The sequence below is a fragment of the Nicotiana tabacum genome, chromosome 2 (genome assembly GCF_000715075.1).
Source record: "Nicotiana tabacum cultivar K326 chromosome 2, ASM71507v2, whole genome shotgun sequence".
NCBI classification, from domain to species: domain Eukaryota; kingdom Viridiplantae; phylum Streptophyta; class Magnoliopsida; order Solanales; family Solanaceae; genus Nicotiana; species Nicotiana tabacum.
This window is the reverse complement of record NC_134081.1, coordinates 78,019,953-78,092,041: the sequence shown is the minus strand read 5'-3', so window position 1 is coordinate 78,092,041 and position 72,089 is coordinate 78,019,953. Positions and strand designations below refer to the sequence as shown.

Below are 72,089 nucleotides of genomic sequence, written 5' to 3'. Positions count from 1 at the left end.
GTATCATAGAAAATATATCCTTTTTATGAGACTTAAGTAAAGTTAAGTATTTTTTTTTTATTCCCTCCCTTCAAAAGCTCTCCACCTTGCTCTTGGAGTGACTCGAACTCACAACCTATTAGTTGGAAGTGGAGGGTGCTCACCACTAGAGCAACCCACTTTGTCAAGTAAAGTTAAGTGATCATTTCGATACAAAAATAGTTTAACAAGTTTCATAATATTTTACAAAAAAATAACTTAATGTTAAGTGCAATAAAATAAAAGTTGAATAATCATTCAGAAAAATAACCAAGAAATTTATCATAGCTAAATTTACTCTGCTTGGACTAAGGGAACACCCAAAACTCAAAACCATATATTATCAGCCAAAGCCAAACTACAGTTAGTCTTTCTATAACAATTTCATTAATTCTAAAGACTTAAATACAGAACATTTCTACACAAGAGAAAGGGAAGCAACTATGTGAAAAAACTGAAGATTTTGAAGAAGCTCTTTCGCATGGCTCGAGGCTCGAATCTCCACTCGGGAGAACAGCTCGTCACTGAGCTGTTCGCCAATATGGGCGTCGACGAGCACACCGCTAACGCTTCTGCAGCTGTTGGCGAGTGCTCGTCCGATTTCCGCAGCATCATCGGGATGGTTGACGACCAAAGGGCTTCCTCCCCTGAAAACTTGAAGATTGTTAATGACGAATGAGCCGTTGGCTTCCACCACTTCTTTGAAATCTTGAATGCTGGGTGCATACACTGGAATGTTGAACTTGTCCCTCTTATCACTAGTAATTAGGCCCTGTCATTGGTCATATTCATACAACAAACAATGATGAATATTATAGGTGATAAATGTGGAGAGCTGAATTAATTTTGGGCAGGTCAAAAGCGAGTTATTAACTTTAACCGATTCAAAGTTTGCTTGAATCAAAACATAGATTGATCAAGATCGGTCAAATAATTATGGATCGGATCGTTGTCCACATATCGTCCAACATGATCTAGCCTCTCCTCTCTCTTTTTTTAATAAAAAAAGTAATGTTAAAATTAATGTATTTTTCTTAAATTATCAGCTTAACTTCTTCCAAATTGACACGGTTCCACTCTCTAAATTTTACTTTGTACTTTGGATTTGGATTACATTTTGACATGTCTAATAATACTATTTTAATTGGTTCGACTGATCATTTCAAACTTAACCCGTTGAATCAAATCAACAAACATGTCATATATAACTCAATGCACCTCTAATGTTTACTACCATTTAGGCATATTACTAAAAATAGATTGATATTGTCAACTCTAATGTTTACTAACATTTAATTTACTCCATTTGTTGTGGATTATTGGAGACTGAAAACTTAGCATATATAGGGGAAGAATGGAATGATTTACCTCTTGGACAAGATCATCCCAAGCATCTTGAAAATGGGTCCCAAAGAGAAGTCCGGCCCCACCTTGGTCTGTGGGGTCCACAGAAGTCCTTCCTAAGCAGGCTAAGAACATAGAACCCCCTCTCTTCATTTCCTTAGACCTTGATCCAAGGAAATTAGCCAAATCAGTCTGGAATTGTTTTCTGTAAGCATTAGCTGTGCTCTCATTTGCACCATGTATGTATATCTTTCCTTTGTTGTAAGCTGCTGATCTCTTGTCCAACACTATTTCTGGCACCTGTCTCCCCCAATATAATATGAACTTCAATATATTGACCTCACTTCATCAAGTGATTAATCTTAATAAACAATTACAATTTAACTTAAATCTACGAACTTTATAACTTTAAACTTATTCTTAATGATCATGTTATTAATTATAATCATAAAAATGTCATACTCCATCCCAAAAAAAATAATATATTTCTATATTTAGTAACAATTTAACTTAAAGTATTCATTTTATATGATTTATAGTCACACAAATATTTATAACTTATTTTAGACTATAAATTTCAAAAAAAAAAATTTAATTCTATATACATTCAACTACCCACATAAATTGAGACATGGAGTAATATGTTTAAGGTCACGTTATCTCGGTCAAACTCCACCCCATATAAAATGAAATGGATTAATAGTGATAATTAGAGATGTGGTCCGGGAAATCTGGGGACATGAATATTGAGTGCCTTAATCTTTTTTGACTTTATCAATTAAACCAAACAGTTAGGATTTTCATCATAGAAAACCATTTAACAAAATATATTCCCCTAAACTCTAAATCATCCTCGGGGATTGGGACAAATCACTTTCTTTATCTATTTCTCCATGCTGCATACGTATATTATTAGCTACTATGCATACTACATACAATGACCTTTATTAGGAAATTAAATAATAAAAAATAAAAAAAAAAGAGGAATATATAGTACTGAAAATAACCTGAGAGAGCCAGTGCAAAGAAAATGCAGAATAGAAAACGTCAATGGATCTGGCCGGAAATAGACGCCGGTAAAATGAACCCGGAACTCCGGCGGCAAAGTAAGAGCGGTGGCTATTGGAAGCTAAGCATTCCTCCATACTGCCGCAACCATTATTGGCCAAAGGCGGCAGCAATTGGAACAAAGTGTTGAAGTCATTGGAAGGAAGATCAGAAAAAAATGCAGAGAATTCAGGTGGCTGTTGGCCTAATGCTTCGTAACGCTTGCTCATGTGTTCAACGATGACGTCGATAATGAAAATGGTGTTGCTGCCGCAAGAACAACCTAAGTCGGCAATAACGAACGGAATCTCCGGTGAGCTTAGCTGGACTCCGTCAAGTGTGTCTTTCAAAAGGTGCAGCATTGATCGTGCATGTTGCGCCTGAATTAATTAATATGCCAAACACGAGTTTCAGTTTCATGAAAAGAATTAAAGTTATGTAAAATAACTATAAGTGTAATTTAACATATTATAACAAGAGACAATTAGAGTATATAAATATAATGAACCGACTGCTTCAATAAAACACAATGAAAAATCTTTAAAATTTTAACAAATACTCCTTGTGTTCCATTTATTTTTATTTTTGTATATTATTTCTTTTTTTTAAGTTTGTTTCCAAAAAGAAATGATACATTTTCATGTTAAGAAATAATTTAACTTTACATTTCTTTTTTTATACCTTTAATATCATGACTTTATAACTATAGAAATGTCAATGACTTATTTAAAATCATAAGTTTCAAAGAAGAAATTTTTTTCTTAAATTTTGTGTCCAACTGATCAGGCTCATATGAAATGAAACAACTGGAGTATATATTTAATTTTGAACCCATAATTTCAAATACTAAATTAACTTCTGACTATATCACATTAGTAGAGTACTTTCTTCGGTCAAAATTTACTATATACTATCCGTATATAAAACTTAAACTCATGACTTGAAATAAAGAAAGAAAGGGAGAAAAAAACTCATATTTCTAACAACCTAAAATTACAGCGAGGAAAAAACTCATATTGCTAACAACCTAAAATTACTAGTACTAAAATTTGCTGAAAAAGAAAAACTGCTTGCACTTGAATCGCTCAAACTTCAAAATGTCCATCTAGATCGTACTTAGATCGGCATATGTACGTAGTAAAGATTGAATAGTTTTGTAATACTAGAGAAAATACATAAGAGTGATAAAGACCAAAAAACATGTATAGTAATTGGGAAAGTGGAGGTGACCTGGGCTTGAGAGTTATTAACATAGCTAGCCTCTCCTTTGCCTCCTTTCATGCTAAGCATCCTTTCAAGTTTCAAGTTGGAAACAACAACGTTGTCTTTATTGTCTCCTAAGGGAGCCATTTTGTCTCTAATACCAGAGATGATGTTTGTTAGTGAAAGATAAGTCACAAGGATGTTTGAGAATAAAAATGACAAGAGCTTATGTGGGTATATATAGAGGTTTTAGGAAGTGTTGGGTATGTGTTCTAGTAGTTGGGATACATACTCATGAAAGATTCTGAAACATAAAGCTTAAAGTAGAGACAAAATAAATGTGGTGAATTGAATTTGGGAATGAGGTTGGATAGAGGAGCGGGTCAAGGTGGTTATAAAAGCAGTAGTATATTTTTTGAGTTTTAAAGTGAATGGCTATTATACCCCTATAATAATATTTAACGTTTGAATATTTTTTAGCTGTTATAGACAAAAGTTATTCAAAAATTAATTTTTTCCCTTTTTTAATGTTGCATAAAAAAGATAAAAAATTATTCTACTTTAAAATCTCAAAAGATATACATATTTTACTAATTAAATATTAAAAAATCTAACACACTATTAATAAGTTCATAACTAAATCTATAAAGATTTAAATTCTAAGCACACACTATGTAGAAAATTAAATTCTTTCAAGATTGATGGAAGAACTATGGAAAAGATATATGTAGATCTTCAAATCTTAAGTATTATGCCAGATGAAAAATTTATCTAGATGAAAAAATTGTACGTGTAGATCTTCAAATATTAGACATTATTCACGATGGAACCTTTTGTGCAATTGAATAAAAATATACAAGCATATCTTGGACTTAAATCCTTAATTTTGGAAATATGTACTAACATAATATTTTTTATTATAATTGGTGCATTAAAGTTTTTAAAAAATTATTCAAATTAAAATTTTTAGACCTATTATTGGTATTTAGAAACTCTATATGGCTATTATAGAAGTTTCATTTTACAAAGAGCGTACTGCTATAAAGATGGATGTTGCTTTTATAGGTTAAAAATTGTTATAGAGGTAAAATATAACATAAAAATTCGGTTCCGAGAAAAACTTAGTTATTATAGTGAATAATTGTTATATAGGGAAATTGTTATAAAGAGGTCTGACGATATATAACTTAAACTTTTTTTTAAAAAAAATAGAATCTTAAACACATAAAAATTAAATCGTCAATTAGCCTTTAGGTTGAAGAGTTTAGTGGTGGAGCAGAAATGGAAAATAATAGGGCAGATTACAGATACGGACCTCACATGGAAACAGATCACAAAGTAGGTCCAAGATTGACGCCGGATTTCCATAATTTCATTTCTACGCAAATTAGGATAGAAAGTAATTTAAGAGGCTTGAGAGATATTAAGAAGAGTAGAAAATGATGATTTAATTTCGAAAACATACCTGCATTTGGTGTTTTTACCTTTAATTCATTGTTTTAACGTTCAGACCCTAAAATCTTGTTCTAATTTAATGTGTTCGAGTATTATGCTATTCTTGCCACAAGAACAGTGTCCTAAGCTCATTTGGCCACTAATCATCAATAGATATCAATTTAGCAGCTCTAATATATCGCTTCACCCTATATTAACTCTCCTTGAATATTTTCACAAATATATTTACTTTCAAGCTCTCATCTGGCCAACGTCCACTTTGAACACTTGCTCCGTTAGGTATGGCACAAAATAGGATTTAACTTATATACGTGGACTGAGAAAAAAAGGTATTATTGTCAGTATATTTGTACTAATTACATCAAGTTATTTAATATACTTTGTTTCTTAGGTTTCCATATTACACTTTCGATTTATATTATATATACAGACAATATAAAAATATTTATACATAATAAGTGAAATTTAGATTGTGATAACATGTTAGTTACTACTATTTTTATCAAGTTATCAATTGATATTTATCATAAATATATATTATATGATTATTGTATAAGTAACTTGATTGTGTAAAAAATTTATTACACCGTCATTGCGTAGAATTTAAAATCTTATAAACAATTACCTATTGCAAGTCGTTGTGACCCGATGGTCTACAAAGAATTACATGTCAATGCAACAACAACAACAACAACAACAACAAATTCAGTGTAATCTCACAAGTGGGGTCTGAGGAGGGTAGTGTGTACACAGACCTTACTCATACGTTCAAGAAGACAGAGAGGTTGTTTCCGGAAGACCCTCGGCTTAAGAAATTACATGTCAGTGCACAAAAATTAAACTCTACAATATATTACATAAGATCTGGTTTAGGATTTTTGGTTGTTTGGTTGCCTTTAAATTAAAATTGAAACGTATAACAATGCATAGAATCGATCGGATAAGCCGAGTCGCAAACCCTCTACTCGCTATTATATCCTTCGTGAATATCAATTAGATCATGATACATTGTGCTAATTATTGCCACACGGATATTTTAATTATTAAACAGAAACCTAAAAGTAGTTAACAAGAATAAGATATAAAAGTCTCAAAACGAAAGAAAATGGGGACAAAATCTCAAGATTATCTTCGTGAGAATAAAAAATTATCCAAGAGTCCCAAATGGAAGTGTAGTGGCTAGTCTGTACGTGCATGGCATAATCACTTAAAATATTGTGAGTACATGAGTGCACTAGCTTTAAAAGTAATTAGTATACTTAATCAGCTCCACCATCTCGTTAATCTCTGTTTGATAGTAACCGTTTATAGTCAACAGTATGATTAGAAAAAAACAATTAAAAAAGGGCTAACCTAACACAAGAAAAATAGATAAAGGGCTTCTCTAAGCAACTACCTAAGTGCAAAGCATATATACGCAAAACCGACTAAGGCATACTAATAAAAGAGGTTCTAAAACTGGTATCAAAGACAGAATATATAGAACATGTGTCTGTTGTTAGTTGTGTACGTTTATTGTTGCTTTAGACGGGGGCAAATCATTGACTACTAATACTGGTAATTAATAGAGTAATACTTCAACTAGTATGACGACAAGAACCAATGATTCCTAAAAAGACGACTAATTAGTATACTTGTAGACCATTTACTTTGTACACCTAAACTATGATTTGTTAGTACTCCGAATGTGATTCAACTCAAGCTTCTGTTTCTTAATTTATATTAGTATATATTTTTAAAATTGTCATATCTAATATGTATCTTTGTGGCGGGGATTAGCAGGGACGAATGTACGTTATATATATGTTAAGAAATTTACAAATTAGGTACAGATAATTGATTTCAAAACCAATAAATCAAATGAATTGTAATAAAAAATTTGAACTCGAACGTAAAAGTTTAATATCTGTCTCTCTAGGGTAGTAGATTAGCCCTAAGATTTAGCTTTCTTTTCATCAATAGTCCTATTTTATCGTAATTAAGCATTAGTTCTCTTGAAACCAAGCTTCAATTTGTTCCATTCCCACACGCATTAGACATAGAGTTATTATGGAATCTATCGAAGGTGATATGGAAGGATTGTGCATAAATTGAAGCTAAAATGAAAGAATTTAGAGGAGTATGATTTTTTGGCGTCCAGGTTTAATTTGTGCTAGGCACAGTTCAAAACGCAAAAGACTGTACTACACAGAGTTGGGCGCCCAGCTTTGCGCCAAGCGCGATTTAAAACGCAAAAGCGAGAAGCTTTTTCTATTTCGGCTAGGACTTGGTAGTTTCAACCGTACACGCCCCCAACATGTATAAAAGGGGTTCTAAACCTATTTCTTTAGGGAGACATTATTGGAGAGGCAAAGGCTACGGGAACACTTGGAAGCAACGAATCACAAGAGTTTTCTCTTTGTTCTTCTTTAACCTGTATTTTAATGCTTTCAAAACGTAATTGTTAGTATGATTATTATAAACTTTGAAAAGAATGACTTGGATTTTTCGCAAATTAGTTAAATCAAAGATTTCTTTTTTGTTCTTAACTTTAAAGAGAAATTCTTTTGGTTGTTTCAAATCTTAATATTAGCTCGTCTCAATTTTTAAATATTTAATTGTAATTATAATTTTTATCCAATAAGAATTTTACGTTCAGTGTAATAAAAAAATTATTCAGGGTACGTGCATCGCTCGTGTGCCCTATCTCAATGAGCGTTTGAGTTATGAAATACAAGTATATGTTCCTGACAATGATCATTAATATCGATATTATACGTATAACTAACTCAATTAAGAAAAAATGCCTCAGAGAAATCCCCCATCATCAATTAATAATTCAACTTAAAATTTATGTCAATTTTTTAATATATAAAGTTAGCATGCTTCCTTTTCAGTTTCAGTAGTACACATAGTCATTGAAAACATAAATAATGGATAGAACTTCACACATATAGCAAATAACTAATAATCCATGAATTTCAAATGAACACAAAATCAAAGTGCCTGAAAATGAGAAAAGACATTCAAAAAGAATACTAAAGTAAGCTAGTAAAATAAAATTGAAAGGTGGTTATCCATGATATATTTACTCCAGAGAATGACTCAGAATTAGATTTGAAAGTGTATATAGTTTTGATATATCATTATTCAAGTGAAATTAGTATTTAAATAATTCTAATATTGATTAACTCTATTTGTCGTTATATTTGAAAATAATTAGTTATATAACAATTCTAAAATTTATTTTTAAAAGGTAAAATGATCGATACACATTTCGTATTGGAAAACATGTATTTCATCTTAATTTGAAGGGCATATCTTTTGAAAAAATCTTATGAAAATTGTAGTCATTTCTGTAACATGATACTGAAACTAAATGGATTGATTGTTTTTCAGTAATTAAATTTTAATATTTATTATATTATTTTACTATGATTCTTCAAAAGGCCATCAATAAAAATAATTATATATTTTTTTAGAGATTTGAAATAAAAAGTTTTGTCATATAGTTTTTAGAAGAAAATGGTTCACTTGTAAACCTTTTGAGCACATGTATTTTATATTAATTAGAAGGGCATATCCTTTGGGGTAAGCTAACAAAAATTGTAGTCATTTTTGTGACATAATATTCAATCTAACATTATCGAAATCTTTATATATTTTTATTATAATTCTTCAAACAGTCATCAAATTAGCACTAATTAAAAAAATTGTATCTTTCTTTTAGAGCTATTGGAATGAATTACAACCAAAAACTTATTACGTATACAAAAAATTACAGAGAGCCATTTGTTGGAATAGATGAAAAATAAAAATAATAATAAATGTTAACTCATTTTAAATACTTATTGTTTTATTCTTACTTCTTCTATTTTGAATTTTAACCAAGTTACTTTTTAATACTATATTACAATTGATTTGGCTTTATTTTCTAATTTCTTTCATCATCGGTGGCCTTTTTTGTTGAAACATATCTATTTAAGCCACGACTTTTGTCAACTTGAAGATAGTTTTACATGTATGATGAATTTGAAAAAGAGTAAAATTATTTTTTGCTAATTATCTATTCCAAATGCTTAATTATTTATTTCAGCAATAAAAGATATAAATTATATTTTATTAATTTAAATTGTTAATATTAGCTCATACCAAATTTAAATATTCGATTATAATTATATTTTATCTAATATAAATTCTTTTGTCAAATCGTAAGAAAATCAAATGAGTGAAAAATTGCCCATGCAAGTCATGTTCCAAAAGAAGAAGATAAAAAAAGGAAAAGCAAAATTTTGTAAGATCTCACAACTTTGAGAATCACGATATATCATAAATGAATTTTAAAATTAGATTGCCCTTTTAGAAATCATAATTACTTTTGTAGTCAAGAAACCCACTAATTCAACTAAATTTATTATTATTTAAAAAAAATCGTAGATCTCATAAATTATCTGGGTAGAATGATTGATAATTTCTGAGTTTATTATTGATTCTTGCTCAACATTCCAAATAATTATAATAGTCAATTTAAAACTTTTGAAAGTTAAAGATACAATATAGAATAATATTGTTAATGAAATAGTCTTATATATTTTAAAGTATTTTAGTATATAAAAGAGTTTCACCTAAATCAAAACATAAAAAAAGTTACTTTGTTTATCTTTTCTTTTTTGATTTAAATTCATGGTAAATGTCCAAAGGGGTAAACTTCTAACTACCAAGTGGTTATGTCCTCTTTCGATAGTCTTTTTAATTCTTTCCTGTTCTTACCATTCATATATATAATTTAAGTGTAAAAATTTATATAAAATAAAATATTAATATTTTTGAAGTTCTAAATTTAAAATCTTCTACGTAGTCCAAATAAGGAAGAATGTAATATATAAAATTTAGTTGATTTTGTAGTCCTAAATATTAGAAAAATAATTAAATGAATATTCTTATTAGAAAAATAACTAAACTACTATTTTATCCAATATAAACTCTATTTTTAAAGGGTAAAAAAGGCGAACGATAGTTCGCTAAAGGCCTTCATGCTTTTAATATAGTATAGATATAGATAGATATGTGATACACATATTTGTTTTTCGAATTTTCAATTCAAACCACCTCAAATCTGTGCCAAATCATCCCAAAATTGAGATTCAAACTCCTTAAAATGTATCCAATATATTCTAATAACACCCACTCAAAAGAAAAAAAAATATTTTATCTTTTTTTGTTCCAAATAGCTAATTGGCTAATATTAGTAATATTTTATGAATTAGCCAATTTTTGTAATAAGCTACTTATAAATGGACATATCTGGTAGTTTTCCGATAAAAAATAAATGGTGGTTCATAAGAGGTTGAGGAAATAAAATTTAAATTATATGCTTGGGCATATGAAATATTTTTTATACAATTAACCTTTTATAACAGGTTAATTATTATTTTTAGATCATTGACTAATATTTTTATGTAAATTATATTATTATTTAAATCATCAGTACATATAAGTTAAACAGGACAAAATAATAGGGTGAGACACCGGAATGATGTTTACTATTTTGTCCACTAAAGTCTACGACTCTCATTTAACTTTCTTTGCTTCACTTTTGGTGATAGTGAAAAAACAAGACACAGAAACCGTGAAAATCGCCATATCACATGAATATATCCCTTAACTTCCCAACTACCCAACACATATGAGCTACATTTTAATCTTTCTTTGTTGCCTCTTCTTTTGTGGGAGAGGAAGATAAACTGTCTATATAATTTGTTTGAAACACAAGCATAATTGATTACTGTTATTAAATAAAACAAGACTAGACTACTCATCCTATCACGCCTAGATATATAGGTGTATATATTTCTGGAAATGTTTACTACTTGTCTACTAATTTCTCCTTAAGTTTGTTTTTCCAGTCATCATCTCTTTCATTTTACTACCTCTTCCGTTGATAATTAATTCTAATTATCATGCTTTTAAGTTCCGTGCATTGATAATATATAATATTCTCACATTAATTGACTTAATATAATAACAGGTAAATCTTGCTCAAAGCCTAATAAAAGAAAATCGGAAAAATAAAATAATAACTTGCTATCGTCTATTAAAGCTAATTGATGTGTTTACCCGAAAAATGGATAGAGTTGAATTTATACGTAGTTCTAAGGATATGTGGTATACCTTGATACAAATCGTAGGGATAAATAAAAATATCAAATATGGATTGCAAAGAATGCAAAATAAATAAGGTTGGAAAGAAGATAATTTTTAGGACTATGCACAATGAATCAATTAATGAAGTTTAAAAGAATAATCCTTGAATATCGGAGAATATGGTACTTGAATTACAATGCAAGCAAAAACTGCCCTCTACAGAAATGTAGTCATCCTCTTTATAGTGGAGGATCCTACTTTAGATATAATTAAAAATACATAGTGAAAAACCCATGATAAATCAGTTTTTCCCTAATTTTCGCCGAGATTCTCTCCCTTAGTGTGTTTGCAACGGCTCTTGTATGTGAGCTCGAGCTCGATCAGCCTCGGTGTTGGTCGGTATTGCTTCTAGAACTCGATACGGACTCGGGATCAGGTGATGATTCGGACTCGGTCTCGGTTGGCCTCTGCCCGTAAGCTCGAAATCATCTCATCATAATTCGATTCGGACCCGAGCTCGATAATGATTTCGAACTCGGTGTTTGACCTATACCCGAAATCTGAAACTTGTTTGTACCATCTTCGGAACTCATCTCGATATTACGAAGTCTTTCTTCGATCCATTATGTTTCGACCTCAATCAATCGTACGAAGGCCGAAATCTATTTCGACCGTATACAGATAGTCCCCTCGTTTCTCGGGAAGGATGTGGTGAGAAACGATATGATTTCTCAATGGCTCGATTGGACTATAAGCTGACGTTCACATTGGGCTCGATCATGACGTATGTGATAGTTGTCCCGTCGATTTAGTTTTTCAAGGTATTTAATGCATGTCAGACGGAGGTCGGCCACCGCTGATACTGAACCGCCATTGCTTTAATCTATAAATAGCCCTTCCTTTTACCATTTACCACTTTTACATCTTCAATCTTCCAAATTTTCCAAGTTCTTTTTCGTATCCTCTGAGTTTATTCACAAATTTGTGATTCCTATTTGCAAAATTCCTCTTCTAAACCACCAAATCTTTGTCACCTTCTTTAAATCCAAAAATGGTGAAGACATCAAAAACCGTTCCCCAAAAAAAAAAGCTTTTTCTTCTCAATCTGCCGCTGACAAAACACTGGTGGATCCACGGCCTGAGGAGTGCGTTCCGGCGGCATGTTTTCTAACCTCCGATTTCAAACTCGATAAAGGTTCGCCGGTTCCTGGCCAATGTGAGCCCATATCGAGATATATTTGTTTGATAACTGGGGGGTACATCGAACAGATAAAAAAAAGATTGTAACTGGGGAACAAAGAAGTTGTAGTGTCGTCTCCCGAAGAGGATATTACTACTCACGTGAAAGGGTTTTTAAGTGTGTATACTTACCCTTTCACGTTAGGTCCCCTCGACCATGTTATCATAGATTTTTGTCGTAAATACCTAATAAACCTAGGCCATATCCATCATTCTTTTTGGCGGATCGTTATTTTGATCCGATACTTTGTGAACAAAATCGAGGGGTTGCCTTTCACCCTCGATCATCTCATCCGATTGTACCGTACTCGCCTTTTTCGAGGAGGATTAATAAAACTCCAACATCGAGCTACCAAGGCTCTGTTCTCGAGCATAGACGAGGACAGGGATCGAGGCTGGATGGGCAGGTTCGTTCGAGTAAGGACATCGGACCTGATTCTGACTAAAAAGATGCATTTTTTCCGAGGAGTGGAACATGAAGCGTAAGTGTAATTCTTGTTGTTATCTCCTACTATTTTGTCCTTTCATTTATTTTCTCACCGATATCCCCCTTTTGTGATACAACGGTTCCCTGGATGCCCGGCACAGTTTCCGATCTCAAGAACTGGGTACGGGATCTGGTTTCGACCTCCGCATACGCCGAGCGCTCATGGCGTGAGTTGTCAAAGGGCCGATGGGAGGCCAAAAATCATGGTAAGCCCCTTTCTCGTATTTTTTGGTAGTTCGAACAAAATGCTTTCCATACACTTTAATAAAATTTCCCGTATGTAGGTGTAGGCAAAGATGCGTCCATCGAGGAAGAGGCTTTGGCCTCTGTCCCAAAGCTGGTGAAATATAATAAGAGGAAAAAAGCCTTCGTTCCCGAAGATCCAAAAACCGAAGAAGAGGACGGCTCGTAAATCAAACAAGAACACCATTCCTTTGACCATAGAATCAATTTTGCATCTAAGGGATGAAGACGAAGAAGAAAAAGAAGAAGAAGAAAATGATGGGTCCGCGTTGGCAGCCCGAACGAAGAAGACCACCGACGTTCCCTAGATAGTTGGGTCAATGGTGGTTCATAAGGCTCCACCTCGAACTGAGGATATATCAGAGAAAGATTCGGGCAGAGTCCCCGAGTTGTTGGAGATCGAAGATGCTTCCCATCGAAGCCAACGGATGGGGGATATATCTGAAGGGGCTCTCCCCGAATCTCTTCCAACCGAAGAGAATGCTCCAAGTGATTCACTTGGATCAGTAGTAATCGAAGACTCGCCCACCTTCCCTGCTTTTTCTGCAGGGGCGATTCGAGAAGCCCAAGCTTTGGGGGCCCTCGAACTAGACAAGCCTCATAATGGAGAGGATCCTTTTCGTGACCTGTTTACCGGTGTCGAGGACGCTACCGGTACAAGTGACGCATCGGATCTTTTTTACGGAGTGCAGTAGGCTTTGAATCAGGTAAGACTTAAATTATTTTGTTGGCATTACCTTTATGTTTGCTTTTCTTTTCTAACTTCGTTTCTTCTTTCTTTGCAGGCCGCGGCAATTCATCGAGAAGCATGTTCTCGGTCTCGAACCGAGCTGAGTCGATATGAGGCCGATCTTCAACGGGTTATGGAGGAGAGGAACTCCCTTAAACTCCTCTTAGGGCAAAGGGGAGAGGAAATAAAAGACCTCCGAGCTGAGTTGGCCAAGGCTCACCAAGATCAGACCGAACTGTCCGAGCAGGTAATGATACTTTTAAAAGCCTAGGGGCTCGATACCAAAATGATGGCTAATTTTTCAGTCTCACAGCTGTAGCAGAAAATTGAGATGATCGGGAAACTCCGTGAGGAGGTCGATGTGATAAAAGCGGAGTCTTTGAAATGGAAATAAGGTATGGACCGCTTTGCTGCAGAGAAAGAAGCTGCTCGAGCTCAATTATCATCGGCCGAAAACCAACTTCAAAGTATGAAGGAGAAAGGCTCGGTTCAAGCAAGAAGAATAAAGAAGCTCGAGGCTCGGTTGGCCTCTGAACTTGCCAAGGCCGAATCTAACGCTGAAAAGGCAAACGCTGATGCGGATGCACTTGTGGCCGTTTATCGGGCCGATGCTGAAGTTGCCCAGATCCAAGCAAGAAAGGCAGTCGAGACCGCCGATACTCGAGTACATTAGGTCGTTGAACTTTCTAAGTGTCAATCTCGGAGGGAGACCCTCGAGAAGATTTATGCTCGAGGTTTCGACCTCGCTGAAGAGATAAAAAGGGCTAAAGAACTCGAAGTAGATGCTGAAGCCTTGGCTTCCGATGACGACGATGATGATAATGATGATGATGATGATGATGATGATGGGAGTAAGAGCGGGTCCGAGAACGGGGGGAGCCCGGTGGACAAGAGACCGCTCCTGGAGATAGTAAAGAAACTTAGCCCTTAGTTTATATGTTGCAATCAATCATGTAAACAATCGTGTATATATAAATATCTTTTTGTTTTACCGACTTGCTTCTGTTTTGTTTCCTGCCTTGTGAAGATTTTAGTCATGCCTTATGAATGTTTTCATAAGGATTTAGACAATTGGATCGAATTTGGACTTCGTAGCCTTTATAACTAAGTGAGCGCTTACTCAAGCTTGAAATAAGGTAGCCCATAGGCTTAGTAGTCGAGTTGAGTGATTGTTTCAACTTGAAGTATGATGTATCCCTTAGGCTTATTAGTCGAGTGAGTGATTTGAACTCGAAGTAATATAGCCTGTAGGTGTAATAGTCGAGTGAGTGCTTGCTCTAACTCGAAATAAAAATAGCCGGTAGGCTTAGTAGTCGAGTGAATGATTCGAACTTGAAGTAATGTAGCCCGTAGGTGTAATGGTCGAGTGAGGGCTTGCTCGAACTCGGAAATAAGAGTAGCCCGTAGGCTTATTAGTCGAGTGAATATTTCAAACTCGAAGTAATGTAACCCGTAGGCGTAATGGTCGAGTGAGTGCTCGCTCGAACTCAAAATAAGAATAGCCCGTAGGCTTATTAGTTGAGTGAATATTCGAACTCGAAGTAATGTAGCCCGTAGGCGTAATAGTCGAGTGACTATTTCGAACTCGAAGTAATGTAGCCCGTAGGCTTAGTAGTCGAGTGAATGTTTCGAACTCGAAGTAGCGTAGCCCGTAGGCGTAATGGTCGAGTGAGTGCTTGCTCGAACTCGGAATAAGAGTAGCCCGTAGGCTTATTAGTCGAGTGAATGTTTCGAACTCGAAGTAATGTAGCCCGTAAGCATAATGGTCGAATGAGTGCTTGCTAGAACTCGGAATAAGAGTAGTCTGTAGGCTTATTAGTCGAGTGAATGTTTCAAACTCGAAGTAATGTAGCCCGTAGGCGTAATGGTCGAGTGACTGTTTCGAACTCGAAGTAATGTAGCCCGTATGCTTAGTAGTTGAGTGAATGTTTTGAACTCGAAGTAACGTAGCCCGTAGGCATAATGGTCGAGTGAGTGCTTGCTCGAACTCGGAATAAGAGTAGCCCGTAGGCGTAATAGTCGAGTGAGTGCTTGCTCGAACTTGGAGATTTATCTCAATCCTGTTTGCATAATAAATCTCAAAATAAAGGAATTTCTCTTGGATATAAGATATCGGTAAAGAAGAGAATTTTCTTTGCAAGTCATTATACATGTGTTCATGTTTTGCGTCAGGGCTCGGGCCAACTACATGAGCATGGTTCGTTTTGACTATTTGGCTTTTACAACTTTTCCTATTGGAACCCTGTTGTTACGAAATAAATTTCTTGCATCAGAACTTGATATATTTGAGGGCTAATGCCCCCCAGTATTCGAGGTTGATTGTAAAGAGGCCTATGATACTGTCGAATTATTTCTAAGTATAGCACGATCATTAGTTGCCTCATTAAAAACCTTGCCGAAAAACCCATTTGGGATAAAACCAGTCTAAGGGAAAAAGAGTGCAACGCATGTTTTCAGACCTAGGGCTTCGTATTGAAGGATCCATCCTAGCTCCTGATCGGACTCCTGCAGGGGTTAGTTTCGAAATGTAAACGAATATGGGAGGGTCGTACCTTAGCAGTAGTATCGTTTTAGGTGCGACACATTCCAATTGCTTGATAGTTGTTTGTCGTTTATAATACCAAGCTTGTATGAGCTTTTTCCGGCATTTTCGAGAACCTGATACGGTCCTTCCCAGTTCGGTCCTAGCTTTCCTTCGTTTGGATTTCGGGTACTGAGGGTGACTTTCCTTAGCACTAAGTCCCCGAGTTTAAAATGGCGAAGCTTGGTTCTTCGATTATAGTATCTTTCAATTCGCTGCTTTTGGGCGGCCAATTGGACGAGAGCAGCTTCTCATTTTTCATCTGATAATTCGAGGCTAGTGTTCATAGCCTCGTTATTTGATTCTTCTGATGTATATCGAAACCTAGCACTGGGTTCCCCGACTTCGATTGGAATCAAGGCTTCGGAGCCATATACTAAGGAGAACGGGGTTGCCCCATACTAGATTTTGATGTTGTTCGATATGCCCAAAGGACTTCGAGTAGGATTTCTCTCCATTTTCCTTTAGCGTCGTTCAGCCTCTTCTTTAGGTTTTAAATGATAGTTTTGTTCATTGATTCGGCCTGTCCGTTCCCACTGGGTGATACAATGTTGATAATATCCTTTTTATTTTGTGATCTTCGAAGAATTTCGTCACTTTGCTGCCGAAAAACTGTTTCCCATTGTCACACACTATTTCGGTGGGTATCCCGAATCGACATATGATATGATCCCAGATAAAGTCTATAACCTCTTTCTCTCTTACTTTCACGAACTCATATGCTTCAACCTATTTAGAGAAATAGTCAGTCAAAAATAAAATGAACCTAGCTTTACCTGGGGCCGATGGCAGAGGGCCGACGATATCCATTCCCCATTTCATGAATGGCCATGGGGATAGGACTGAGTGAAGTTTCTCCGGGCTGATGGATCATTGGTGCAAACCTTTGACATTTGTTATATTTTCGAACAAACTCCTTTGCATCTTTGACCATATCGATCCAATAATACCTTGCCTTGATTATTTTTCGGACTAATGAATCGGCACCAGAGTGATTTCCACAAGTGCCCTCGTGCACCTCACGTAGGATGTAATCGGTGTCTCCTGGACCTAAGCATATTGCCAATGGTCCATCGAATGTCCTTCGGTATAGCATTCCATCTGCAGTTAATGTGAATCGAGCAGCTTTGGTTTGTAGGGCCCTCGAATTTTTAGGGTCCGATGGGAGCTTTCCATTCTTTAAGTATTCAATATACTTATTCCTCCAATCCCAGGTTAAGCTCGTCGAATTTATCTCGGCATGACCTTCTTCGATCACGGATCTCGAGAGTTGAACGACAGTCCCCGAGCTTATCTCGCCTTCCTCGACCGATGATCCTAAATTTGCAAGTGCATCAGCCTCACTGTTTTGCTCTCGTGGAACATACTGTAAAGGCCATTCTTTGAAATGGTACAAAGTGACCTGCAGTTTGTCCAAATACCTTTGCATTCTATCTTCTCGAACACTTGATTTACCACCAGCAAAGAGTCGCACATGGCCTCAATGACTTCTGCTCTCAAGCTTTTAGCTAGCTCGAGACCTGCAATCATGGTCTCATACTCGGCCTCGTTGTTAGTCAACCTAGTAGTTTTGATAGATTGTCTAATAGTGTTACCCGTGGGTGGCTTTAAACGATGCCTAGCCCGGACCCCTTCACGTTCGAAGCCCCGTCCGTAAAAAGGGTCCATACCCCCGATGATGTACCCGATTTCAATAAGAGTTCTTTTTCGACTTCGGATACGAGGGTCGGCGTGAAATCGGCCACGAAGTCCGCTAAAATTTGAGACTTGATGGTCGTACGGGGTTTATATTCGATATCGTACCCACTAAGTTTGACGGCCTATTTGGCCAATCGGCCTGATAGTTCGGGCTTGTGCAAAATATTATGAAGCGGGTAAGTGGTTAATACGCATATGGGGTGACATTGAAAGTACGATCTTAACTTTCTAGAGGCGCTTATCAGTGCAAGTGCCAATTTTTCTAGGTGCGGATATCTAGTTTATGCTTCTCCTAAGGTCTGACTTATATAATAAACAGAAAATTGCGTACCTTGCTCTTCCCAAACTAGGACACCGCTTACTGTGATTTCCGATACTGCCAAGTACAAGCAAAGTTTTTCGTCTATTTTTGGAGTGTGAAGAAGTGGTGGGCTCGATAGATATCGTTTTAGTTCCTCTAACGCCTATTGGCATTCCGGGGTCCAAGTGAAATCGTTCTTCTTTTTGAGTAGAGAGAAAAATTTATGACTTCGATCTGACGACCTTGAAATGAATCGGCCTAAGGCTACAATCCGTCCTGTTAGCCTCTGTACGGCTTTCACACTGTCCACGATGGCAATGTCTTCGATGGCCTTAATTTTATTGGGGTTAATCCCGATTTGATACCATAAAGCCGAGGAACTTGCCCGAACCGACCCCGAAAGCACATTTCTCGGAGTTGAGCTTCATGTTGTATTTCCTTAAAATCTCGAATGTTTCCTGCAAATGGGTCAAATGGTCCTCTGTGTGCAGGTACCTATTTGTTCCTCAAACATTTTATTTATTAGGCGTTGGTAAGTAGCTCCTGCATTTTTTAGCCCGAAGGGCATCACATTATAACAATATGTTCCATACTTGGTGACAAATAAAGTCTTTTCCTGATCCTCCGGGTTCATTTGGATTTGATTATACCCGAAATAGGCATCGAGAAAAGTAAGGATCTCGTGGCCGGCCGTGGCATCGATCATGCGATCGATGTTGGGCAGCGGAAAGGAATCTTTGGGGCATGCTTTGTTCAAATCCTTATAATCTATACACATTCTAAGTTTGTTCCCTTTTTTTAGGCACTACAACTACATTGGCTAACCATTCAGGATATTTCACCTCCCGAATGGACCCTATCTTGAGAAGTTTGGTTACCTCGTCCTTTATGAATGTGTGCTTTACCTCGGACTGGGGTCTTCTCTTTTGCTTCACCGGTCTGAACCTAGGGTCCAAACTTAGACGATGCGTTGTTATATCCGGTGGGATCCCTGTTATATCTAAATGGGACCAGGCAAAACAATATACGTTATTGATAAGAAATTGAATAAGTTTTTTCCTGAGTTCGGGGGTCAACCCCGTTCCCAAGTATACCTTCCGTTCGGGCCAGTGCTCGATTAGTGTGACTTGATCCAATTCCTCGATCGTTGATTTGGTAGCGTTGGAATCATCGGGAACCACGAAGGATCGAGGGATCCTTTGATCATCATCTTCATCGATCTTCTGATTATCTGGCCGGGTTAAAGCTGATGTTTGTGATTGCTATTAGGTATCTCGTTCCCTTTTTGAGCCCGATCCCTTTATTGGCGAAGGCGAGGATATTGGATTCACTTCCTCGACGAAAAACATTTCTCTTACGGTCGGTTGTTCTCTGTACATTATTTTGACTCTCCTTGATGTTGGGAATTTAAGGACCCGGTGTAGGGTCGAAGGTACAGCTCTCATGTTATGGATCCATGGCCTTCCAAAAAGGGCGTTGTACCTCACGTCGCCTTCGATTACGTGGAACTTCATTTCCTGGATAGTCCCGGCCACGTTTATCGGTATAATTATCTCGCCTTTGGTAGTTTCACATTCCATATTGAATCCGTTTAGAACCAGGGTTGCAGGTACGACCTGGTCCTGTAGGCTGAGCTGTTCTACGACCTTCAATCTAATGATGTTGGTCGAGCTACCTGGATCAATTGACACATGCTTAACTTTAGTTTTATTCATAAGTACGGATATTACCAGTGCATCGTTATGGGGTTGTATGACTCCTTCTGCATCTTCATCATTGAAGGAAAAAGTTTCTTTGGGTGTGTAATCCTGAGTTCGAGATCGCTTTTCTCTCACAATCGATGTCTTAGTGAGTTTAAGCACCGGTCCCTGAGGGGTATCGGCGCCGCCGATGATCATGTGAATGACGTGTTGTGGTTCTTCTTGTTCGTTTTGCTTGCCGAAATCCCTGTTTTTAAAATGGTTCTTTGCCCCATAGCTTAAAAATTCTCGAAGGTGCCCTTTGTTGAATAACCGGGCTACCTCCTCTCTTAGTTGCCTGCAATCTTCCGTTCTGTGGTCATGGGTGACATGATATTCGCACATTTGATTGGGATTCCTCTGGGCAGGATCGGACTGCATGGGTCGAGGCCATTTAGAGTCTTTGATGCGTCCGATAGCCGACATGATGGTGGATGCATCGATGCTGAAGTTATACTCCGATAACTGAGGTGCTTCCTTAGATCCGGCAGGCCTGTCGAACCTACTTCTGTTCATCAGCCCCCAGGACCCTTGACCTCGATCACTTCTTTTGTTATTTTGTCCAGGGTTATGTCTCGATTCACCGATTCTGTGGTTTCCGTTATACGGTCGGTATCGATCCCTGATCGAACCTTGTTCTCGATTAATACCCCTTCGAGCAGCAGGTTCAGACCCCAAATGATCATCTTCGACCCTAATTTTTGATTGGTACTGATTGTGCACGTCGGCCCACGTGATCGTTGGGTATTCGATCAGGTTATGCTTCAACCGCCGTGAAGCCGTCAAACTTCGTTCGTTCAAACCTTGAGTAAAAGCCTGAACAGCCCAATCGTCTGTGACTGGTGGCAGATCCATTCGTTCCATTTGAAAATGAGATACGAACTACCTCAGCATCTCGTTATCCTTTTGTCTTACCTTGAAAAGATCCGATTTCCTTGTTGCAACTTTTATGGCGCTGGCGTGTGCTTTTAAAAAGGAATATGCTAACATGGCAAACGAGTCGATGGAATTCGGTGGTAGGTTGTGATACCAAATCATTGCTCCCTTCGAGAGGGTCTCTCTGAATTTTTTTAACAACACAGATTCGATTCATCGTCTTCGAAATCATTTCCCTTGAAGGCACATGTGTAAGAAGTGACGTGTTCATTGGGGTCGGTCGTTCCGTTATATTTGGGAATTTTGGGCATAAGAAATTTTTTGGGGATTGGTTTTGGGGCTGCGCTCGAGGGAAGAGGTTTTTGCACGAACTTTTTGGAACCCAACCCTTTTATCATTGGTGGAGCTCCCGGGATCTGATCGACCCTAGAGTTATATGTTTTTACTTTTTTATCGTTGGCTTCGACTCGCTTGGTGAGCTCCTCGAGTATTTTAGCAATTTCGGGAGTAGTTCCCAATTCTTGCTCATTTGACCTCACTATGGCTGGCTCCGTTCTGTGGGCGATTTCTCGAGGTAGACTGGGCTCCGGCCTATTCGGTAGCTGGGTTTGGCTCTGTAATTGAGCTATTGCTGCCTGTTGAGCTTGTAACATTTCGAAATTCATACGCAAGCTGATGCCGTTTTCCTCGACGTTATGGGTATCTCGAGCTGCAGACCGAGTGCCACCATGAATGTTATTTTCAGGTTCAGAATGTAGGTTCGCCTCAATGGCCACATGCGAATTGATATCTATCGGCACTTCGATTCGAACTCCAACGGTGTTGACAAGTGATCTTTCGGTACTGGGTATCAAGTTGTTGTTCTCATCTTGAAGACCGACTTCGTTGTCGATAGGTGAGGCCATTTGATTGGTAGTTAGTCGTTGCTAATCCGAAATCCAAGATACTTTCGGAAACAAGCGCAAAACGGTGTATTTTTGAAGATTCGTAGCAAATAACCACTGTTATCCTTAGCCCCACGGTGGGCGCTAAACTGTTTACCCGAAAAATGGATAGAGTTGAACTTGTACGTAGTTCTAAGGATATGTGGTATAGCTTGATACAAATCGTAGGGATAAATAGAAATATCAAATATAGATTGCAAAGAATGCAAAATAAACAAGATTGGAGAAAAGATGATTCTTAGGACTAAGCACAATGAATCAATTAATGAAGCTTAAAAAGAATAATCCTTGAATATAGGAGAATATGGTGTTTGAATTACAATGCAAGCAAAAATAACCCTCTACAGAAATGTAGCCATCTTCTTTATAGTGGAGGATCCTACTTTAGATATAATTAAAAATACATAGTGGAGAACCCATGATAAATCAGTTTTTCCCTATTTTTCGCCGAGATTCTCTCCCCTAGTGTGTTTGCAACGGCTGTTCTATGTGAGCTCGAGCTCGATCGGCCTCGGTGCTGGTCGGTATTGCTTCTAGAACTCGATATGGACTCGGGATCAGGTGATGATTCGGACTCGGTCCCGGTTGGCCTCTGCCCCTTAAGCTCGAAATCATCTCATCATAGTTCGATTAGGACCCGAGCTCGATAATGACTTCGAACTCGGTGTTTGACCTATACCCGAAATCTGAAACTTGTTTATACCATCTTCGGAACCCATCTCGATATTACGAAGTCTTTCTTCGATCCATTATGTTTCGACTTCGATCAATCGTACGAAGGCCGAAATCTATTTCGACCGTATACATGATGGCGTAAAACTTATTTCCAATATCAATTTCTCATGGTACGCAGACTAAATTATTCCGGGATTATAGTCCCGGAATTATAATCCTTAGACTAATTGTCCCAATTAAGATGTGGGATAAAATAATACCAAGTTTGATAAAATAAGATGAGATACACAGGATTACAATCAACCAAATATAGTATAAATTTAGTATCATATTTTATCCTACCTTATCCCGCATACCAAACGATAAGCTCTTTCAGCAATCGTCTTTATATAGGTCAAGGTAATAATTTTCCTCATTTCTCTACACAATAATTGGACACACCTCTACAGTGTTTTTTTACTTTTTACAGTTCTAATAATTAATGTGAAGCTTTTTAGTTTGACTGACCCATATAGCCATATGTATATATATATCCCCTCTAATTAAGTGGTTTACAATAAAATAGGCACGGAGTTAAAAAGGCTGGGAAAATGTTTGAGATACATGCAGATTTCATTGTCAAGAAGAGACAAAAGCAAAACAAAAAGAAGCTGCGACAACGTACTGACTGAAAATAAAACCAATATTATTGATGTCGTTACTCCCTTCCACTTGGAAAATGGCAGGTCCTTCACTTTGCACCTGAGCGACGGAGCTAGAAAATAAAACCAATATTATTAAGAAATTCACCATATATATATTAAATTCAGATCTGATTACTAACACCTAATATATATGATTGTTATAATTTAGAATCAATAAAATTTAAAATTCTAACTCCTTCTCTATACACGTCCCAGATCTCTTTACCTTTACCTTTCCGTATAATTGTCCGGCAACTATAATAACAACAGTGCCTGCAGCTCAATCAAGCATTATTCATAGCATCAACAACAACAAGGAAAGTTGAAAAGCGAATGACTGTGAGCTTATCATTGTGCCAAAAGGGGTTTAACTTATGCGTCAATATAATATTAGAGTTCTCAAGGGGCCATACAATTAATTAGCAGCTTAATTAAGAAACTTATGTTCTGTTCTTACGATGAATTTAATATGGAGTAACTACTACTCCATAGTTAGAAAATAAGGCAAAAGAAAAAAGAACGCACTAAAATTACACGTACCTAATATTTGTTTTAAATCGATAGATATAAAATAAGTTTCTTAAATAAATAATTTTATAATTTAACCATGGTTAAGTACATATTCTTACTTTAATTTAGGAGTAGATAGGTAATACTAGTTTGATTGAATGAAAAACTCAAAATGTAAATAAGTGTTTCCCAATTAGTGCATGTCGAAATGGGACTAGGGACATGAAACAACCCATGGATGTTTTGGCTACGTCCATACAATGATTGTGTTCCCATGAAGCTTTTATGTGTCTTTTTCTCCTGCAATTTGCAGCATATAATATATATGTTCACGTTTAAATACAACTTTTCTTCTTATCCAAAACAAATCTGCCCTAAAAGAGATTGCATTTTTTTGGCTTTTGGCCTTCCACCTTGTTCAACTCAATAGGTGACACTTTGTATTGTAGGGGCAGAGAGTTGCACATATAATTGCATTTTCAAGCTGAAGAAAAGTAACGCATAGCTTTAACGTGAAGATGGTCCAAGAAAAAGTAGGTCTACAACTTTAACTTTTCAATTTTCATGCCGTGTTGGAAGAGTGTAACTTCTATAAAGTAACAATGTAAAAGAAGTGTTACATTATCCTAATAAGTAAAATTAATTACCTTAAAATTAAGACAAGTTTACACGAATAACTTGGGTAAAAATTATCTAAACTACGTACTAGCTATGAGTTTACATGAGTTAATTAGAAACCTCTTTAATTTATTGCATCCCAACAAATGGAAAAAACACTCTTGTAGGAGTTGGGCAAGGTATTCATGGTTTTGGTTTTGGTTTTGGTTTTGGTTTTGGATTTATCAGGCAGACTGAAACCAAGGCCAAGTCTTGTAGTCTTATATCCACAACAATTAATTAAAGTCTAGCAAGAATAGGGTTTTTTCATAGACTCTATCTCAATTGGTCTATCCTCATTGCACATGAATCATTACTTACAAATGAAGAATTAAAAGACTTTTTAGCAGCCAATTGGGATCTTCAACGAAGAAATTTTGAGTCCCCAAGCATCATAATAATTGTGGTGATGACTTCAATGTCATGGCCAAAACTTAATGCAACTCCTCTTTCATTTTGTTTTTTTTTTTTTTTATCTTTTCTCATCATCAAATTTTAGTTTAAATTACAATAATTAAACGTGAATTTTAAAATACACCATGACAACAAGATTCCAATAAATGCGAACCTTTGATTTCTCTGCTACCTAAAAAGGAGACTGAAATTAACTTTTGCCGTTCCTAAAAGTCAAACACTTGACCAATTAACAATTTCTTCCGGACGGACTACTTGATTGCTGTGATTAAACTGAAAATTGAACTTTCATATTTTTTTAAACTTAGTTAAGGGGTGTTGATTTAGGTTGATTAACCTTCGCTTTGAAGTTCAAGGCTTTGGAAATAGCAAAAGGAGCATCAATTTCTGTGATGTTCATTCCAATTGCAAATTACTCCCTCCGTTCATCTTTACTTGGCATCTGTACTAAAAATAGATTTTCATTTTTACTTGTCACTTTACGCATATCAAAAAAATAATTTTTTTTTCATGTTATACCCACAATATTTATTACTCATTTCAAATCATTTTCTCAAATCCAATAAAATATACATCAATTAATATGGGTATCATGATAAATTATGCACTTCATTTATTATTTCTTAAGGGGCGTGAAAAGTCAAAACGTGCCAAGTAAAAGTGAACGGAGGGAGTAAGTTGAAGCCATAGGCTCGTAGATCCTCACGACTAATAGCATGTTTGGCCAAGCTTCTCAAGAGGCTAGAAGTGCTTTTTTTTCCCAAAAGCACTTTTTTTCCTAACTTGAGTTGTTTGGCCAAGCTTTTTTGGGGGGAAAAAGTATTTTTGGGAAGAAGCAGAAGCGAAAAAAATAGCTTCTTCCCAAAAGCAGAAGCAGTTTTGACTTTTCTTCTTACCAAGAATACCCTTAACAAAATATAGTATATACCAAAATAATCGTTAAACCTAATACTTAAGATATTAATGTATACATATTTCTTATTATTTTTAGGATAACTTTCTAATATACAGTGACTTTAGGGTTGAATGTTTTTATATTTGTTGAATGATTTTTAATATATTTAACTTATATTAAAAGAATTAAGTACTTTTAAATTTTATTTTCATATTTTACTTAAATAAAATGAAAAGATTTAATTATTGCCTGTAATAACAAATTTTTTAAGTTTATTTATTTACTTATAATATTAACTATTAAGTAAATATATTCATGTCCTTATTCGTAATTTGATACTTAAAAGCACTTTCTGAAAAGCATGGCCAAATACAAATTATTGCTCAAAAGTATTTTTCAGAGTGATTAGCCAAACACAAATTGCTTCTGTCCAAAAGAATTTTTTCAAAAGCATTTTTGATAAAAACACTACTCAAAATAATCAAGCTTGGCCAAATAGGCCGAAGAAAGAAGCCGAAAACCCTTTAAATTTATGTAAAGGGCGCACATGCATATTCACACTGTAATGTTCTCAAATGCAATGGAAATCTGCATCTTACAGGAGCATACACTAATATAAACTTACATATATGATAGTTTACAGCTGAACTTTAGTTTCAAATGCTCAACCTTGATCATCTAGAATCTAGTCTAGAATAAAGCCAAATTTCAATTAGATTAAGATATAGGTACTGCATTTTATAACTCTTAGCCCATGAATGGGGCAACTGGATTTCAAATAAGATTACAACCAGGTTTGTTAACAAGCCAAAATTAACAACTCAATTTATTCCATTATACATTTCACAACTAAGAAACTAGCCAACCTTCAAAAGTCACATCATCCTCAACATTTCAGCTCAAATAAAAAAGAATCGAACAGCTCAGTCAAAATGCTCGCTACTTATATTGAGCAGATTGCATCCCCACGTTGAAAGGAATTACCTTAGTCAGGGATAATAACACAAAGTGCAAGAAAACAACTATCATTGAGGCCAACTAACAATTTCTTCCGGATGTGTTGAGAAGAAGAAATCTGTTTAGCAACGAATGCATTCGGGTAGGAAAATGCAGGGACAGACAACTGAGAAGAAGAATGCTAAGCGAAGGCCGAAAAGCAATGTAACTTTTATTTCATAATTTTCTGAACCAACAATATACAAACTATTGCTCTCTTAGGGTGGCTGTTACCATAGATCAAATCTAGACTTGTTTGCAGCCTCTTCAATGGTTATAACTTGAGGGAGAAAAAAAAAGGAAACTGGGACCTTGACAGCTATAACTATCGAAAGAATGATACAGATCAAAACAAAAGCTACATGTTGTAAAGTGTAAACCATCAAAGACTTCCTCCAGAATGCTCGAGGGGCCAGTGCTTCAATAAGCTGCATGTTTGGAGAGAATAAGATGCAAGTCAAAGTCATAAACAAACACAAGGAGACTGAACTACTATAAGAAAAATATCTTTACAATAGCTTATGTAATGATTAAGAGCTTTACTTTTCAGGGAAAAAAGATTTCTTCATGTTGTTCCCTCATTTCCCTCTTCTTTCCCAGGTTTAGCACCTTGCACACAATTTCAGTTTATGCAATTTTTTAGCAATGGGAGGCTCAAGTTTGGACCATCAACCATGACGATAGCTTCACAGGACGTTAAAGAGGCTCGATAACTGACAGGTTAATGGAGGTAAGCGCAAGTTCGTGGAAAGCTTTCAGCCAGAGGAGTTCAGCACACTTACAGCACTCCCCCGTCCCCAATAACGCCTTAAATTTCCTTTTATGATGTCCTATAAACGAATCACTTACAGCCAAAAGGGGAAAAAACTAAAGTACAATCTTCAAAACACTTACTTTTTACAAGGACAACCTTCAAGATACTTCCAATATCTTTTATTAGAAAAGTTAGATGGGAGCCACTTTTTTGGGGAAGGTAACAGCGATGAGAGCCACTTTTATAGCACAAGTAGTTCAAATTCTCCAAGATAATTGACTATCTCGGTTTAAACGTACCCAATTAGAATAACATGATCTGTCAATCCAAAAGTGAACATCGTTGACTCCACTCATTGATTAGATTTATGCTCTATTTAAACGGAAAAGGGCCAAAAACACCCTTCAACTATTCGAAATATACCAGTTTTACTTTCCGTTAGATTTTGATACCAATTAAGTCTTTGCCGTCTAAATTTTGGACCACATTTGCCCTAAAACTAACAGCTGTCTACATAAGCTGCCTGGGTGGGAAGAAAAAACCACTAACCTATTTAACCCGACCCAACTAACAGATTAACCGACCCAACAAACCGATTAACCCACAGAATTGAGAGTTACACTATACTAATTACACTTAATTAGTTGTATGCCCTTTTATTATCCTTTTCTTTCTTTTTTCTCCATCTCTCTCTTTCTTCGTTCTCCTTCCTCAACCCTCTCTTTCCTGAAAGACCCATTTCAAGACCTTCCTTTTCAGCAAAAGCCAAAATATCATCATACAAAATTGATCCAAAATGCACTGTTATGAATCAAATTCCAAAAACCAAGAAGTGTAAAACACCAATTAAGTTTTTGATTAAGAAAATTGGGCTTAGATAAAAATGAAGGATCTTGACCGAAATCCATGGAGGACACCAGAGAAGTTTTTCGACAAGTTTTCGGAAGCCAATTTCTTGTTTTTCCACAAAACCAGTTTATCGATTAAGAAAATTGGGCTCTGATTCGTTTTTTGGCTTTTTGTTTTGTGAGGTTTGCAGATTCCTAATTTTTTTCCAAATGTTACTCGCTCATGCTTCTGGAAGCTTTTTAATTCTTTCATTTTTGCTTCATGATGTTTGTAGATTTTTTCCAAATTTTTCTTGCTGATACTCGTGGAAGCTTTTTGAGTCTTTCATGGTAGAAGAGTGACAAGGGAAACGTGGGGTGGAGAAGAAAGAAAAGTAGGGTGGGGAGGGAAGAAGGGTGGGGTAGGATTATTATGTTTCCACCTGGTTGTCTAACTCAACAAAAGAAATATTATTTTATGTGGGTTTATGTATAGGACGTGGAATCCGTTAGTTTTAAGGGGTAGAAGTGGTCTAAAATTTAGATGGCAACGACTTGATTGGTACCAAAATGTAACGGAGGGTAAACATGGTCTATATCGAATAGTTGAAGGGTAATTTTGGCCATTTACCGTTATTTAAGTGTGAAAGAAGTTGCAGCATCCAGTAAATGAGACAATAGACAAACTCTGGGAAAGAGTAACATAAAAGTTCATATGCACGACACTAAAATGGAAGCAAATAAGTAATACTACCTTATAAGTGAAAGAGAAAAGATTGCTACAGCTGAAACAAGTGACCGAGTGAAAGATAGATGAAAATAACACCTAGTTGGAATAAATCAAATATGAAAAGCAAAAAAACAATATAGTCAGGTGGAGACCATTTTTTTTCATTGAAAATGAATGGAGAAGATACAAGTATCCAAAATAAGCCTTAATTGTACGGAAGTAGTTTCCAATTATTTGAAGTTACTTATTTTTTGTCACACAAAAGGAATGATGTATGTTAAAATTGAGGCAGAAACCAAACTTCCAATTCAGAAATGGCATTGAGCTTTATTACTTGATAAAACAAAATGGAAGTGAGGTTTAACCCCACTTCATTGAGCCCACACAAGCACCAATAAAAGGAGGTTGTAGAAAAGCAGAAGGGGGATAATGACACACTACTAACATTCTGAACAGATTAAAAGAGCTAGGAACTCAGAAATGGATCTGTACCTAATCAGAGAGAAGAGCCAAGAAACAGTGGCAACATACAGAAGATCGCCATCTAACCCTAAATCAACAGGAAACGTCACGGAATAGCCCTTTCGATTCATCATAAATCCATCTGCATCAATAAATTTTGATTAAATTACTTACCAAAAAAGGGGGGAAATCAGCAACGTAAACTGAAATTTAGAGCTATTAATGTGAAAGCTGGGATCCCCAATTTGTCTCTGCATTTAGCTAATCAATTGTACACAAGTCACAAGAGGATAAAAGTAAGTTCCTTGAACTATTTTGTCTCTGCATTTAGAAGAACATGTCTCTATTTTTGATGTTTTAGATTCCTTGTGAGAAGACCAAGGATTAGGAGTCTTTTTCCTTCCTATATGTAATTAAGGGTGACTCCACAGTTTTTGTGTAGTCTTTATATTAATATTCAATATGTTACCATCTCAACAAAAAAAAAATCATGTTCCAGCATTTTAAGGGGATCTCTTCTGCATCACCATTAATCAGCATTGAATATGAATTTTTACTGAATCATCACCAAGTGAAACCATGAATTAGAGTTAAGTTTGCCCATGCTCCATTTAGAGTTTAGACTAAACAACGTACAGTGACTCCTGCCAGATCAAAGTAAAAGCAAAAAGGAGAATCATCTATATCATGCACTATCCATAATGAATTGTTCCATATCAACCAACAAGAGGTGCAAAAGCAGATCTAATCAACATACTTGCATATGTAGAGAGGCCGTAATCCACCATTAGACCTTGTTTCTAGGCGAGATACCCTCTCTCTTTCTTCATTAAACTTGCTCGAAGGAAGTACTTCGCACGGACCTTCTATCTGGCCAGCCATCACAGTGCTACTACAATTAGACAAATAAACCTGTGGAAGAAAAAGCAATGATGTAAAGGAATCTTATTATCTTATAGCATGCAACTCTATCGGTACATGCTAAAGTAGAAAATAGATAGCTTTTTTCTTTTTGCGGGGTGGGTAAGCAAATATGCGATCCATTTTCCACAAGATCTTATAGCTCTATCAACAAATTAATTGGAGTCTAAAGGAAGATCCTCTGCTACCAATTAAACAGCTGCTTTAAATAGTGTAACATGAAATATAGGACTAACGTTTTTCTTTTATGGAATGACAAACATAAAAGTAATCCACCAGGTGAGATTATAACTTCAAACGAAATAACTTCAATCTAACCCAAATTGCAACTTCACCCATAAGGAAGAACGAAATACTGTCTATATGACGTTTTGGAATGTGCTAAACCTCACAGATACATTACTTGATAAAAAGTTCACAACTTTCAAGATATCAAATTCATTTACGTATTTAAATTTTAAAATTTTGATGGGACTTTTTCCCCCAAACTAACTTTTCAACCAGTACTTCATTATTTTCTTCCACACAATAATAAATATAATTCAAATTAAATTTCAAGCTAAGTATCCAATCAAACACCGTCATATAAAATGTAACGAGGAGAGTACTAAGCTTTATTCTATGAGATTAACTCACTTTCCCAAATAATAGAACCCAAAAGCTCAAGTGTTTTAGCATCTTAGCATTGCCACTTACAACACTAGATTCTTGATAGGAAAAAGTCTAAAGCACAAGGATAGGTTAGAAATATCAATTTGGACCCTAAATGAGACTTTCCTAGATGACAAAACCCAAAAGCGCAATTATTTTAGTAGCTCGGCATCTTAACATTGTCACTTAGGCATGGTTCCTTGATAAAACACAAGATTCTTGAAAGGAAGATATATGTAAAAGCGCAAATAGATTAGAGCTCATTTGAACTCTAAATTTTCAAAGTTACGTTAGGATGATTGAAGTCCCACCTGATCATACAATTGTCTACAAAAGGAATTAAAAAAACAAATAGAAATGTCAAATATATTTGTCACCATTGAAAATTAAAACGTTAACTGAAAAGAGATTAATTTGGATCTGAAGCTCATGCCATAGAAACCCCCAAGTCCTTAATTAACTAATTTAAATAAAATCGAGCATTACTTTGATTCCCTTTCTTTCCTTATCAGAAAAAATACTACCAAGCATTATAAGTTTGTAAAAATTCTCCAAATTGACTGAAACAGTAGGTCCACAATCCAAGTACACAAATCTCATTCTTCTCCATCACTTGGGATCAAAACAGGTAGTGCAAAACTTTTTTATATAAGTTATGGGTAGTACAGAAATGTTCACTGATTTTCACACTCCCCACCTTCCAAAGGTTTTTTATATAAGTTATGGGTAGTACAGAAATGTTCACTGATTTTCACACTCCCCACCTTCCAAAGAAACCTATAGAGAGGCAAAACGCAGCAAAGTGATACCCAAGGAGAAGCGGTGCAGATTTCCCACTGGGAGGGAGATGGAAGATGGGAGGGACCTTTTTGAGACGGAAGAAGGGAGAGACCTTAATAAAACAAAATCAATTCGCCTCCTTGCTAGATAAATTGACTGAGGGTGTGTCTGGTATGTTAGAAAATGTTTTCCTTGGAAATGTTTTGCTGGAAAATGAGTAATTTTATCACTTATTTTCCCATGTTTAGTTGGTGAGTGAAAAAGTGTTCCGGAAAATATTTTTCAGTATTTGGTTAGCGAGTAGTTGTTGTTGTTGGTTAGCGAGTAGAATATATTTGCAAAAAATATATATAATTTAGGCAAACACTATAGGGTAGCGGTGGAGGGGGAGTTGGGGCGGGGCGGGGTGAGGGGCTGGGGTGAACGGGGGAGGGGTGGGGGTGGGGATGGAACTGGTGAGGACATGGGGAATAGGGTGTGGAAAATTGAAAAAGGATTGGAAAAAGTTCTCCCTCCTTTTGGCGGGGAAAACATTTCTTCCAATTGGAGGAAAATGAGTTCATGAGAAAAATATTTTCCAAAACATTTGATCTAACCAAACATGGGAAAATTGGAAAACATAACATTTTCTGAAAAATGTTTTCCTTCATATCAAACACACCCTGAAACAGCACGTCAAAGATCCAAGTACACAAAACTCATTCTCCTCCATCACTTGGGACCAAAAACAGGTAGAAAATACTTTTATGTAAGCAATGAGTAGTAGGAGACACCTAAATTCCCCACTGGAAGGGAGATGGATGACGGGAGACGCCTAAATTAACACAAAAGCAAATCCGACTCCTTGCTATTGATAATGGAGGTCTACGAAACACAGATATTATATTTTAATTGGTGTTATCATATTTGTTCCATATAAGAAAAAGCAGGAGTCAATACATTCTTGAATCCTGGAAAATATTGGTCCAAGAAATTTGAAATTTGGGGTCCAATTAGAAATTTCTGCTTTTTATCAAGGTAAATGCAAACCTTACTCAAGAGCAACCCCTTTTAAGGGCCAAAATAAAGATACAAAAGAGAAAAGAAAACAAAGCCATGGCAAATATACACACTTCACAAATTGACCCCCAAAAGCAAATAAAGTCCCAACAAATTGGCCTAACTCATCTTCCCTTCTTCTTTTGGATCATAAAAAACGAAGCGGCACTTGGCTTTTTCCTTTCTTCAAAAAAATAAGATCAATGGAAGCTATGAGAGCAGCCCACAGCATAAGTTATTTACCTCATTGCTTTCCAAGCTACATGGGCGGCCAACGCCCTGTGGCAAGTCCCTTGGGAAGTAACACCGATTGACAGTAACCCATTTCTTTCCTGCTTTTATATCCTCCCACATAGCCTGGAAGGAATGGAAAAAGGTTTCTCCATGTGAACATCAAGGATACATATGAAAAGAGAGTGTTTATATGCTAGCAAGAATACCAAAGAAGTGAATTTGTAAGCAAGTACTGCCATAGACATCCATTTTATTGCTAGGAGTAAAACATTCCCTCCATTGCCCACTGGGAAAATAGTATTGCAAGAATCATAGCTGGTCCAAACATTTTAACTTTAGGAAAGAAGATCCCAGATTGACGCCACCACTCACGTGAATATATACATAAGCAAGGTATCTTTTGTGTATGCATGCATGACTGTAAATTTGCATCTATTCAAGGGCACTACGCCAACTTGGAGGCAAAAACAGGAAAACTTGCATTCAATAAATTAACATGCACAAATCAATGACAAAGTTCCATGAGGTGGCTTCAGATGCCACAGGTTACAGTCTCATTGGTGAACCTAGTCCATCCAGAATTTGGAGCAGTGATAACTCCATGGACAAAACATAATAAAGGGTAGCCCGGTGCACTAAGCTCCCGTCATGAGTGGGTTTGGGGGAAGGCCGGACCATATTGGGTCTATTGCACATAACCTTAACTTGCATTTCTGCAAGAGGTTGTTTCCACGGCTTAAACCCGTGACCTCCAAGTCACATGCGGCAGCAACTCTTGACATTGCACCAAGGCTCCCCTTCAAAGATAGTAACAACAATGCTCAGTACATTTTTACTTGAAAAGGACATAATATTGCAAACAATAACTTTTTTATAGGGAGATCGGTTAAAATTTAATGAACTCAAATCCTTACCACAAGCTTTGAAGGAATCAATCTCTCATCCTCAAACCGAATAAGAGCATATTCCTGAACATTGTATATGAACCCATTATGGCGACAAGATTGGTAATAATGTTTCTCATCTGCAACTTGAAGCACATTGCCAATCCAATCAACGGTATGAAAGAGGTCCGATGTAGAGCTAACACATTCAGTATCCCCATTACTGGCAATAGGAGTTTCGTCAGGATTTGTCCGTCCACCACCTTGATCTTCTCGTTTACATTCATCACTTGAACTATTAGCTAAACTTGCTCTAGCACTAGATTCCTTGGAATCACTAACCATGGACTGACTACCAGGAAACTGCTGGGAAGGTATCTCTATAGTATTTGCTAGTCGTGCATGGTCATTGGCCTGTAGGTGATTGAAGGGTTGTGAGAGATCACATGACTTGGAAACTGTTTCGCATTTTGCAGGAGGCAGAGTTTTCACCTCAACCACCTTCTCTTCCAAAGATCTATGAACCAATGGGTGAGCAGGAGGAGAGAGACAGTTATCACTGGAAGATACTGATAAATTATTTAAACTGTTTCCGGAAGTCAAATTAGTTGAATAGGTTGCGGAAGAAACTTTACTCTCCATATTTCCTTTAATGGACATATAATCAGCTCCCCCTATTCTTTTGTCATTTTCCATCTTTGGCCCAGATGGTAGATGGTTAAGATTATTTGTTATACCAATGGTAGTGGAATTCTGCAATGTAACATTTCCATTCCCCATAATGTTCAACTGACTAACCTTCTCTTTCGGACCAAAGCCTTTTCTATCTGGAGATGATTGAACCCCAGCTGCAATTGTAGGCATTTTAGAGGCGTTGATGTTCCGCATCACACGGCCATATTTAGGGGGCAGAGGCTTGCCATTGGTTATCGCCAAGCACTTTCCACAATGCCATTCCCCTCTAGGAATACTTTTTTGATTTGTTGTTTGAAGACATTTTAAGTGATAGCCTTTTTCACAAGCATCACAGACAAGTACATTGTCAACCTCATTTGTTGTTGACCTGCACATTTGGCAAGTCAAAGTCTTATTCATGTAATCACGGGATGGTGCAGTCCATGCAAGCCGCTCGGGAAGCAGGGGTTGTAAAAACTTCTGAACAAGCTTGCCAATCTCAGAATGAGTATTGCTCGGAGGAGGAGCCTGAATAGTGCTTGCGCCTTGTAAATGAGGGTATACGCTTGGTACATTTCCAGTTGTGCTCTGAGTAATAAATCGCCTAGATATTGTTTGTGGTACCATCGTTGACCTAACCTCAGCACCTCCCTCAACTTTAATAGTTGCATGTGGCGTCACCTTGTTATCTGCCCCAAGTTTTACTGAAGAAACTGATGCAGGTTGCACCGACCAAGTTGGAGTTCTGACAGTTGAATGATTGCCAGTAGCTGCTACATACCAATAAGCTTCAGAGGGTTCAGAATGAAAAGCCAATAGAAGGTCAAAATTCAAAGGAAAGCATTCACGAAGACAAAATGCTGGCAAAGCCAACTCCCATGTTGCATGACCAGAAAACTAGGTCTGTATATGTATTATTGAAAAGAAAAGGCGAACAGGTAGATTAGTTAGAGTAGAACGAAGGATGACCTAAGCTTCTAACAGAATGGTACTCAAAGGAGAACTCTGAACCTAGACGATAACCATGCTGATAATTAAGCATGTTCAACCTAATAATTCACCTAGCACTCTTTCTTACTTATTTGAAGCTAGAAGATGTTAAAGTGAAGCAATTGTACAATCTACACAAGCTATCCTCCATTCCTAACCTACACGTCATTTGGACAAGTTCCCCCTTTTTCTCGACAAGTCGGTAAAGCTCCGCATTGAAGGAATCACTTAACAAACTAGGATCCTAAAGAACCTTGAACATTTTAGATGAACACATATACGTTACCTTGAACTTGCAAAGTATGGGAAGATCCACTTGGTCGTCCATCCATTCGGAAATGTGGTCTTCCAACTCCGGGAGGTGCTGGTGAAGAAGAATCCCTTGCAAGATTACCAGAGACCACTCCATCGGAGATTGAAGGCCTGACCTCACTGGTAGGCAGCTGGCAGGGTAAAGATGCAGAACTTACAGGAGTTCCATGTCCCAAAGATGAAACAGGTTGGAAGCTTCCTGATGAATTTACCGTTTGACTTGGTTGAGGAAACATTTTAGTTTGTGATGCATTATGGCTTTCAGCTGCTGTACCCACTGCAGTTTGAGACCTTTGAGATGAATAGCTGGCAGAAGGTAGAGAAAATTCCTGTGTCTTTTCCATCTAAAAGCAGAAAGGAAAAAGATAAAAATGGAACTGGGTTAGACATACAAGAGGCAACTCAACAGGCTATCTTGACTTCATTTGGTTGTCTAGAAGCAGTATACTTGCTCCTCGTCAGATCCAATACTCCTAGCTGGCTACATTTTACAGCCGAAGGGCAACAAATTAACCAGAAAAAATCTACATGCACTTGATCTAACAATTATCCTTCAAAACTCAAATGCTAAAGACCTCCAAGCTTCAAATATGATCTTTTCGGGTGACCAAACACGAGCTATAAGTTCTTTTAGAATTTGTCTCATAAGACAATCATCCTCAAACAAGCAAACAATGCAAGCCACACTAAATGGCTAATACAATTTTTCCCATACGACAATCACCCTCAAACAAGCAAACAATGCAAACCAAACTAAAAGGCCAAATCAGTGGACGAACAAAAATTGTAACAAGGTAATTCAGAAAACATAACACTAAAAGTTTTCTTTATATAAAGGGGATTCAACAAGTTATATATACAAAAGAAAAAATGTCTTTTTACCAATATCGCAGTACAATTATCCGGCAAAGGAGATTGAATTGAACCCCTTTTTACCAGAAATAATTCAGCCACTGGCTAAATCCCGCGTATACAATAAATATATCATTCTTTTTTTTAGTGCCATGACTCAAATTGCAAGTGGAAAGCAAACATAACCTTTTATACCTTTCTTTTGGCGAGGAGTAGCTTCTCAGCAATAGATATTTTGGGAGGCCAAATTCCTAAACTCTGTTCCTTCAGCTTATTAAGCCCAAGATCCTCAATAACACCTCCAAAAGCATCACTCGGAAACACATCCTTGGGCCCAAATTTCAAGCACACCTCAGCCAATCTGTCCCTGGCCTCTGCCGCCATCTCCTTCTCAGCAGCAGTGGGACCCCTACTTCCCCTCATCTTCCCTAAAGCAGAGAGTACAAGCACCATCTCAGCCACTTCCTTCACATTCCTAATCATCATCATTCCCCGCCGCGCCTTCTTAGAAACCGGGATTTCGAATCCTCGATCGTCCGCTGGCCTTTTCTGATCAGATTCAATCCCAGCCGTTGAATCCATAGGGAAAGAATTTGAACGTGAGAACTGCGAGAAAGAGAGAAGTAAGAAGCCATGGAAAGGAACGAGGAGAGAATCAGAAACCCTAGAGAGAAGGGGAGAGAAATAGAGACTATATAACGTTAGAGAAATTTGAAAAAAATGGGGGATTAATAAGTAGGAAGAGTTAAAAATATACCTTATTAGCGGGTAATTGAGTCCCACTAACTGTTAGTGTGATGTAATTCGTTGTAAATGTATCAAAAACCCGCAGCTGAAAAACTTGCGTTTTTGCGCTTTAGAGAGAGAAACGTAGAGAGAGGCAAAGGAGAAGCCCGGGTTTTTGTAGTATATTACGAGTGATTGCACCGGTTTGGGCCAATCCTCTGCGAGTTTTTTTGATATTTTCTAAGAAATTTTGGACCTAAAATTAAAAACTCAAATCATAGCCAGGAGAGTGAAATGTAATATCCAGTAATTTATTATGTCAAAAACAATAAATCATTGGATTATTAATTATTACCAGCAAAAATAGGAGTATTAATTATTATAATTGTTACACGTAATGATGTCAAAAATATAGTCATTCAACATTATTATTCGTGAACAACGCATTTGTAGGTGAAATAAATATTTTGTGTTCATGAAAAAAAATTACATAATGTGAAAAAAAATAAGATAATGTTGAATAACCTCAATAGATTTCAATTAAATTACCATAAAAGCGAGTGTTTATTGTCTATTAATATTAAGCAAAGTTTACTCGTAATATAAAACTATATGTTTGATGTTTTCGCTGAAATTACAAAATACTCTAAAATGCTAGTACTTGATAAAGGTTTTATTGGATTGTAAGAGTAACTCATTGCATTCACGACCTCATACTGCTAAAGTTTAATATGTACTTTGATTTATCCATTTCCCCTTTCAAATTAAAATAGTTCCATGAGAATGAACATTTATTTAAAACTATACAGCAACAAAACAAAAGTCAAATTGAATTTTGAATATAATGCTACAAAAATGCAATAAATATGAGGCCACTTATTTTACTATTCGTGGTAGAACATTTACTTGCACGCATGAAAACGAAAAAGCATTTTCTAAAAGAAATTTCATATCGTTGATTTGCTATAAAATCGGTCTTCATCCCAAAAAAAAAAATCATAGTAGATGTTATTTCTTCATTCTTCCTGTATTTTAAGTTAATGTTATTATTTGAATCAAAAACATTACATGATATCCAAATATTCTCCTGAAAACTTTCACATTCTTCTGGAATACTCATGTTTTCATTCGTTAAAGTAAAAAAACAGCTATACAACCTTAACCAAAAAATAAAAAATAAAAAAAAATCTTGTACAAGCCTGTGTAGGCAATGGTATAAAGAGGATTTATATAGAAAACAAGAGAGAAGGATTTACAATAGCTATATGTGCAACATGCATATAGCAATTACAAACAAGAAACAAAAGAAAACACATCCTACACCTAGTTTACATTTGTCTATCAATGTGCAACTACATTTAATACAAGGTCTGATACAGTGGGAATGAGGGACTCACAACCATAGGAAGTAGGAACTAACTTATACTTAATTGTTTGACTGGTCCAACATCACTGCAAATCTTAATCCATGAATCACTGCACAGGATTTTAGCATTTTGAAGCATGTATCCATGAAACGTAGGCAGTGAATATCCTCTACTAAGTTTTAAATTTATGTATGGCAGTATCACAGTCCTCAGTGCAGTTGACATCAGTACCTACAAGAGTTTTAATGATTCGGGTCAGTTTTATCATATCACCTAAAGAAGGAACGTTAATATGTTATCACGGAATCATAACATGGTAAAACAATCTCCAAAGCTGATATAAATCGTAATGGGATGAAACAAATACTAGGGCCAATGCTTCAGCATTTACAGAGGGGCACTTGCTGGTCTAACTTACAGCACGTAAACATCAAACAAAATCACTTGACTAGCAGAGAGAACGCAAATCATCGGAAAGGGAGACTACAAATCGACTTTGAATCATCCATGACTGGTAAACACACACTATTCACTACTGAATGTATCATGCTAGCGCTGATGACATGTGACGAATACTACAATCTCAAAGTATATTGATAAGAACTAAAGGTCTATTACAATTACTAGTTGCCGAACCAACTCTCAAATTGCAGCTAACAATAGAAATACTGAATATAAGATAGTTGTGGATATAGGAGAAGATACACAAATAGAAGAAGGGAGATGAGAAGCTTAAACTCAGAGCAAGGAGATGAGAGGAACAGACATTTTCTTCTTCAACAATAGGCATATTCCCAAAATCTCAGACCACCGTCCCTTTTAACAAAACCATTACGCCCACTAATCCACCTGGATCCCAAATTAACCTGGCCCAATTATTTGTTCTCAGCCCAATAACTATTTGTATGACATTGGACTGGGGCTGATTCATAACAATATTCCCGTCCCCAATAAGAACCTTGTCCTCAAGGTTCGAGAGAGGAAACTCTGATGTTATAGTCACATGACAAGCCACCAGGTAGATAAAAGTCTCATACAATTGGATGCCAATAGATCCATCAAGAGCACAACTTGGATCACAAGGAAGTTTAGAAGCATTGGAAATATAATACAGCCAACAACATACATCTTTTCTAAAAATCAGCTTGTCATCATCTGAGAGTTTCTCATCGAAAGCTATAGCAAGTTCAAGCTTTCTAACTGTCTCCATTAACGTTGTTATAAATCTGGATTGCTGTAATAAATAATTAAACCATTAAACTTTCTAAAATATATAAACAAAAAAGAAAGTTAGTAATACTTGTTTAACGAAATAAATTCTGGAAAAACAGTATAGGAATAAATCGAGCTCACTGAATACACAGTGTGTCCTTAAGAAAATTATTCCCCTTAAGTACCCGAGGTGCTGGAATATATCCTCCCAGGATAGAACGATTTAACTCACCGGAGTGTTGGTACCAAACACGCCGGTGAACAGCGAGCCACTCGAAGGCTGTAAAACACACTGGAATTTTTGTGCAGAAGAAGAAGAAGAAGATCAGAAAATTTCGTAAGGAAAGATTCTGGGATTCAAAGTATATTTATAGAGTTGTTGGCATTGTTTCTGAAAAGGTTTGCAACTTTTCAGAAACAGCCATGGCTGTTGGAACAGGTTGTTTGAAATATTGCGGGAAAACGGATTTAAAATAATCCGGAAAAAAAAACGGGCCTGACCGGACCGGGTCGCGGGTCATGGGTTATTCCGGATTGAATTTTTCGTTAATTTTTAATTAATTAATTAATTAATTGAAAGAAATTTTGTCCAAAAAGATTAATCAATCAATCGATCTTTGACCAAATCCAAATCCGAAGCTGAAGCCGAAGCCGAAACCGAAGCCGAGCCGAGCGACGGCGGCGGCGCGAGGCTTGCCTTCTTCTTAACTCTTTAAGAGATAGAAGAAGAGCAATTATATATATACCCATCAAAAGCCTTCTTTTCCTCCAATATGGGACAATGTCCCTTTGCCAAGGAGGGAAACTCAAATATTTCATTTTTCCTCCATTTCTCATTCACCCTCTTTAAGCTACACAAGCTTAAAATCCCAACAATCCCCCACATGAATGGGGAATGGCTATAAAATAAAGGAATGCACGGACGCGTGTGTGTTTTACATGCAAGAATTAATTGCATCTGGATAAGTAAGTTTCCCTTTGAACTTTCCGTAGTGAACTTATATCGGATATACTCGGTCAATCGATAGATTTGATATCTTTGAACCGTCGAGCTTTGTTGTATACCTAGACAACATAAGTCACACAATCAATCCTTAACCATCTATGGTTCTCACGGTTGTGTTCGTTTCAGCCATGAACACCGCCTGATTTCATGAGTGGTTAGAGAATGGGCATTTACTTTCATTCCCCTTGAAGCGGCTTACACTTCACACTCACATAGGTGATTTCTAAACGTGTAATCCTATAGACACACTATCTGGTCATATCCTGCCAGACTTAGCAAATCATTAAAAAACCTTTAAGCTTTGTTGACTCATCAAAAAGCCTTAATGCTTTACCTCGATTTCTGAACATTGTCTTCATCACGAGAATGGGTTGAGTTATTTGACAATGTTGAACCGTCATTCATAACTTTGTTTGATCTCTTTGAACCTAGCTCATGGGATCTCCAGTCTGCTAGGTAGAGTTACCGCCATGATGACTTGTCCTAGACCTTAACCCCATTCCCTTTGATGATCTTTCAACTGCCTCTCTAGATAGGCCTTTTGTAAGTGAATCTGACACGTTATCTCTTGACTTTACGTAGTCAATTGTGATAACACCACTAGAGAGTAGTTGTCTAACGGTATTGTGTCTCCGTCGTATATGACGAGATTTTCCGTTATACATAACGCTCCCTGCCCTGCATATTGCCGCTTGACTATTACAATATATACAAATAGGTGCCAAAGGTTTGGGCCAAAATGGAATATCTTCCAAGAAATTCCGGAGCCATTCAGCTTCTTCACCGGCCTTATCTAAAGCTATGAATTCAGATTCCATTGTAGAACGGGCGATGCATGTTTGTTTGGATGATTTCCAAGACACTGCTCCACCCCCAATTGTGAAAACATATCCACTCGTGGATTTAACTTCAGATGATCCAGTGATCCAATTTGCATCACTATATCCCTCGATCACGGAGGGATATTTGTTATAATGCAAAGCGTAATTTTGGGTATGTTTGAGATACCCCAAAACTCGTTTCATTGCCATCCAATGTATGTGATTGGGATTACTTGTAAACCGACTCAGTTTACTAATAGCACATGCTATATCTGGTCGCGTACAATTCATGATATACATCAAACTTCCCAATACTCTTGCATTGTCCAGTTGTGAGTCACTTTCACCTTCATTCTTTTGAAGTGCATAACTCGCGTCAATTGGAGTCTTAGCAATTTTGAAATCCAAATACTTGAACTTGTCAAGTACCTTTTCAATGTAGTGAGACTGTGATAATGCTAGACCTTGTGGAGTCTTGTGAATTCTGATTCCTAAGATCACATTAGCAACTCCTAAGTCTTTCATATCGAATTTGCTAGCCAACATGCGCTTAGTAGCATTTATATCTGCTCTGCCATGTTTTTGCTCATTATCAACATGTCATCAACATATAAACAAACAATGACTTCATGACCTTGAGTGTTTTTAATGTAAACACATTTGTCGCACTCGTTGATTTTAAACCCACTTGCCAACATTGTTTGGTCAAATTTGGCATGCCATTGTTTGGGTGCTTGTTTAAGTCCATAAAGCGACTTAACAATTTTGCACACTTTCTTTTCTTTACCAGGAACCACAAAACCCTCAGGTTGTTCCATGTAAATCTCTTACTCTAATTCTCCATTTAAGAAAGCTGTTTTAACATCCATTTGATGGATTTCAAGACCATACACGGCCGCTAGTGCCACTAACACCCTATTATCCTCGTTACTGGCGAGTAAGTGTCAAAGTAATCAAGGCCTTCCTTTTGTCTATAACCTTTGACAACAAGTCTTGCCTTATATTTGTCAATAGTGCCATCAGCTTTCACTTTCCGTTTAAAGATCCATTTCGAACCTAAAGGCTTATTTCCCGGAGGAAGATCTACCAATTCCCATGTATGGTTATCCAAAATTGATTGAATCTCACTATTGACTGTCTCTTTCCAAAACGCTGAATCAGAAGATGACATAGCTGCTTTAAAAGTTTGAGGCTCATTTTCAAGCAAGAATGCCACAAAATCTGATCCAAAGGAAGTAGATGTTCTTTGACGCTTGCTACGCCTTGGATCTTCTATACTTGGAGTATTTTCCTTTGGTTCTTCCCGAGGTCGGAATTTCGGGATTATTGAATTTATGAACCAAAAACCGACATGCTTTACTGTTTGTAGCATATCCAATGAAAACGCAAACCCTTTTAGGTAAAGGAACTTGTACCTTTGCTAGACACCCCCACACTTTGAAATATTTCAAGTTGGGTTTTCTTCCTTTCCATTTTTCATATGGAATAGATTGCGTTTTGCTGTGGGGTACTCTGTTGAGTATTCGGTTAGCTGTATGGATAGCTTCGCCCCACAAACTCTGCGGTAATCCGGAACTTATTAATAAAGAATTCATCATTTCCTTTAATGTCCGATTTTTCATTTCCGCAATTCCATTGGATTGAGGTGTGTAAGGTGCAGTAGTTTGATGGATAATTCCATATTCCGAACATATTTCTGCAAACGGAGATTCATATTCTCCACCTCTATCACTTCTAATCATTTTGATCTTTTTATTCATTTGATTCTCCACTTCATTCTTGTATTGCTTAAATGCTTCAATTGCTTCATCCTTACTATTAAGCAAATAAACATAACAATATCGAGTGCAATCGTCAATAAAAGTAATAAAATACTTTTTCCCACCTCGAGATGGTGTCGACTTCATATCACAAATATCAGTATGAATTAAGTCTAAAGGATTTGAATTCCTTTCAATAGACTTATAAGGATGTTTTACAAACTTAGACTCAACACATATTTGACATATTGATTTATTACACTCGAATTTAGGCAATACTTCTAAATTAATTAACTTCCACAAGGTTTTGTAATTGACATGTCCTAAACGAATATGCCATAAATCATTTGACTCCAATAAATAAGAAGAAACTGAAATTTTATTCATACTGTCAACAACCATTATATTTAGTTTGAAGAGACCCTCTGTGAAGTAGCCCTTTCCAACTTACAACAACTTTATCAGAAACAAATACACATTTGAATCCATTCTTAACAAGTAAAGAAGTAGAAACTAAATTCTTCCTAATAGTAGAAACATGAAGAACGTTGTTGAGTGTTAACACCTTCCCGGAAGTCATCTTCAGGAATATCTTCCCATAACCTTCAATCTTGGTTGTTGCAGTATTTCTCATGGAAAGCTCTTCTTCGGGACCAGCAGTAGAGTAAGTCGCAAATGCTTCCTTGACAGCACAAACATGTCGAGCTGGCTCCAGAGTCAATCCACCACTCCTTCGGATTTCCAACTAGGTTGCATTCCGAAAGCATTGCATACAGATCATCAATGTCATCATTCTTCTCCACTATGTTGGCATGTCTCTTCTTCTTATACTTTTTCGGGAGACGACAATCAGGAGCTTTGTGACCGGTTTTTCCACAATTGTAGCAGCTGCCCTTGAATTTCTTTTTGTTCTGCTCCTTAGTCTGTCCAGAAGGCCTCTTTCTCTTCTTACTTTTTGGAGCAGTCTCCTCAACGATATTAGCTTCCATGATCGTTGAATTTCCACGAGACTTCTTCTCGGCTGTTTTGTTGTCTTCCTCAATCTTGAGACGAATCACAAGATCTTCCAACTTCATTTCTTTGCGCTTGTGCTTAAGATAGCTCTTGAAATCTCTCCACGAATGAGGCAATTTTTCAATCATTGCAGCCACTTGAAATGTTTCATTCACGACCATACCTTCAGCAATAAGGTCATGAAAAATAAGTTGAAGCTCCTGAACTTGGATTCCAACAGTTTTGTTGTCTATCATTTTATAGTCTAGAAACTTGACAACCACGAACTTCTTCAAGCATGCATCTTCAGTCTTGTACTTCTTCTCAAGTGCGTCCCATAATTCTTTCGAAGTATTCATCGCACTGTAGACATTGTACAAGTCATCCTCTAAAGCGCTTAAGATATAGCCTTTGCAAAGAAAATCTGCCTACTTCCACGCCTCAACAATCATGAATTTCTCGTTGTCCGGCATGTCCGAAGCAGGCACTGGAGGTTCTTCACTAGTGAATTTCTGCATACCAAGTGTGGTAAGCCAGAAGAACACCCTTTGCTGCCATACTTTGAAGTTGACTCCGAAAAATTTCACCGATTTCTCTGCCGGTGGAACAGCAGTCCGGCTTGACGAGGCTATCGTCGTTGCCGCAACAGTCGCAGAAGAATTTCCGTTATCAATTGCCATTTCTCACTGTAAACAACAGAAGAGTTCAATTAATGGCAAAACCAGAACAGTAAACAATATTGTTATTAACAACAAACAGTATGTATAATAAATAAAACCGAAGTTTTTGTATATTGTTTCACAGAAAACGATGAAGTTTTTATGTTCTTCAAATCGTTTTCTGAATTTCAATACTCTGATGAAGTTTTTATATCTTCAAATCAGAATAGTAAAATTCAGAAGGAGTAGAAAACCACCCAGGTTTTAATCTCCACAAACAAAATACAGAATATAATAAAATAATTTCCTTAAGATTGTTATAAATCTGGATTGCTGTAATAAACAATTAAACCATTAAACTTTCTGAAATATATAAACAAAACAGAAAGTTAGTAATACTTGTTTAACGAAATAAATTCTGGAAAAACAGTATAGGAATAAATCGAGTTCACTGAATACACAGTGTGTCCTTAAGGAAATTATTCCCCTCAAGTACCCGAGGTGCTGGAATATATCCTCCCAGGATAGAACGATTTAACTCACCGGAGTGTTGGTACCAAAAACGCCGGTGAACAGCGAGCCACTCGAAGGCTGTAAAACACACTGGAATTTTTGTGCAGAAGAAGAAGAAGAAGATCAGAAAATTTCGTAAGGAAAGATTCTGGGATTCAAAGTATATTTATAGAGTTGTTGGCATTGTTTCTGAAAAGGTTTGCAACCTTTCAGAAACAGCCATGGCTGTTGGAACAGGTTGTTTGAAATATTGCGGGAAAACGAATTTAAAATAATTCGGGAAAGAAAACGTGCCTGACCGGACCGGGTCGCGGGTCATGGGTTATTCCGGATTGAATTTATCGTTAATTATTTAATTAATTAATTAAATAATTGAAAGGAATTTTGTCCAAAAAGATTAATCAATCAATCTTTGACCAAATCCCAATCTCAATCCGAAGCTGAAGCCGAGCCGAGCGACGACGGTGCGAGGCTTGCCTTCTTCTTAACTCTTTAAGAGCTAGAAGAAGAGCAATTATACCCATCAAAAGCCTTTTCTTCCTCCAATATGGGACAATGTCCCTTTGCCAAGAAGGGAAACTCAAATATTTCATTTTCCCTTCATTTCTCATTCACCCTCTTTAACCTACACAAGCTTAAAATCCCAACAGAAATATCAATTGACCCACTTTTAAGCTTTGCTATTACAGCATCCATGATAGAAGTTAAACATTTAAGTATGTCACCAACAAATCCATCTCCAATACGATTTGGATCAATAACTTTTACTTTAATTCCATACGCACTTCCCTTGTATTCTTTGGTAGAAGATATGGGGAGAGACACCATCCCGACAATATAAACAGCACTACCCCTAAAGCTCGTTGCAGTCATGTCGCTCAAAGTGCATTCTACATTCTCACATACAACCTTGGCTTTAGTTGATCTTTGTTCACTTATTGACACATTGGAACCAAGAAGGAGTTGTACCCTGGAGAAGTCATACTGTGCAACATTAGATACAAAGACCTCAGTTTCTTCTACTGTGCAACATTAGATACAAAGACCTCAGTTTCTTCTACTGAAAGATTTTTATAAAGTGTTTCTGCAATTGCTCTGCGTAGGTCAGTCGTAGGTAAGTACATGAAGCTCCCCATGTGCATCTGACCAGTAGCAAACCATTTGCATATATGTAAGCCAAAGGAATTTTCAGGCCAGGGAGTGACTCGAGTAACTCGCTGTATTCTATTGTGCTTCCGCTGCTCTTTAAAAAGTTTATGCCGACCGAAAATCTGAATCTGAAATGCATTTGAACTTGTAGCCAACACAGACATAGAGGATTGTAAATCCTTCTCGGCCACACCAGCACACATTGTAAAACACATACTAGCTTTACCAACGGTAGCAAATAACACAAAACGAAAGGCAATATTAACGAACAACTCTAATACAGTGTTATTAGATATGACACCTATTCCAACAGTCTCGACCTCATTGCTCCAGTACGAGGGATGCAAACGTGAACCAGGGTCAAATGGAAAGTCAAGTCCGAAGTGAGCAGTTGAAAATAGATGCAAATTGAAGATAAGTGCAAGAACAAAGAAACTTGCCCTCCTACAAGCACTGGAACTGAATAATGCCCACCCAGCAATGGCATATATAGAAACAGGCATGCTCATTACGAGCTCTCCTGCTTCATCTGGTGTAATTCCATAAATGTTTGTCATTATCTCATAGTAACGTAGAGATACCAGTACCACCATCGCATTATTCTTCTCAACCATATTCAAAATTGCTTTCTTAGTATTAGAAGGCAAAGTAGCACAACCATTTAGTATTATGCAACTCAAAACTACAAGCTGAGAATCTCGTAGTAAAGGTTGCTTAATTACCAACACAAACTCTTCATCCCAATTTGGATTTTCAGACTCAACAAATAAAATGTATCTAAGACAAACTTCTCAATAGCTGAAACCCCATTAACTATTGCGAACTTCTTATCATGTTGCTGTACATACTCGTAGCAAGCCAGAAAAGGAATCAACCATGATTTCTTATATGAAACATGACCGAGTAACTCTAAAGCATCTTTTTTGGGACTTTCAGTGAACACCTTGTTCACATGGCTTATTTTTCCTACTTCCAAAGCGAAGCCAGTCGCATGGAAGACGATCTGTGCATTTGGTTTTTCAACACAGGATAAAAGCAAGGGTGAGTAGTCATAAGAAACTGGTAATGAATCATCATGCGCAAATTGATATAGCACAACCGAGTCAGTTCCTTCTGAATTTTTGTCAAGCACTTCGTCTTCATCGTTTGCTAAAGTTGTAGTGTCACAATCTGTATAATCTATAGGTTCAAGTTCAACAGAGTCCGAAGCAACCTGGATTTTAGGAGACGGAACTGAAGATGGCAATTCATGAGAATCACACTCGTTAGCTCCATTGGACAACTTATCGAACACATTGGCTGCCTCTGAGTTTCCACCGTTGAAGGCGGCCTCCAAGTCAGACGAGTTTGGGACATGGCTCAGAGTTGCAACTGGAGATACAGAGGTCGCTTGTGGAACCAATGCGACGTAACTCACGTAGTCAACATGGGATCGTGAAGTATCTTCCCTACTCACTGAATCTGTGAACGTCCTTTGTCGAAATCGTATACACAATTTTTCTTTAAAATGCATCCAATCGAAGAATTGTTTGTTTCGATGCAACCAAGTGAACCAAGCAAGAGCTTCACCATCGAGGTAGAAGTAAGGAAGAGGTAGCCAGTCCTTCTCTGAGAAGCCAAGGTATGTGAAGTACAACTCGGCCCGAAAAATCCAGCTATCCGGGTTGCCGTCGCCACAGAATCTAGGTAGAAACATCATTGTTGTCGGAGTCCGATGGATGAAAGCACCAATGTGACGAATACTACAATCTCAAAGTATATTGATAAGAACTAAGGGTCTATTACAATTACTAGTAACTGAACCAACTCTCAAATTGCAGCTATTAATAGAAATACTGAATATAAGATAGTTGTGGATATAGGAGAAGATACACAAATAGAAGAAGGGAGATGAGAAGCTTAGACTCAGAGCAAGGAGATGAGAGGAACATACATTTTCTTCTTCAACAATAGGCATATACCCAAAATCTCATACCACCGTCCCTTTTAACAGAACCATTACGCTCATTAATCCACCTGGATCCCAAATTAACCTGGCCCATTTATTTGTTCTCAGCCCAATAACTATTTGTATGACATTGGACTGGGGCTGATTCATAACATGACACCTACATTCTCATTGTTATTTCCACTAAACAGACAAGCAGCCAGAAACCCTTAGCAGGTTTTTGAGATAAACAAAAAACAACAAAAATGAGGTCAAATTGATGCAATGCCTAAAGCAGCACATATACTGCTTGTGACGTTTAAGGTCAACATATGTCATGAAATATTTGTTAGGAGTGTAGATGAGCAGTCCACAGAGATTGGCTTGTCATGAAGTATTTGTTAGGAGTGTAAATGAGTAGTCCGCTGAGGTCAACATATGTCATGAAGTATTAGTTACATACAAAGATTTACAGCAATAAGCAAGCAAGAGAGTAGTTCACAGAGAAAGCGACACTGATAGTCTGGGTCAAATACTGAGGAGTGTAAACGACCACTTGTTAACTGTTTTTCTATCTTAGTACTATGAGATCAAAATGTTATTCAATGAAACATCATGACCCAAAAAGTTACCATGTAACTCTCTGAAATTAAGAGTCAGTGCATCAAGAGAGGCCTCAATGGAAAACATAATGAACTGGAAAATAGAGCACAGAGAACTGAAGATATACCCGGACTAGATTCACGTGCAAATTGCCAATTCTACTCCATTTTAAAGATAAAAAGAATTCATCTAATCCAATACTTCCGGCAAGATTATTGTTGGTAAACCATGCAGAAGCTGAACCACTGACTGCCTGAAATCGGAGGGTGAACAGTAACATATAAGTATTTGATATAAGCAGGATTTAAAAGAAGGCGAGCAAGGTCAAAATGACTTCACGAAACATGTGAAATACATAACTTGAATTTTATCATGTAACCCACGGAAGCATCTCTCCATGTTGTTTATTCAGGCATTCCAAATTCATGCACATGAATTAGTAGAAACGCCACATAGTGAGGCAATTTATTCGTATCGGTACTCTTGAGGTTAAAAAAATGAAATATTAAAATGCTTCTTTTAAAACAAGAGTAAGAAGTAGCCAAGGGTTACCCCCCCCCCCCCCTCTTCGGTTGAAGAATCAGCTTGCAATTGTTCTCTTGGTGAAATTCCTCAACTACTCACTTATACTAGCAGCACTCATAAGGTAAAGAGAAAAGGGAACCAATTCAAAGCTGTTAACAACAAATGTTTTTAGCATCTCCAAGAATCGACGAAATACTAATCCAATTCTTTACGGGTAGCAACAGAATTTTTTACTTTTTGCCACTCCATGACAAGTTTTCTTCTGTTGAATATGCAAAGTTTCATTCTAATTAAGACACCAAACGGGGCGAAAAGTAGATTTCAGTTATGTATTGCACGTCCTCATTACAAGCCAATATCAGAATATCAAACACTGAATAAATTTCACTGCAAGGGTTAATAAGAGTAAAGATAGATCCAATGAATTTGATTTTACTTGATTAAGACACAATAAATAGGGAAATAATTTTGATATAAACACGTCCCTATGATAAATAGAAAGCTAAAAAGCTGCACATATGCATTTCTTCATTAACCAACTTATTCTGTACAAAGCTCATTTGACTTTTAATTTCAACCTTTCAATCTATTCTTCCAATTAAAGGATGTTTCATCAGAGTGAGGTCCACTTCCAAAGAGAGTGATAACTAAGAGTAAACGACTAATAACTGCAAGGAAGTGGGTAATAATATTATTTAGGCTAGAATTGATCCTTGTATGAAGCTTACCGTTGAAAAGCAAGCAACTGGTGTCACTTCACCTGAATTCAAAACATTAATCACGACATCTGCATGAACTGTCACATCAATCTGATGTTCTTTAATTTTCAGATTGGGCGGGGAAAATATGGTAACATTCAGAGTCATGTCAGCATTTGGATATTGCCTGTAAAGTTGCGGGATGATGAACCTCCATTCAGCAGTGTTTAACAAGGACTGTTCAGGTACTTTGTCAACAATCCAGTGCATTTTGTTGGCCTGAACAGATAACAGCTATTAGATACAAATCATGCCATATAATATTATGATATGCAACTTGCACAAGTCAGATTTGAAGAGGGGTTTAACATTGAGTACATCCCTTAACTAATTTTCCAAGAATATATAAGAACAAGGCATGTTAAATGATCAATTTCAGAGCTATAACATGGAAAAATACATGTATCCATATAAAGGTAATGCTATTGGATGACTACCTAGAAAAATAACTACTATTCTTCTAATTCTACACTGATTCACTTGGAAGGAGTAGAAGAAGGACTTACATCATAGTAAACAGATGATGCGGACACTAAAACTTTTTCATGCAAGGAAATAGTAACCATGCTTGCCGGATCCCTCACAGGAACTGACGCTAATAAGTGTTCTAGAGACGCTAATAAGTGTTCCAGATGATGGTAAGAAAATGCCGAATATGCGTCCTTGGCACTAATTAACCCATTAATTGAAAGAGTAAGAGAAGTGTCTCGCAATTGTGGGTTGCCAACAAAGGTGACATTTAAAGCAGCAATATTTCTTATTGGAATTTCCTTTGGTAGGGACTGCAATAAAGAATCAAGCTTTACAATCCCTTCTTTCAATTTCTTTGAAATAGCGCTTTCTACAGCGGAAGTTAATCTAACTTCAAAAGCGTCCAGCAACCTGCAAGTAAAAGAGGGAAATCATAATGATGCTAGTAGAACCTATCAAGGAAGCAAACTCAGGGCACAGATAGAATTCTATATATGAGTAGCAGAATCGGTACAAAGGATGGTGAGGATATGATATATGAAAAAACATTACCTCTTGAAAGCATACTAGACAAAATTAGTTACTGCCACAAACCAGAAGAGTTCGAAAAAAATATACCGAATGAACTAGTTTAAGGAATTTTTCATTTGAACTTGGAGAGATCTGTTCACTAACAACTAACGATTCTGTAGTCAGACGGCGGATATGTATAACTCAGAAAATAGTATTCTTTACAGAAGGAATTTTCAGCGATAGATATGAAGAGTTTCAGACGAGCAATGTTACAATGCAACCTAACGCTTTACAAGAAATACAAATATTTGAAGCATCTCAGTATGTTTGTCGCATGCTTGCAGAAAAGAACTATTACAAATTCCAAGATTCAATAATATCTTTTTTGTTTGTGGACCATGGCACATCATACATCAAAAAATCACATTCATACAAGCATAATCGCGTGTCCACCATTGCTTTGTGTGTGTGTGTGTGTGTGTGTGTGTGTGTGTGTTGTGTGTTGAGAGGGAGTGAGAGATAGCTTCAAATAAAACATATATATTCAAAAATGGTACCCTTGATATAGCCAGGATGCTCCACCATCCAACTTTATCGATATATCTTTCACCGAACATCCACAGTCCAGGGGAGAAAGCATAAGTGATCCTTGGTTATTCGTCAGATTGAAAGAAATTCCAACATCCATACCTTCAACCTTAAAGATAAGCAACATTTACACATTTTCTGTAGCATTCACAAGCATCAAATAATAAAGAAAGTGCATGACTATAAAGGACAAAGAAAATGTGAACAAATATACCAGACTTTCACAAATTGCTAGCACATTTAACTATGATTAATACAAGGAGAAGAGATGCAAAGGAAAAGTAGACATGGCAGCTTTGAGATTACAACAGGCAGGAAGGTAGCCCCCCCCCCCCTAACTAGTTGAAATTAATGATTGGTCATATTACACTTTCTTACAAGTGGTGTCTGCAAGGCATCCTTTTAGATGTTTAGAGATTTGTATGCTAGTAGAAATAATAGAGAATCCTTAGCTTGCCTTAAAAACACATTAAAAAGACTAAGTACTGAGTATTCGAACAAAATGGCTCCAACAAGTGAAATGGACATTGAAGATTCATCTAACTAGTTTTGGACTGAGGTATAGTTGTCGTTGTAGTACAGTTACAAAGCTTGTACAACAGGCACCAGCTGGGAGCTACAGCCAGCGGAAAATGGTCAATTGAACACCCTTCGATGGAGAACTATACTACGTATATAGATCAAATATTACATTTTATACATGTATATTTAATCTTGAACACCCTTAGCGAAATTTCTGACTTTGCCACTGCTAGGCACCATGTATGGATGTTATCCTCATTTGCCTACTACAATTAAGATAGTATTGCAGACATGATATGGTTCAAGTTTCGGCTTCTGTACAAGTCTCTTTTTTTGAAGCTTGAAAGTAATCAGATACTTAACCGTGCAACATGCGGACACATAAAATATTTTTCTTGAGCTCTTGTGTAGTTCACTAGCTTCTAGAGTTACTGAACCTGTCTTCCACTTATAATAGCTGCTCCCTAAATCTTAACCCAATTAACTTAAAAAGGGAAACAAGAGTAAAAATTAATTACTTTAAAAGAAAGAATCTATGTTCAGATATGACACAAAAAGACAGCATTTTTAATGTCTTTTGAGCTAATTACAGCAAGAATAAAGACAGCATTTTTAATGTCTTTTGAGCTAATTACAGCAAGAATTTCAGATCAGTTTTCAAGATTTATTGGTGCATACCTGAATGGAAGCTTCTCCATTATCAGTAATAGGAATAGGAAGCCACCAGTTGGTATAAGAATATTCCCAATTCATGGTCATATTGGCAGTGGCACCAGAAACACTAATAACTATACCCGTATCACCAGCTTTAACAGTGGACGAAATTACATGGATTTTATCGACAGTGATATTAGAAAGACCCATATGAACTGTACCAATAATAGGAATATGTTTGGATTTCTCAATTTTAGGCAGGTCAAGGGGAACTAATGAAGACTCAGCCATTTGTACTAGAAACTCCTTCGCAAAATCAAGACCCTTATTTGATATGTCCACTGTGATGTAGCCTTCTTCATTGGATTTAACATGGTTAGTTGAAGAAATAAGGATTAAAGATAGAAAAAAGAAGGAGAAGATATAGTCTGCCATTGAAATTTTTGAGGGGCAGACTCAGAAGAGGAACCCCTTTTGGTTGAATTAAATGGATTTTAATGACGAGATTGAGATGGGTAAAGTTCAAGATTAGAAACTGAGCTTTGATTTGAAGAAATGTTTGGCATGTCAACGAGATTACAATTTTACATTTTGGTTGAGGATTATTGAAAGCAACAGGATGGTTGGTAGTGTCTGGTACTCAATAATAATTGTATGTATTTAGTATTTACTGCGAAGTTCTGGAGTCGTCAATTTTGGACTTTTGCTCCCCGCACATGATTTGCCTGTCGCACATTGCACGGAACTCTAGTATAGTACGAAGAGTTTTTATACTATTGAGTATCGATGAGGGAAAAAAATACTATCAATAACTTTTAATCTTTTATAGAGGCTAATTCTTTTATTCCTTTTACTAATCTCAGTTATCTTTTATAATCATATTTTGAGTACTCTAATGGTACAAATATGTTTTATATTATTTGTCTACGGTAAAATTGATTAGTAACAGGTGGATGAATGACGAGAATACATATGGAACTGGAGACATGTAAGAGATGAGTCGGCAAATAATTGACATTGGATACAAAAATATGATCGGTACAGAATAAATTCTGAAAGCATGGGAACCGAGAACGGAGATTTGAAAGGAAGACATCGATTGGAAAGGACATCATTCAATGAGCAATCGTTACAAAGAATTTCTGTATTAATGATCAGACGTTATGCAGCCATCAAGAGGTGTCTATTCTCATTAAAGAAGAACTTGATTTTGGGATCTTGTCTCCCTGAATAGAGCTATAAATAGGAGAATTTGTATGCATAGTTGGACACGAAAAATCATTTGTACTCAAAGGCTACAATTTGTTCTTACTGTATCAAATTACTTTCTTTCTTTTTATTCTTAACAATGCTCTTGTTACGGGTTCCGGAGAAGCTAAGTCCACAACCAGGCTTATATTTTCTTCAAGTTATTTTAATAATCTTATTTATGTTCTTGTTATTTTTATATTTATGGATCAAATTAATTCATGTGTCTATAAACCACGTTAAAAATTCAACTATACCGTTTACGGGTAAATATTATTGTGCAATTTATCTACAAAAGATATGTAGATAATCTCATGATGACTAGACTGATCTGATCGAAAGAAGACACGATCGACAAGGCTATTTTCGTCATTGTACCGTAAGTTGATGTCGAGAAGGCAGGTGATCAGGTGTTTCACGCATTCGCCGCACATTAGGACAGAAGAGAACAAACTCGTTCGTGTATTAATGGCTACGTGTGTGAGAGAGACTTCGAGCACATAATATTTATCATCCTTTTCTTAGGCTAAATGAGATAATTTATGGACCTTTTTTGTTCCACGAATGTCATATTTTTTTCAGGTAGCGTATACTCATTTAAAACTCGAAGAGGACGTATCTATTAAACAACTTTGTCAAGAAATTTAAACATTACCTTTTAACGACCCAGCCAGAAAATGTCGACATCTCATTTGAGATAATCCTATCCACATCATAGAATTACCTTTTTCACTAAAAAAAATTATGAGCTACCTCTTGATTTGTTGTCCATACGCCACCCCTCGAGGAAGTATACTAAATGTACTACCCTTACTGTGCACAAAAATGAAGCCTAAAACGTATCTCAATCAGACTGGACAAAACTTTCCTACACCTAATATCTTGCACCAAATCGAACAATCTAACCTTACCAAATGTGCACAATTTTTGTTAAGACGGCCTGAATTGCATTATATGTAACATGGGAACCAAGAAACATTTTCTGATTGGCAAAGTCCATAAGTAACAAGATGCTCAATTGTGGTCCTCGACTTCAGTCGTACAACTCCTTTACAGGAGAGTGAAGCTGCCTCAATTGCAAATTTCACTTCAGTGTCCCATTCTATTACACACTATCATTACAAGGGGAAAAAATATGGGATTTCGAAAAGGGCAATATGGCAATCGGATCTCAGTAAGATATTAAAAAACCCAAACAATGGTACCATTCTTTCTGTGAACCCAAGAAGCCTCTTCTACCAGATAACTCGTAAGTGATCTTAGTGTGAATCATTCGAGAGCATCTCCTGCATGCGCTCTACAACCATCTTGTCAACAGTGTGGGTATATTGATGGCAAAAACTAGATCCTTTGTGGTTTTAAAGGAAGTAATCTGGTGGAGGCCTTTTAGCAGGTGCTCCTCTCGATTCCTGTATTTCACCAAAAACAGAAACAAATGTAATACTGTGCAGAAGTCTCACAAAGGCATCCTGGTATAAGAGTAAAAGTGACTGTATGCTTGTCTCAGCCCATAATTGCAATGAGCAGGTACCTTTTCTTCCACAGGAATGCATAATTTCATTCTCCATTTATAAATTCACATAACTGGCGCTAATGCTTTGGTTACAAGCTATATGCACAACTATCAATCCTGCCAGATCAATTTACGCAAAGCCAAGATATGTACTTGGTTGAATATTTAGGCACGTTGAAGATGTCAGCAGTTACTGTATCTCTGAGATTTTCTGAGAGGACGGGAAAATTCATGCTTCAAGGAAATTGATTATATCACTAATATATCTAAAGGTGCTTAAGTTTGAGTTTTGGAATACATTCAAAGGTCCTTAGTGAGGGTGCCAGGGTGGGTCAGCACTACGGGAAGTAGGTTATTTCTTAACCAAGGTTTGGATGGTGCAATCCTGGAATCTCACATTAACTAACCTAAATCTCTGTGGGCTCAGTGACATGGGTATTAAATGGGAATGAAGTATTTTCTTCTTCTTTTTTTTTTTTGATAAGGAAAAATGGTCAAGTAAATGATGTCTTTTCATTTTTGTAGTAGGAAATAAACATTTTCACATTTAAGAGACTAGCTCAAAGTTGATGATTAAGTCAGGTTTCTGATGAATTTGAACTTTCATTAATAACAAGAGTGTGTCTGATGCATTATCAAAAAAGAGGGGGACTGATGTTACATTTTCAGTGACGTGATATTCAGAAGGTATTCCAAGAGGGTAGAAAAAGTACTTTCACGAAAAGGGACACATTTGATGGATAGCCTGGAAAGGACATAGAGACAGGGTGTCATGAGTTTTTCTATTTTCTTTCAACAATCCCAATTTTCAAATAGGCAGTGTCTATTTGCTGAGTTCGTACTTCTTTGCCCCGTACATTTTAGCCACATCTTGGTGCATTTGTTATATTTCATAAATGCCTCACTGATCAAAGAAATGTATGGGACGATGGTGTAAGGCCCGTAAAAATTTTCCTAAAAACCCGGGTTCCGTGATGCCAAAGTAGGCATAGAGGTTAATAATAATAGAAATTCTTTGTGGTTCAAACTTTTTGAGTTGAACAATACACTGGAAATTAAAGAAAATTTTTTGGCAGAACAACGCGTTTCTGCGGTCCATTATGCGACCGCAGAATCACTCTGCGGGCCGCATAATGGCCGCAGAGTTAGGCAGTTAATTGGGCCAGTTTGGATGAAATTTTGCGGTCGACTATGTGACCGCATAACTGTTCTGCGGTTCATTATGCGACCACAGAACATGTCTGCGGGCCGCATAGTGATCACAGATACAGACAAGTTTTTGGCTGTTTTGATCACCGATTATGCGACCGATATACGGTCCGCATATCGATTATACGATCGCAGACCTTGTTCCGGAGCTTCATTTTTGGGGTTTTTAAACCCGGCCCTATTTCGTTAAAACACATACCATGGACCATTTTGATCATATTTTCTTATATTTTTAAAGTGTGAGAGAGGGTCCTAGAAGGAGAAGAAATCTTCATCACATTGTTCTTTAATTCTCATTTAAATCTCGAAGATTATCAAGAAAGGCACCTAGGTCTTCTTATTCCTAAGAGGTAAGATTCTATCACCCAAACTCTTAATTTCAAAATGTAACTAGAATGGGCCATTAGTAAGATAATTCATGGGGATGGGAGTGCTTACCTTGCATGCATGTATCCTTGTAGTATGTGGGAAGATTGTGAGCTAATAATGGTAGAGAGTGGATTGGGAAGTGATGGAATCTTCCACAAAAGAGCCTTAAAACATTGATGCACACCTAGTGTTTGATAATATGCTCAAATGAGCTAAAACCATGTTCATCTTCCTAATTTTGGTTCAATTTTGTTATATTGCTAAAATAGATTGAAGTGTCTAATATTCTGAAACATCTTAGAGTTTTAAAGAGCTCAATTGAGGTATGTTGGCTAAACCCCCTTCTTCTTAGAATCGAACCCCACGGTGATCATGTAATTGGAGTAAGCCCTTGATCATTATAGAATTGACGATTCCTAACGTGTTTGTGTTGAAGGATGTAAGTTCAATATTTATTCTAAATGCTTCATCATGTTATCTTGTCATTGAGGATGTGTTTAAAAATGTGGAATATGTGTTAGAAATGTTAAGACTTCATGTCAAGATCAAAATAAAGGTTGTTATGCCAAATTGTATGAAAAGCCTCTATGTGCCTAAGATTCCCAAATTGATCATATGTGAATTTAATGTCTTGAATGGGAAGCCTTATTGATTTTGATAATGATATTGAATGTGGGAAAGGGGTCTGGAACTATGAAATACGGCCAAGTGCCAAGAATGATTTTGTAATCGTAACCACTAGTGTCAATGAATCGAAAGTATATGAAAGAAGTACGATATGAGATGATTGACTGAAAAAGGTAATGTCTCAAATGAGATGGCCTAGCCGGTCGGGCCGAGATCGGACTCCGTGTAAGAACACGGTGGTATTGTGGACGAAATTGTGAAAAGGGTGGATGTCTCAAATGAGATGGCCTAGCCGATTGGGCCGTGATCGGACGCCATGTCGCACACATGGTGGTTCTGTGCTGGAAAGTTATAATGAAATTGTGGTAATGTCTCAGATGAGGCGGCCTAGCCGGTCGGGCCGAGATCGGACTCCGTGTAAGAATACGGAGGTATTGTGAATTGAGAAATATCGGTACTAAAGACCACCCAACCTAATAATATGGAGATTGACTTGAAAACGTATATGATCCTTAACTTGTTGTTTTACTATTATTTGAAGCCTTATTGAATTCTTGATTGTCCCTCTTGTATTATTACTCATTCTATGGAGCTGGTGTTTAGCTATACATACTAGTGCTATTCGACGATACTAACGTCCATTTTGCCGGAGGCGCTGCATCTTTAAATGGATGCAGGTGGTTACATAGCAGACAGTGCAGATCTCAGATAGTGCTGCATCCTCTTCTCAGCGGACTCGGTGAGCCCCATTTCATTCCGGGGTCATGTATTGTACCTTTTGTTTATATCATGGTCACTTTTTGAGGTATAGCCGGGGCCTTGTTGCCGGCACCATCTTTACTCTCTTTTGTATCTTTAGAGGCTCTGTAGACACTATGTGGGTTGTATATGGGTGTTGGGAATGTTAAACAATTTATGTTGTGTTTGATCACTAGTTCCACTTTAACTATAAGAAATGTGTATTTTGAGACTTAAAGGCACAATGACTAATGAAATAATTTAGTATTGTATGAATGAGATTCCTACTGTATAATTAATGAAATCACGCCTTTTCTTGATCATGGGTTAATTGGGTAGAAAGTATCTAACAGGCTTTCTCGGTCGGGTTCACTCGGTTGAGCGTCGGTCGCGCTTCCCGGGAATGGGGCGTGACAAACTTGGTATGCAGAATTTCTGTTTAACCATTACAAGTGAAAATAACATATTGATAAATTAATGACCTCTTTGCTCATTCACCAACAAGAAAAACAAGAAATAAGAATGATTATAGGCACATACCTGTGGAGCGGCTTCAAACACACGGAACTGCTTATTAAGATTCTCATCTAGCTCAAGAATTGCGGCAACATTCCCACATCTGCAATGTACCAGGACAAATGCAAATTATTCTCGTAAAAAATACATGAAATGAACATACCCTTATAAAAAAGAACAAAATGCAAACTAACCCTGTGACTTAACTGACCTGTAACAGTAGTTCGGAGCAGACCAGACTGTAACTATCTGATTATTGAACATCCATTTATATCCTTCCATTACTAACTGATGTGCACGGCATATGTAGTCTATGTTATTTGTATGGTTAAATGAAGTAACAACACTGCCACCAAAAAGGAAACCTGCACCACGAGGACTCAATCCCCATCCATCAACAATGTCCTCCGGATCTGACCATAGTAGGTCACACATGGCACCCTCATGTGGAACTTCTTGCTTTCGATCGATAGTTCGAATCTGAGATAGAGGTGATGATGTCAATGTATTTCACCACATGTAAAAGTTCAAGCAAAGGAGTCAGAGATTAGTTCCAGACCTGGTCTAAGGTAGATATTGTAGGAGAAAGACCACCATGAACAGAGAATATCTTATTCTCAATAAGAGCGGACAAGCTGTGTTATGATCAAGACAAGGTAATATAAGTTTAGTATTACCGATAGCTAAATGTACCACGACTTGTACAGACAGCCATTCACACTGCTGGAGCGAGAAAAGAGGACATGCAGGATACCAATGTCCAGAATTTCTCAGGTCAAGTATGGTCAAGCAAATGGACAAACTTGCAAGTCATGTATTAGGTTCAATGGAAACAGAAAAGGTTGGATAAAGCGCATAACAGACAGGAAAGATCCAGTGACAAGCTTGAAAGAAATGGATCTACTGAAAATGCATTGAACAATCAGTTGTTCTCCTATTTTAGACACTAGAATAAAGTAGAAAACCTTAAGTAGTCAAAGATATCTGTGCAATATCTCCAAACATTTACTGAACCATACTTCCGCAGGCACTCATCATAGAATCCATACACCTGGAAATTTTGAAGAAAAAATAAGATGATAATAATTAAGTTTAAGAAGTTGGGGAGAAAATGAAGGACCAACCTGTGTGATCTGGCGGCTCTCATGGTTACCTCTGATAAGAGTGATCCGATCTGGATATCTCACCTGATTATACATCTCCAATTTATTCTCTTTTTTGGATAATGATGCATCACCAATTAATTGAAAGGGCAAAGGCAACATGCTCACTAAACATGAATATGGAAATAAAGAACCTATTATAAGCAACTCAACAAGGAAAGGCACAAAGAATATTGGCACATTGAAGCAACATGTTTGCTTCTATTTCAGCATGGGTTTTATAAGAGATGAACGCTCAGTTATTTTCCAAAGACGCATCAATCTAGGATGAAGCACAGCCAAATGGAAATCTTCAACAATAAGGCAAAGATGAAGAAGCGGGGGAGGGGGAGAGCATGCACAGAACCAACAAGCTAGGTAAACGAAATAACATGTCACAGATGGTCCTGAACCCAACTTATTTACAACTTCAAGAAGCAAAACCAGATTGTCATGTCACCCAGAAGAAAAAAAAGGGGAAAAAGCTTCCTCATAGTTAACAATGATCTGAAAAGCACCCAAGGGTGTGGCCTAGTGGTCAGTGAAGTGGATCGAGAACCATGATAGTACCTGTACTGGTGGGAGTTAGCAAGTACCCCGGGGAATAAATCGAAGTGCTCGCAAGCTAGTCCGGATACCACGAGAATCCCAAAAAAAATGTAATGACAAATACTGATAAGAAAAATTTCAACGGAGATATCTTTATATAACTTATTTGCCTTTTCTTCAAGCATTCCAGGGGTCTCCAGGTAGCAAAGTAAACAAGCACATGTAAGTTGCCCCGTCACATGGAAGTTTAAATGAGTCTGACCAACTATTTTGCATCCAATCCAACACAATTTCCACTTCACTTCCATTACAATTTACAAAACATCATGAACCAAACAAAGGCAGCAGTAGTTGATGTAGAACATGCAGACTACGGAGGGTAGTTTCCTGAGCTGTCAGCTTGTCTTATAGAAAAAACACAAAAGTGCGAGAAGCAGAGATATCCTTATAACCAACTTACCACAGTGAACACTAAAAAAAAAAATCAACAATAATGTAAGTCAGATAAACCTTGCATGAATATGATATCTACCCGGTATCACAGGAAACAGTTAGAAACAGAAAGTACCTTCAGAGCTAGTAGAAGAAGAAATGTCTCAACGGAATAAAATCCTCTATCAACAAAATCTCCGAGAAACAAGTAATTTGTCTTTGGACAATCACCTCCCACTTTGAATAGCTCTTTCATGTCGTAAAATTGCCCATGGATATCACCACATATCTATACACACAAGAAAATAACAGCTGATCCAAATTTGAAGCAATACCAGAACATAGATAAGTGGAACTCACATCAGAAAAAAATAAATTAAGAAACAAACATAGCACGCTCGCATGTCGCTTGTAAATGATAAGGCCAAATAGACAATATATGGTAAGAGTTTAGAAATGATCACATTTGCTCCTGTAACTTTTAGAATTTCACAAGTCCATACCACACATTTCAGTATATTTCCCAAGAGGCTCCACAAGTTCATTTTATGAAGTCATTAAGACAGCAGCACTCAATCAATATCAAGAAACTAAGCATAAGGAGATGGTCTACTTCAGGGAAAAAACAAAGGAATCAGAGCTTTTAGTAGTCAGGTCTCAAAGGTAAGCTTCTTCAAAGGTAGAAGGTGGCTCAGAACTTTGCCTCTTCCGGTCACTAAATTTATCTTATGTTAATCCCAACTGAAACAACTGATTGAAGAAAATTAACATTCAATTTAGGGTAAAACAACTCCAAGGGTAAACCAAACTTTAGAACGGTACTTCAATAATTACCAATGCATGGATAGGTCATTCTTATACCATTTCAGAAAACTTACTTTTCTTTACATTACTCCATATCTTTTGTTCTAAGGTCCATAACTTTTTCCCTTCTTTGTGACCATTCAGTTCACAAATGTTTTACTAATTTTAACTCATCTATTCTCAGAAAACTAAGTAGGCATTTTGTTTTTTTCTCCGTCTCTATTTCATTTGGAAGTAAGTTCATTCTTTATGGCAATTTACTTGAAACTGTCAGGACAAGTCTAATGACTTCTACAAAAAGAGTCTAATGACTTGGTGTTTCCTTTTTTTTCCTTGATAGGTAAAATAAACTAATGACTAGGTTATTCTCACCTATTGTGATGTTCTTGAATTGTGAAATTCAAATTAGCTATCATAACTAGCAATTAAGCATTGTTTGTTTATTGGTGATTGTTTGTCATCCCAAGCAAATCCTCTACAGTCATCTTTCTTTGCTTCTTTTGTTTCTCGACATTTCACCAGACCCAAACCAGATTCTTGAGCCCTCTCCAGATGCTGTAGTATTTTTTTCAGCAAGAACCCCAGGATTAACCCCAGTAAGCAGCAGTACCAACAATAACAACCGAACCTCAATCCCCAGCTAGTTGGTTTCTTTACAAGACAAATGACCAATACTTCTACATAACAAACAGTTGCTAGATGAGTCCTAGGAAGAAATAAGATTTAGGTTGATTAATTTTTTTCTAAAACAAACAGCTGAATAACAGAAAGTGGACTAGCATCACATTAGCGATCTCTGATCAAACATCCTCTCACTCCCATAAGGAAAAAGAAAAACACTAATCATGTTATCATTGCTCCATCCTCAACTAATACTGCATAGTATATAAAGAAGCAATTTCAACAAAAGAGAAGCAATTTCATCAAAAAGAATATAAAGAAGCAATTTCAATACCGTGAAAAGAGAAAGGAGAAAAACCCTTACTGTTAGTATTGCACAATATATGTGAGCTTGTAAATATGGGAGCTTAGGCTATACTCTGTCCAAAAAATGACGAGTTTACGCTAAATGAGATGAAGAAACTTTCTTAATTTTCAGGATTGCTAACTATAATATGCCTCAATCCCAAGCAAGTTGATGTCGCCTATATGAATCCTCACAGACCATGCCGTTCCATTAAAGCTCACCATAATCATTCACAATATTCTATTAACATTCTATATAATTAATCTTTTAATATATTTATGTAAAGCTAATACCATCTTGATATGTATTAATGAAATTTATTTGATTTATCAACAAATAATAAAATGTTATACATTAAACATAGACACATTAAATGACCCTAAACACAGGAAGACGGAGGAGTAGATGCAGGCATGGAAGGTAGCACCTTTAGCACTGATGTGGGTGGTTTGGAAGGAAAGATCTAGGAGAGGTTTTGAGGGAATAGAGTAACTTTGCACAGTTGTGGAACAGCCTCGTATTCCTTATTTCCTTTTGGTGCACCCACGAGACTCCTCTTTGTGTAGAAGATTGAGTGACTTTTGTACAAAATCATTATCTTTTTGTCAGTTTTCTTCCTTTTTGGGGTATACCACTTGTATACGGTTTTTTTGCCCAAACATTTCAATAAAATCTTAATGCTTAAAAAAATGACCCTAGACACAGTCTAACCAACAACAACAACAACACAGTCTAACCAGTTCTCTTAATATCAACATCCCCCTTCAAATTCAAGCGATGAACCAATGCATGTGTGCAAATCAATTCAAGACTAGAAAATCAAGTCATTAACACAAAATAAGTAGTTGTTTCCAGAAGCCCAGAACAGGCATCTGAATAGTGTCTTAAACAGTGTAGGTGAAAATAAAATTGGGTTGGCGCTACCGTGAAACAAAATTAACTGGATCGTGAAGCTATTATGAATACAAAGAGTCATGGCTGACTTGAAATATGCATGCAGCCAACTTGATCAAAACGTTGACAAACACAAGCATACTTTCAAGTGTCAATTGGACCATATCATTGCAATTGATGGTGCTACCTGATGATAACATAGCGCTGATTGGCAATAACATGTAGTACACTAGCTAGGAAAGAATGAAGTACAGGCTTTACAGGTCCACGGATATGGACTAATAACATCACTCCTAAACCCACACAAATGTGACTTGACATTACCTGATATAGACTAATGTCAGTATGTCACCAATCTTAGTAATTTAATGGTGCATGAGACGTGCTCTACACTGGGTATGTTGTTGTTGTTGTTTTGAGACGTGCTCTACAGACGCACCAATGAATTTAAAGCTAAGGTTTCCAATGTTCTTTCATCTTAACGACACTAACTCCAGATGTCGGAATTAGGTAGACTGAGGGAATACACAAAAGATATGCACAGAAATAGATGCGATGTCAGTGAAACAGTAACTTAAATGAAGGTGTGACGCTGTCAAAACGATAACCACTAATAGACAAGAATAGTTACACTTCCAAAAAGAAAGAAAATTTTGGGCAACTGCGCAGCCTAAGGTAGGCAGAAGCTACAATCTCTACTATAGAGATGATAGAAGAGGAGAGGTAAATTCTTATTGAATTGAGTGGTGAACAACAAATAAAGGAGCCCCTTATATAGAGTTCATGCTACAGAAAAATAAGGGAATCTACCTACTTATCGTGATGCCTAATTATGACACTATCACTAAGAATATTAAGGCCTCATTTGTTTGCACTTAATGGAGATCTGAATCTTAATTATTCAGATCTCAAACATTAAGTGCGTTTGTTTTTAAAGCCTGAATCTTAATTATTCAGATCTTAATCGTTAAGTGTGTTTGTTTGTTTTTACTTCACAGCCACTTAATGGGTCTGAATAGGTCTGTATCATTAAGATCTATAACAGAGACTTAATTTCATTAAGATGCTATCATCCATATTCATTCTACCGCCTACCATTATCAACTACCACCATGCCACCCACCACCACCATCATCCTCAATCATAGCCGGCACCATTGTCGACTACCACCACCCACCACCCACCATGCCCACCACCATCATTAACGACAACCAACACTCATTCACCTCAACTACCACAACTAACCACCCCATCACCATCAACAACCATAGCTGGCACTGACTATCATTATAAACTACCATCACCCACCACCATCTTCCTCAATCACAACTACCATCACCACCACCACCCGCCATTATTAAATATCACTACCCACCACCACCATCCTCAATCATAATAGCTACCACTAGCTACTACCTTAAACTACCACCAACCACCGTTTTTAGTCGGCATTCAGAAGCACTACCGTTAGCCATCATCACCGGCAACTATCATATTTTAAAAAGCTATATATTTTAGTGATGGAATATTAGATTAATTAGTATTTTATTTGAATTTTATGTTTATTAATTTTCAAATAAACGTAAACTTTATACATTCAGATGTTAAAAATCAAACAGTCAGAATCATTTAGTATTCAGATCTTAATGATTCGGATGTCTTAATCTTAATACACATTTTGATATCCAGACGTGTATTAAGATTCAGACGTCTTAATCTTAAAAAAAAAAAAAATGAGGCCTGACAATTAACCTAAACGTTAAAAATTAATATAGACATTCTAATATTCAGTTGCATTAATTCTCTTGAATTTCGACTACTACAAATAACATGTCCATCTCAACAGAATCTCTGACACATTCCATAATACTTCAACTCAAGGCTACCATGTCATGGATAGAAGACTATCTGTTTCATCGTAAGAGCCGAACCTTCAAATAAAATATGAATTTAGACGCATCTAAACAAAGGGAAAATGCAAAAATACTTCTATATTCCTATTGTTCATTTGGATCTTATAATTCTTATTCCAGAATTCTACTATGTGCAACTTCGTACTGCCATTTAGGCTCACGAAACACCATTTATCTTGAGCAACTAGCACTATTGTCTTCGCATTTGCCGGCGTAATTGTCATCATTTAGTTAATTTCAATGAAATTTGATATTTCCTAGGCTTTTGCAGCTAAATTTAAGAAAGTAACAAAATATTACTCAAACTTACATGGCTACAACTTCTCAATCTAAAATAACCTGCAGAACAATAATAGAATATTCTTACATGAATTTCCAACAACTCAACCTATAAAATGAAAAAGGGAGCATCCAAATGACTCTAAAATACAAGTCTTTTGGGAAGTTTGCGCTTTCAAACGGAATTGAAAAGGTTTAAAAACAATAACAGATAAAAACCCTACATCATCAACAATTAACCTAGACTGAATCCCATAGAGCAATTGGGAAAACAAATATATTGATTCATTAACCCACACTTCAGCTCAGTCACAACTTATAGTTCATCTCTCTTATATCGCTCCGACGTAGGGTTTTAATTTCGACTTACAGTGACTGGGGCGTCGACTCTCTGCACATTGCTTTCTTCAACGAGGATTTCCATAGCTTTAAGACAAAGAGCCTTCACTTCCGATTCCTTTAACGGTTCGCATCTTTTGAGCTGTTCTATTTGCCTGTCTAGGTCTGACATCTTCGTGTCTTCTTCTACAAACTTCTTCAAGTCACCGGGGAGCTCTGTAACCAAAATCTACTACTAATATCTTCTCCGATTGAAGCGCATAGGTAGGGCAATAGCAGCTGAAGAGAATGGCTCTCTTCACTCCCCTGCTGCGCCGTCGTGATTCCCGCTGTTGCCGACTTACCGCTTAAAGCTTGCTCTACTTTTTTACTTATTTTTGGTACGGTAGTTTTTACTACTTATTATGTCCCAACTCCTAATTTATGCTCTAGAAACAACAACAAAATAAAATTGACACATATTTATATATATCCAAAATAATTTAATTTTAAAATTAATTTTTATTTAAAATAATATAATTACACAAACATTTATTATTTAATTTTTCTGGTTTTGCTGCTCTACACCATCTTTTCCCCATTTTAAGCGAACGAAATTTAGAAAAAACGAACGCCTTAAGAAAATGATTGGTTTGAAAAAATGGACCATCCCATTGCCTTGAGAAAAGAATGAATGGTTTGAATAAAAGATAATGCAGTGATTTATCAGAAGAAACTAGTGAAAGGAAATAAACAGTGTCTGCCTCTTGCTTTTTGTAGTTTTGCCATTGTATTTTTCAACAACAGGAATAGGATAGATGATTTTGTGTGTATAATTCATGTACCAAATCTAGATAATTTTATAAATAGCAAAGGGAAAAAACCCTAGACTTTAAAGCTTGTTTGGATGGTTGTTACATGTTGTATTGTATTGTTACTTTAAATACAATATTTGTTTTGATTGTTACTTAAATATTATTGTATTGCATCATTAAATACTTCGTTACATAACGACGAAAAGTGTCGCTTTATGGAATGACCAATTTGGTGTGGCCGCGTCGTTGCCGTATTTTTTCTCTCATCTTGCCCTTTCATATTATTAAATAATCATATATCATTTATCTTACGTTTTATATAATATTTCTATCTCGTACCTTAATTTTTCTTTATAATATTGCAAGTTTATTTTTCATATTGTTGGTGCATGACATCATGAAACGACGAAAAATAATTATCATTTATCCAAACATTGTATACATCAAAAAGATACAGTACAATACAATACAATACTATACGATATATTATAAAAGGCAAAATACATATTTTAACCCATCGACTTTGTCCCCAAATCCCTCTTACATACCTATTAAATACGGAAATAATATTACACACCAAAACTTTAAAATGTGTGTCAATTATACACCACTTCTGTGTTTGACGACATCTGCTTAAAGATTGCTATTACACACGCCAATCAATATCTGACACTTGTCATAAACAGAGAAAAAAAGAAAATCTGAAAAGAAAATAAATACTCCCTCCTCATCTTCCCAAAGAAAAAAATACAGAAAAGAAAAAACCCTGTCCCTCCTCATCTTTCCAACCCCATCATCTTCTCCACCACCACCATACTACCACCAACCCTTCCACCACAAGCACCTTCTTCCCTAACTATAGATTCAACTCTTTGCCGATTTTTAATAAGTTTTAATAACATTCATCACAAATCCTTATACAAGCTCAAACCCAAAGCTTCAAACTTGTTAATGGTATTTTTTTAATTTTATTAAAATTAATCACCTAAGTAAATTTTTACTCAATAATAATCACGAATTCAAACTAATTTTCTAGGTCATGGAACACCAAAATCAGCAAGACTCGATTAAACTTCAAGACTCGATTAAACTTTCAAGCTTTTTCAAGAAGTCAATAATAATAATTTTTACAAGACCCAATAGCTCCTATTTTCTTCTTCTTTGTCTTTTTCTTCTTAGTCATGGGGGTCGGAGAGACGAAATATGAGGGGGTATACAAAACTAGGATGGGGGTTGGGGAAGAAGATGAAACGGGAGGGGAGGGGAGAGGAAACGCTGGAATTTGGGGGTGGGGAAGAAGACATGGGTTATATTTTTTTTTTAATTTGAAAAGGAAATAGTTAAGAAAAGGGGGAACTTAATTTCAGATGAAATTTTTAGTTTTCACGCGCCTCTTTTATGTGTAATACACGTGTGTGATACATGGCAAAAGAGGTGTGTAATTGACACACTTTTAAAAGTTTTGGTGTGTAATATTTTTCTCATATTTAACAAGTGTGTAAGAGGGATTTAATTAGAAGGTCGATGGGTAAGTATATATTTTGCCCATTATAAAACGTTATATAACAACCATCCAAAGAGCTATTAGTTGACGCTATATTATTATATAATTTTTTTTAGGACTACTTTTATATCGTGCGCCAGTATTGAAGACTAAAGAGAAAATAAAATTTCTGGAACACTAAAGAACTAACTTGTTATCATATTTGAAGATAAATAATCCAAATTTTAATTTTAGGGGGAAGGTCCAAAATTGCCCATCTAGTATACTTTATTATTTATTTCTGTCACCCATTATACTATTCGTTCAATATAGCCCCTACCGTTAATCAACTTTTTAAAATTGTCCCTAACCATTACCAATCTATACCGTGGCAGCTAACCTCTCAATATTTTTTATGTCAGCTGCCAAGTCATTTGACCCCACCAAATTAAAACTCCTCATACCCCATTACATCACCCGTCTCTCATGCATTACCCCACCAAATTTGCAACTTTGGGGTTTTTTCTTTTAAAAAATTTCAAAAGAACATCTCCGTACATTTCCTTAACGATTTGGTTTCTAAATTTATCACGCAGCAATAATAGATTGAAATCAGCTCTTTAATTGATTTGTAGCTTCACGACTCAACCAACACCAAATCTCCAACAAATAAATTCGATAAAAATTTCAGATTTAATGATTCAATACCCAAAAGATCTTCAATGGTGTTTTTATTTTTTGCTTTTCAAATTTAATAGCGATATTCAATTTTAAGCTCAACAAATATTGCCCCTTCAGATTTGAATCTGTCAACTATCACTTCTTCAAAATCGCAGAGTTAATTTTCATACCCATCTCACATGTACTGATGCTCCCAAAATCGTCCGATACACTCGGTTTCCTCACCAACTTTCCTTGAATCCCTAGTCCTTTAGATGGATTATCCACAATAATAATTGGATGAGATTTGGAACAGCAACCAAAGCAACCTCTGTTCTGTACAAATTCGGGTTTATTTGCATATCCAAATCTTTGAAGTTTGTTCTTTCACGGTGGGCTTCAATCTTTTTTCCTATTTTTTTTATCACCAATAACTTCTTTTGCTCAAATCAGATTTATGCCTCAAGTTTTCCTTTAAAAACACCGTCACAAATTTCTAATTCCAAAGCAAATGGGTTTTCAAATTTGTTTAACAATTATACCCGAAATTTGTGAAGAACCGAGAGTAGTTATGCTTTCTGATCTCTCTTTCTTCTTTTTTATGGCATTTTTCGAAAACCATGATTGAAAAAATGTGGAATCTCACAAACCTAATTTCTAACCATGAGATATTATTTTTTTCATTTTAATTGGAGTGGGAAATAAATTGAAGAAATTTCCTTTTCTTTGAAAAACAAGGAAAATAAAGATGTTATAGAGCACGGAATTACTTATTTTTCCTGATTGTTGAATCGATCAAGTGGTGAAACATGGAGCTTAATGGTACAAGTTGGTATTTCTTTGTCAATGGAGAATGTAATGGGGTTTGTGGGGTTTAAAATTAGTGGGGTCGAGTGACTTGGCAGCTGACATGAAAAATATTGAGGGGTCAGCTGTCATGGTGTAAATCTGTTAGGGTTAGGGGCAATTTTTAAAAATTGATTAATGGTAGGGACTAGATTGGACGAATAGTATAACGGGTGGCAGAAGTAAACAATATAGTATAGTAGAGCGGCAATTTTGGACCTTTTCCCTTAATTTTATGAATAATTATTCAACTTTTACTTTAATATACCTAAGCCGCTAACCATTTTCATAATGTAAAGATCACTCAATTATACCTAAGTATTATGAAAATCACTAAAATATTTTGTTTGCAATCATAAAATCATTTATCTTTTCCTGTCACAAAAAGTCGCTATGAGTAGAGGCGTAGCTAGGATTTGAGCCTTATGGGTTCGGGATTATAATCTTTTTAAGTTACTGGGTTCTAAATTAAAAATTTGTACATATTCATTGAATTTTTTAATACAAATATAAAATTTGAATAAAAGCTACCGAATTCAACCGAACTCACAACCAACATTGTGGCCCCGCCCCTGACTATGAGAAAACAATGAAATACTTCCTAATGATCTTATACAAAGTTGAGACTTTTTTGTTAACAATAAAATAGTTAACAGTTTATGGAAATAAAGTAAAAGTTGAGTGATATATTTATATTTAAAACTTTTAATAAAAAATGTAGAGTTTGCATATATGTATAAGATTGAATGATAATAGAAAATGTTTCCTATAAAAAAATATTTTATATAATAAAAAGTGAGTTTCCTTTAAAATTATCACAAAGTAGAACTCTAATCATATACAGTGAAATTGTCTCTGGAGCCATATTTTCTAAACTAGTTTCTAATTGAGTCTTAATATGTTGGTTGGTTTGTATAATGTTTGTTACGCATGTTAAAATAGTATTAAGTTAATATTTTCATGTTAGTTATTTTATTTTGTAAGTAATGTAGATTTTGATAAGATATGATAAAAATAATTAATGAATCATTT

General features: G+C 36.5%; 4 protein-coding genes across 6 annotated transcripts; all 4 read right to left on the bottom strand.

Annotated features, from left to right (window-relative positions):
- Positions 1-311: 311 nt before the first annotated feature.
- Positions 312-3,847, bottom strand: LOC107819865 (indole-3-acetate O-methyltransferase 1). The gene is made up of 4 exons (XM_016646028.2): positions 3,640-3,847; positions 2,370-2,789; positions 1,387-1,662; positions 312-790 (listed from the first exon to the last, which is right to left on the bottom strand). Exons 1-4 carry the CDS (start codon positions 3,757-3,759, stop codon positions 437-439), a joined length of 1,170 nt encoding a protein of 389 aa, XP_016501514.1. The 5' UTR covers positions 3,760-3,847; the 3' UTR covers positions 312-436.
- Positions 3,848-27,001: 23,154 nt separating this feature from the next.
- LOC107819864 (uncharacterized) lies at positions 27,002-37,884 on the bottom strand. Of its 2 annotated transcripts, XM_016646027.2 has the most exons (8): positions 37,726-37,884; positions 37,164-37,574; positions 36,091-36,460; positions 34,170-35,584; positions 33,265-33,378; positions 30,389-30,543; positions 29,662-29,773; positions 27,002-27,286 (listed from the first exon to the last, which is right to left on the bottom strand). In XM_016646027.2, exons 2-7 carry the CDS (start codon positions 37,548-37,550, stop codon positions 29,725-29,727), a joined length of 2,490 nt encoding a protein of 829 aa, XP_016501513.1. In that variant the 5' UTR covers positions 37,551-37,574; positions 37,726-37,884; the 3' UTR covers positions 27,002-27,286; positions 29,662-29,724. The 2 variants fall into 2 exon arrangements, with proteins under 2 accessions (XP_016501513.1, XP_075090976.1); XM_075234875.1 differs by lacking the exons at positions 27,002-27,286; positions 29,662-29,773; positions 30,389-30,543; positions 33,265-33,378 and adding an exon at positions 33,874-34,052.
- Positions 37,885-38,896: 1,012 nt separating this feature from the next.
- Positions 38,897-54,453, bottom strand: LOC107819863 (putative BPI/LBP family protein At1g04970). Of its 2 annotated transcripts, none has more exons than XM_016646024.2 (6): positions 53,760-54,453; positions 52,529-52,668; positions 51,494-51,869; positions 50,958-51,206; positions 49,832-49,957; positions 38,897-39,292 (listed from the first exon to the last, which is right to left on the bottom strand). In XM_016646024.2, exons 1-6 carry the CDS (start codon positions 54,168-54,170, stop codon positions 39,110-39,112), a joined length of 1,485 nt encoding a protein of 494 aa, XP_016501510.1. In that variant the 5' UTR covers positions 54,171-54,453; the 3' UTR covers positions 38,897-39,109. The 2 variants fall into 2 exon arrangements, with proteins under 2 accessions (XP_016501510.1, XP_075090965.1); XM_075234864.1 differs by lacking the exon at positions 38,897-39,292 and adding an exon at positions 44,222-45,539 and having other exon boundaries at positions 53,760-54,366.
- A 1,454-nt stretch (positions 54,454-55,907) lies between these two features.
- Positions 55,908-67,822, bottom strand: LOC107819862 (serine/threonine-protein phosphatase PP-X isozyme 2). Its single transcript, XM_016646023.2, has 8 exons — positions 67,306-67,822; positions 62,215-62,367; positions 61,080-61,142; positions 60,921-61,006; positions 60,515-60,590; positions 60,167-60,435; positions 59,980-60,058; positions 55,908-56,392 (listed from the first exon to the last, which is right to left on the bottom strand). Exons 1-8 carry the CDS (start codon positions 67,444-67,446, stop codon positions 56,342-56,344), a joined length of 918 nt encoding a protein of 305 aa, XP_016501509.1. The 5' UTR covers positions 67,447-67,822; the 3' UTR covers positions 55,908-56,341.
- Between the last annotated feature and the right edge of the window lie 4,267 nt (positions 67,823-72,089).

Bases quoted from the DNA above. Each gene is read 5' to 3' on its own strand.
- LOC107819863 (XM_016646024.2), bottom strand. From the start codon at position 54,170: ATGGCAGACTATATCTTCTCCTTCTTTTTTCTATCTTTAATCCTTATT. The intron at 51,207-51,493 runs GTAAGTCCTTCT...TTATCTGTTCAG, and splicing joins CATCATCTGTTTACTATGAT to GCCAACAAAATGCACTGGAT. The intron at 49,958-50,957 runs GTAAGCTTCATA...CTCCGATTTCAG, and splicing joins CAGTTGCTTGCTTTTCAACG to GCAGTCAGTGGTTCAGCTTC.
- LOC107819865 (XM_016646028.2), bottom strand. From the start codon at position 3,759: ATGGCTCCCTTAGGAGACAATAAAGACAACGTTGTTGTTTCCAACTTG. The intron at 1,663-2,369 runs GTTATTTTCAGT...TGGGGGAGACAG, and splicing joins CTTTGCACTGGCTCTCTCAG to GTGCCAGAAATAGTGTTGGA. The intron at 791-1,386 runs GTAAATCATTCC...GACCAATGACAG, and splicing joins GGGATGATCTTGTCCAAGAG to GGCCTAATTACTAGTGATAA.
- LOC107819862 (XM_016646023.2), bottom strand. From the start codon at position 67,446: ATGTCAGACCTAGACAGGCAAATAGAACAGCTCAAAAGATGCGAACCG. The intron at 61,143-62,214 runs GTACTTTCTGTT...ATGTATAATCAG, and splicing joins TTCTTCTACTAGCTCTGAAG to GTGAGATATCCAGATCGGAT. The intron at 60,591-60,920 runs GTTTTCTACTTT...ATCATAACACAG, and splicing joins GATATCTTTGACTACTTAAG to CTTGTCCGCTCTTATTGAGA.
- LOC107819864 (XM_016646027.2), bottom strand. From the start codon at position 37,550: ATGGATTCAACGGCTGGGATTGAATCTGATCAGAAAAGGCCAGCGGAC. The intron at 36,461-37,163 runs GTATAAAAGGTT...TTCTGCTTTTAG, and splicing joins TACTCCTCGCCAAAAGAAAG to ATGGAAAAGACACAGGAATT. The intron at 29,774-30,388 runs GTATGTTGATTA...TTATTGATGCAG, and splicing joins CGGCCTCTCTACATATGCAA to ATGGATTTATGATGAATCGA.